This window comes from Macadamia integrifolia, chromosome 6 (genome assembly GCF_013358625.1).
Source record: "Macadamia integrifolia cultivar HAES 741 chromosome 6, SCU_Mint_v3, whole genome shotgun sequence".
In the NCBI taxonomy this organism is placed as follows: Eukaryota; Viridiplantae; Streptophyta; class Magnoliopsida; order Proteales; family Proteaceae; genus Macadamia; species Macadamia integrifolia.
In genome coordinates this window covers 9,989,232-10,061,320 of record NC_056562.1, presented here as the reverse complement: position 1 = coordinate 10,061,320, position 72,089 = coordinate 9,989,232, and the positions used below count along the sequence as shown (strand labels likewise).

Genomic DNA, 72,089 nt, shown 5'->3' with positions numbered 1-72,089 from the left:
ATATTTGTTCGAAAGCATTCATTCGCCGGCGGTCAGTAGTCTCCTTCATCGGTGGGAGAGTAGTGAACCAAAAAATATCGCGACTGAATACCTTTGTCTGAACGTGTTCCCGACTTCTGTAATTATTTCTTCGATTATTCCTTTTATATTATGTTGTGAAAACATCTCTCAAATCTGAGTTTTGGTGTTAAGGTAAACTCAGATACGATGACGTACTTTGTAATATGGAGATTCGTGGAAGCATGTGCTTCCGTTCTGAAAGTCATTCTAGTGGAACCAAACAACTTTAAAAAATAAGAATTGCAATTCTAAAATTGACTTTTAATAGATTTACCCAACCAAACACGCCCTAAGGGAATCACCACAGACTAATTGTACAGAGTTCGATGAAGGTAATGCATACCAGGCCACATAGGATTGTTGTAATAAAGCAGGTCGGCAGTCCCATCTGCAATGATAATAGATGGCAAAAGGAAGAAAATGTTAGGAACAACACCTATATAGACAAAACAAGGTGCAATAAGAAGGTACTAAGAACTAAACAAGAAACATCAAGGTGCAATAAGAAGGTACTAAGAACTAAACAAGAAACATCATTGATCATGACCAGAACAAGATCGAGGTTCTGAGAACCACCCGGAAACAACTGTGGAGTGGCATTTTGCTTCAAGTTTGGTTGCCGAAGACCTTGCTTTAGTGCAACAGGAAGGGATATTCCTCCATAGACCATTTTCTTCAGTCGCCTTCCCATCCATAACCATCTGGCATACCAAATCTTTTCCGGGGTCTCCCTCCATAGATAATTCTTTTCTTCAGCGTCTCCAGTGTCTAAACACCAAAAATTAAGAAAAAGAGAAGAAAAAATGAATTTATAAAGGAAAAAAGAAAGACAATTATCTGTCAACATTCTTCCTCCAATAGAAAATATAAATCAAGACAGAGTACACACTTCTTTATGTCTCAAAAAGAAAATAGATGAAAACCTGGATTGAAGCTAATTTACTCCAGCCTCTTTCTTCTTTTAAGCTCTTAAATCCTAGCATTACTAAGTACAAGAATTCCTACCCAATTAAACGAAAATAAAGAATAAGAGATTACACAAAATTGTAAGGAACCCACTTTCCAAATTAGCTAAATCCTCCACGTCCAATTAAGTCCAAACGAATACCCACAATATCCAAAGTTCTCATTAATCAAATGGAAAAAAAAAAAAAGCAAAAAAGGAGATTAGCAATACGAAACCTCAGCAAAGCATTCAGAATGTCGATAAACACTTCTCTAATCACAGTTCCTCCATAAGATAAAATAGCACCAAAAGAAACGCCCCTGTGAGACCTCTAAACTATGATTTTATAGTGATCAGAGGAAAACAACTTAACAGCCTTAACAACTCCATCGATCTTCAGCTTACAAGGAAGAGAATCAAAGAAAGAGAGGACGCATTTCATATTTAGTTCGATAGTTACAAAGCAACCTAGGGTTCAAGGACCCAAGTTGAAAACTTGGAGAATTCTTCTTCAAGTGAATGCATTTCGCTTGGCAAGTGAATAGAGAGGGATATGAAGAGAAGAAAGAGAACCTTGCTTCTGTTACCTGATTTTAATGGAGGTGATTGTTTTCTTCCGAATGTTTGAGACAACCAGTAAGCAAATGCCGCCAAGCCTCTTTTATGTGAGAGCGCCTTTCTTTCTCTCCTTCAACCTCTGTTTCCCGTTCAGGCGGAAATGCTGAGGCGGGTGATGGCTATTTACAGTGTCATAATTCATAGTTTCATACATATTCTTCTTCAGCGAAATGACTAATATGTCCCCTAATAACTTTTTTTTTTTTTTCCTCCACTAAATTGGGATTAGCCTAAATTCAAGACAAGCTCCAAGAATGTCGCTTGAGATAGTATGAACATGTTCAAAGGAGGCCTTGGGAGGCTCCTAGAGAGCAAAAATCCATATTACTAATTGCATTTAAGTGGAATGACTCGCAGGTGTTGCATTGTCTTGTTTCTTTTCTTTATCTTTTTCACATTTTTTTCTCTTTATTCTTTTATCTTTTTATTTGACGGATCCATGAAGCCGACCCCTTCCAATTGGGAGAAGCTTGAGTTGATGTTTTCTCTTTTAAAAACCATTGGGCAAGAGATCCTTGCAAATCTAGCGTTCTCACGCCCAGATACAGTTGAGTGTGAAAATACCCAATGCACTGGGCATCTAAGTCTTTTCACACCTAATTATGTCTAGGCATAGGAAACATCAGACTGGTAGGGTTTTTTCTCCATAACCATATTTTATAATTAAATGTATCAATTGGGATTGATTTTGAACTTAATTTTGGTTTCAATTTTTTGTTTGATTTTGGTTAGTAAAAATTTTGGAGACCCAATTACAATTAGGTTACATAAAAAATGTTTCACCTATGACATAGCCATCAACAAAGAATAAGACTAATCAAGATAGCTGGAGAAAACCATCTTCAACGTTGCCATCAGCAGAAACCTCCAGCCTCAAAAGAAGCTAAAATTCGTGCCCATACCTATAACCATCCCATATTATTTTCTTAGTTAACAAAAGATGACTTCTTGTCCAACTAAAAATTCAAGCATAAATCCACACTTCCCTTGGCTAATAAATCAGCCACCATACTCATCTCTATGAAGAAATGAGAAATATACCAAGAAATAGATTCGAGATAACTTTTATGATGAGCCCATAATGGTTGAAATTTTTAAGGAATTGATTGATGATGCATCATAGAAAGTATTCGTCGCCCAAGAGTTGCTTTCTATCCATAAATTACTAATATTGTTATTGGGAGAGGGATAGGTATACCGCCGATATCAAGTATGCTAGTGGATAGCACCAATAGGAACACATGATGGAGTATCATTCATGAAGGATATGAGGATCATTTCAAAAAAAGGGAAAAGAGAGATAGACACAATAAATGCTAATATACTTGATATCGACGGCATACCCAACATTTTCCCCTTGTTATTTTTAGCAAACTCAATGTTAATAAGAAACGTAGAGAATTTATTCACAAAATTTATTTGGAACCCACATAGTTTAAGAAACTTCCAAGAGGAACACCATAACAATCTCTGAAAATTCCGCTAACATTAGCATGATTAAGATTTACTAAGTTATTTATTTATTTATTTATTTGGGTTAACGAGGGTATCCAAACCTCCAGCTTGACTATTCCCTTGACTATTCCTTGGAGGTGATTTGCGTCAGCCCCACAACCACTGGACCGGTTATTCAAAGATTTAATTAAAATCCATTAAATCCAAGATGAGTGAGACCATTGGTTGAAGCTCTTGTAGCTCCTATTCTTTTCCTATTACTCTTGAAGCTCTTTAATTGAAGGAAACTTTCATAGCTTAAATATCATTTATTTTAGTCCAAATATTTTATGGGTACTTTGGGAAACCTCTAGAGTTTTATTTAATAAGAAAAACAAAATATTAAAAAAATAAAAAAGGGACATAACTCGCTTTATCCCATATCATGATATACAAATCACTCTATCTATCATAAAATCCAAATAAAAGACAACTAAAAGAGAAAAAATTAGATTCTAAAAATTGATAATCCCACTTTAACCTCATGAACGATGTGACTAGCTGATATCTCGAGGTGAATGAGATTGCCACCACATCCTTAGAATGTCCTTCTTCTATAAGATTTTGTCTTTGATATAACATCCCTCCGCACCCTCTAAAATCAAAGCAAACTTAGAGAGGAACATTGGATTAATCATAGATGAAGTGATGCCTTAACTACCACATAGACTAATGTGGTAATCGGGGCCATGGATTTAAGCATCAGTATTCCTTCGTCGATACTTATCAGTATCAAGGGTGATTGACATTGATATTGCATTGATACTTATCGATTGATACGGTTAGAAAGTCTTTTTTGTTTTTGTTTTTGTTTTTTTTGTTTTTTTTCCTGTTGTTTTGTTTTATTTTTTTAATTGAAATAATGATAACAGATACTGGCGTCGATACTGTGAAAAATGATCATGTTTGATCTAGGATCAGATCGATACAGATCACTTCAATCGATATATTCGGGTCAATAGGGTGCAAGTTTGGCCTTACCGGCCCAAGCCTACCTTGGCCGACCTTGAGCCTAAACAAGGCCTGGTCTAAGATTTCTGGCCCTGGGGTGGATTATGGCTAAAAATCTTTGTCTTGAGTCAGGGTTGGGCTAGGTCAGGGTTGAGGTCTCAGAATGACCGATTCTTTTCTTTTTGAAGTGGGAAGCGGGATGCTTTAAAATGGATTAAACCCAAGATTAGGACTAGGGATCTAGAGTCTAAGGTGAGGTGCGCACAAAAGAATGTAATGGCATGAGAGGCGTTCATCTTGTTGATATCAAGAATGGCCTTTGTTGTCCGCCTTGGCTTTCATCTTTGATAAGGGGGCTTATTTGCTTTAGATGTCCAGGCCAATATGGAGAATGAACCGAGGTAACATTCAGATAGAATCAATGTTTCTATTGGATTATCTACCCGATTCATTTGATCATCAATTACCCAAGTTTCAATTGAACCTAATTTTATATAATAATCAGTAGAAACCTTCTGTACTCAGTTGGACTCTCCTCTATTCTCTCCCAATCTCACACTTATACCATTTATTTCTTAGTACTTTTTTTCGCCCTTTTAGAATTTATTACTCAGTAGTTACATACTTCATTGACCAATCACATGTTAGATCTTTTATCACACCCACTCCATTTCAATGCTAATAAATTTTCAATAGATACTGTAGGTCCAATCAGGAACAGCCCAGAATTAGGGCTGGGTTAGGCCTGGGCCTAGCTAAGGCAACTAAGGTTAGATTGGGATTTTCAAAAGCCTAACACTATTACAGCCATAAATATTAATATCGGAAGTGACTGATACAATATCAATACTATATTTTATTACCTCATATCCAATAGCATTTCCTTCAACATCTTTGATACTCCACACCCACTCCCCTTTCTTATTGTTTTGGCTTTTTTTCATGTACCTAATTATCTGGTAAGCTGCGTTAACAGCATTATCTCGAGGGATTATTTTTTTTTATTATTTTTTTTTTAATTTGACCCAAACCTTAGTCTCGAAAGCCTTATCAATAACATGTAAGATAATATTGTATTCTATTCTTTCCTTATAAATACTTTGTATCCAAAGCTCGTCTTGCTCCTGCATTTTATCTAAATGAAATTTTTATTACCCCAAAGAAAAAGGCCAAAATCAAGTTTCACTTTTTCTGACTTTTGGTTTTTGGGCAGCAAAACTTTTCCTTATGCACTGAACTCAACTGTCTACTTTCTGATCCACCAGCACAGTGATGACAAATGTCACAACTTCCCTCAATTCCGTAGAGATATCAAAAACACGGTTCAAGTAAACTGAATTGATAGTAAAAACGATATCTATCAATTTTGATTTGATAGATGAAAATTTTCACATCCTGAATAAATCCGAGAATAAGATTGGATGGGTTGCCATGAAATTAGACAAGGCCAAAGTCTATGATTGGGTGGAGTGAGATTTATTTGGAATATTTTTTATTATCTCAGGTTTGGAAATAGATGGGGTGATCTTATTAGTTACATCATTAGTATCCCAACCATTTCCATTAAGCTTGGTGGCTCCGCATTGTTGTAGTTTGAACCCTCTAAGGGTCTTCGACAGGGTTGTTCGTTCAATCCTTTTTTATTTATTTTGGTGATGGAAGGTCTATCTAGACTCTTATTTTGCTATTGTGATGCTAATTTGTTTAGGGGAATTAAGGTTTCTAAGAATGCCCCTGAAGTCTCACATCTCTTTTTTATTGATGATACTTTAATTTTTTACCATGCTACATTGGAAGACTTATCTAACATTAAGGATGTTAAAAGAGGATGTCTCCATAACATGATAAGCAAGGTGAAAAACAAGTTGACTCAGTGGAAGGCAAATCAACTTACCTTTGCAAGAAGATCGGTCTTGATTCATTCCACTCTCGCCTCTACCCCTTCTTATCTTATGTCCTCTTTCCTTCTCCCCAAAAAAACTTGGACCGAGTTGGATTCTATTTATTCCAAATTTTGGAATGGTGACATAGCAGGCAAGAAGAAGACCCATCTAATTGGGGTGGAAGAGAATGTGTAAACCAAGAGTGTGGGGGGATTGGGATTTAAATCCTCAGAAACTCAAAACAAAGCCTTAATATGCAAACTGGGATGGAGACTAATGACTGAACCTGATTCCCTTTGGGCTCGTATCTTAAAATGTAGATACTTCCCAAACATAAGCTTATTCCATCCTTCTACCTTGAAAAAGAAAGGGTCTTGGCCGTGGAATAGTATTACCTTTGTTCTCCTATCCTATCCCGATGGCGTACACACATCATTGGCAATGGCAGGAACACATACTTGACTTGGGACACATGGATACCAGCTCTCACCAAACTCCAGTCCACGAGATCTCTAGGCTCCGCGGATATTTCTATTCCTAATTCTTTGTAGGATAAGAAGATAAGTGATTGCATGATAAATGATCGTTGGGATGTCAATCTTCTTAGCACTTACCTACCTATTCACTATGGCTCCTCCATCTTCTCAATTCAAACTAATCATATACAGGACCAATGGAGGTGTCTTAAATAAAAAAACAGGAGTCCTTTATGCCAAAATGGCTGCTAAGTTTTTAGTAACGAATCACTTAATAATTTTATTGGATTATCTAATAGGTGTTCATGCTCTTCTCTATGTTCACATTGGTGGCGTTTTTTCTAGAAGACAAATATCCATCCAAAATTTAAGACTTTATTCTAGAGAGCTACCATCGGTGGACTTCCAACAAGGGATAAGCTAGGAAAATGGATACTTGTGGACAATCATTGTGTCCTGTGTAATTCAAATCAGGAAACCATGTGGCATTTATTCTTATCATGCGAATTTTCTAAATGCATCTGGGCAACATGCCCATTAAGACTAAATACCACGGTTTTCCAAGCTTCAACTTTTCAAGATATTATCATGTATTTCTATAAGTTTGACAACTGGACCAGACAGGACCGGGAATACTTCTTTCAGAACTTTATTATAGTTTTCTATTTTATTTGGAACCATAGGAACAATATAATATTTAAGAAGGTTAAACCTAACCCCCCATGATATTATGAATCCAGCTCTTAATTGGATTCATAACTTGAGCCGTGTATTCTGTGCAACCGATTCTGACTCCAAAAACTGTACCACTCCCAACATTCAAAATCTAGCCTCTAATCATCCTAACCATATTCTAATTTGGTGGTTATACATAAACCAAAACATGGGTTCGTAGGATGGGCTGTGGGGTTACTAAATGGTGATGATAAAGAGTTACTATTTGCAGATTATTTAATGATAGGAAACCTTACTGAAGGATGCACCGGTGCCCTTTTGTTTAGAGCAGAATATGCCATAGGTCGAGGAGCAAATCTCATAGAAATATGGACTAACTCTGAAACACTTCAACAGCTCACTTTTGATCTAGGAAATTTTCTGTGGCCTTTAAGTGTGGTTCCCACTTTTTTGAAAATTATAAAGTCGTAACTGATGTACAGTGTAAGCTAGTTCCCACTTCTGAACATGTTTCCTTCTTCGCTTCTATAGCAGAAGCAACATTGGCAAACGGTAGTAGAACCACTGCCCATTCCAACATGAGGAATGTGGCAAATGGTAATTTGATCGCTGCCTCCGCCCCCTTTTGTTTATAACATCCAAAAAAAAATTTGATTTGGATTCAACTGGAATTAGTCGGAATCAATCAAAATCAACCTGAACCCTAAAAATCATGCAGGAATAGACCCAGACCATAATTGAAATCGACTGATCCAAATTTGATTCGACCAGAATCGACAACCCGATTTCAATTCCTCAAAACATAATACACGTAGTTGATACTCACATATGATATCTAATCTCATTGTGATTAGGGGAAAATGCATCTGCACCTTAGCTATCAGGAGGTCTTGGGTTGAAGTTTTTTAGTTTGTACCCTAAATTGGTATGGACATGAATCAGGATCATGGTTTTAGGTATTGAATATATTGGATAGGATATGAATCAATCACATAAGATAGTTTTGTCCTCAAAGATACCAATATCTTATGTGTCATATCTAAATGTATTTTGCCAACTATATCTTTTGTTTGTACCAAATTTTGTGCTATTTATTAATTCTGTATTGGATAGATATCGTTATCGCTGGTTGATACTGATAGGGATCCATTGAGACCTAAAATCATGATGAAGATTTACTAATTACCACTTGATGGATTGAAAGAGAGGATCTCGCCTTGGAGTTTTTTAGCCATAGTAGAGATCTCTTCTATCCATGGAAGGTGGCCGCATGTAATCGGGCTTACCTTTGTACTTGAACCGTAAAACTAGATAGGTTCAAGAGGTTTACCTTGACTAACAAAGAAAGAAAAAACCTACCCATGAAAAAAAAACAACTACCCGAAAAGGCGATTTTTCTTTTGAGAGAGCTAACAACATGTGTTCAATCGTGCGTCGTTGACCTTGTGCACTTACCATCTTCTACCTTAGACTTGGACTCAGATCAATCTTCTACCCTAGAATTGGTCAGACATCATACTCAGATTTTATAAATACATCTACTACTTAATGAGTGTGATTATTCTACTCCAAAAAAAATAAATAAGTTACATCAAATTTCTCAAAAAACTAGGATTTGCCCAATAATGAAAAATGCAATCATCGAGGGAAAATTCTAGTGAAAATTCATATGAAAAAAGATCATCTTCAATACCAACGACCTCTCCAACACGCATATTTAAATACTTGTTAACTCTTGGGGATGTGTGTTCAACTCTTCCCATCTACTCTCCTCCCAACCATTAGATGAATGACTAGAGGGGACACCCCAGTACGAGGAGAAGAGCCTGGAAACATTGGATTCCCACTTTGCATTTCTACCAAAAAAAAAAAAGATTCATAATTTGCATCTATTAAATGGTTAAATATCCTCTCCAGCTCGTTTCTATTAAATGGTTAAATATCCTCTCCAACTCAAACGTCCAACTACCCATCCAACCTCCCAGAGGCTTACACACCTGGGGGATATATGTACCCATGTCTGGTTTGATGCTGGTTGGAGGATTTGGATTCTAAATTAAATTCACTAGTTGTTACAACTTACAACCCTATTCTCTCTCTCTCTCTCTCTCTCTCTCCTTCCTTCCCTGGTTTCTCTTCCTATCTCTCTCAACCCAACCCCAACCCTTCCCTATCCCCTTTCTAGGCACAGCACACATAACCTCTCCACCCCATCATGTTGCGTCTCACTCACCCACCCCTCCCCTGTAGTCATAAGCAAGTGTGGAATCTGAGTGTGAAGCTTTTTTTTAACCTTGAGAATGTGAGGGGAGCCATCTATGGGCAAGACAAGAATGGAGACACCACAATCAAGCTCTAACCACAGCAAAAAATAAAAGACCAGAAGAGATGCATAACCCAAACCCATGTTGGCCAGTCCGGGAGGGGAAGGGAAATCAAAAAACAAAAGAAGAGAAGATCTTTGTTTCATGCATAAGATCAAAGTTTTAGAATCCCCGGAGTAACCACTGCAGAGAGAGATGGGGAGGGAGATGAGCGGGTGACCAGCAGCAGAGATCTTTGTTTCATGCCATAGTGTTTTTCAACCAATGCGGATATGCAAAATCTTATAGCATATGGGTTCATACTGACCCCACAACTACATGGATCGGGTTATACTATGGTTGAATGAGAACCATTCTACATATTACATTAGTTGGAAAAACTCTATAACAAATACCCGATTTTTGTGACAAGCTCGATTGCAATTCTTCATGGCATTTTCGGTGTAAAAAACCTTCCTTTGATGCGAAAAACATACAAATTTAGCAGCCATTTGTAATTCTGATTATCTCAAATAACATATAAACTAAACAACTAAGAAAAAAGAAATAGAAAGCATACAAGGCAGACAGACAAAGTCAGCAGCCGTCAAGGAAAAAATTTTGACACCAAAAAAAAGGCAGAAATGCTGCTAATTTTTTCTGTGTATGTCTTATACTTTCTCTCCTCTTTCTTCCTAATTGTTTAGCTTCTACAGTATTTGATCTCTTCCTTGTTTTCTTCTAAATCTTAGAGGTTTAAATAATAAATAAGAGTAGAAATGGTTTAAATGTAAAGGAAGACACTTCACAAGAAATGAGTGAAGTAGTACTTTCATTACATGAGAAAAGTTTTGTGAATCACAACAAATTATAAGTATTATAAGGGCTTTAATTGCAAAAAAAAATCTCATGGTGCTATGGTCTACCCTTGCATTGGTATTGAAAGATATATAACTTATGGCTAAAATATGTGTTGTCAAGAGCAAGGTTTCAAAAAATGGGATTAGGAATCAAATTGGTCAATGTTGATTTCAATCTGAATCTGTAAAAATCGATTGATCCATCGATCTGATTCATGATTCTTAAAATTGTGGTTATGAGTGCCAGACAAGCCTAGACATGGGAAATCTCCTTGACTCGCAATGTATAAGCTTGGGGCCTTTTTTGGGGAATACTTATCAGACTTCTCTTTAGGTTTCTACATACAGCACTTGAGGATGTGAATTTGAAACCAAAACGTTCACCGAAATGGAATATTATCAAACTAGATCCCAACAATTCTACATCAAAATAAAGGAGATGGATCCCAATTCCAAGTTTTTAAACCTTGCTTGTAGGAGTGTCAAAACCTAGTTTGAACTGATAAAACCGACCGAAACCAACCAATAAAATCCGAACCAAACCAAACTGATCCTTAGTGGATTGGTTTTGGACTGAGTTATGTTGGGCCGGTTTTCAACCGGTCCAAACCGAACCGATCAATAACCTAACCAAATGAAACCAATAAAAAAATAAATGATTATGGGATTATAAATTGGTGAATTGACTATCCATTTTTTATAATATTAGTGATAATTTTTTTTTGGTGAGATGAATTGTTACAAATCATTGAATATTAGATTATAAATAGAGAATTTGATTTGTAAATTGTAATAATGCTTCCATTGATTTCCTTGTTCACTATACAAAACTAGTTGGATAATTAAATGAATGATTGGATAATATGGTTCATTTTGTGATTTCAATATTAATTATCTTCTTAGTAATTTGTTCTCCATTGGTTTCAATATTAGTTATCTTTTCCATTGATATACAATTATTTAATCATAGATTTAAAGTTTTTTTTTTTAATCAAATCTTGTCATTATAAGTTATAAATGTAACATTTCATTATGGTTCAAGTCCAATAATAAATCGAAATTAAAAAAAAAAAATAAATCGAAACTAATTAGACAAAAATCGAAATTGACCAAAAACCGAAGTTCTTTAATGGATTGATTTTGATCTCCCTCATTCCTAGACCAAAACCAATTCAACTCAATAAAAACCAAATCAAGCCAATCAATTGACCTACCTGCTCCTACTAGGTGGACGGTGGGCCATACTTTGGATTTGCCCATGCAAGTATAAGTCTACAAAGGATTTCTCCTCTACAACGAAAGGATCCAAACGATTGGAATGATTAAACTAAATCAAAGTGCTGATCACTTTATTTATCATATACTGTAATTTTTCTTCATTTTAATGGAATATTGTCAAACTAGGGTTTAACAACCCTGAATCAGGGTCGGAAGCGGTCCCAGACTCCCAACCAATTCCTACCAAGATCAAAAGATCGATGAGGTATCGGTTAGAGTAGGGCCAAAGTTGCCCTAACCTTACATTTTGGAGTGGGATCGGCCTTGATCGATTCCAATCCAAATCGGCCGGGTTAGCCTATCTGATCCCAAATTTTTAAACTCAAATTCTTACTTAATTTTTCAAGGGCAAAAGATTGGCACATTGTTTGTGTGCGGATTCATTTATCATAAAAAATGAGGATCTCATATATGTATTTTAAAAGAAAAAAAAAATATATATATATATATATATGGGAGAGGGATAGGTATGCCACCGATATCAAGTATGCTAACGGATAGCACCAATAGGAACACATGATGGAGTATCATTCAGGAAGGATATGAGGGTCATTTCAAAAAAAGGGAAGAGAGAGATAGACACAATAGGTGCTAGCATACTTGATATCGGCGGCATACCCAACCTTTTCCCTATATATATATATATATATTCTAGAGTAAAAGAATGCTACATAATAATTCCATCATAATTCCACTTCCCTATGTACGGGTGTCAATTGATCCAGAACCAGGTATTCGGTCCAGTTCTAGTTTCGGTTCCAAGAAATGTTAGTGTGATCTAGAACTGGATCAGGTCCCATCTCGATTCTAAAAATTGGTACTCTTACCAAACCTGTCTGGTTTTGGTACGGTTTCGGTTCCTATTTGGGTTTTGTATTCAATTCTTATTTGATTTCAATATCCAGTTTTTAATTCGGTTCTATCATGCAAAAGACAAAATACAAATGCTCAATTCACTAGGTTGTTGGTCTTCCCCCCAACAAAAGAGGATTTTAAACTTAGATTATAACTATAACTCTATAAGACAATTTAAGTGATTAATTACGTTAGGTTTCTATTTAAGTATGTCAAGTGTTTAGTTTTTAAAAAGAGGAAAAAATTACATCAAGTTATTTGATTCAGTTTTGGTTAGAACCGTCGGTTCTTGACATAGATTCAGATTCGAATCGAACCGAATTATAAACATTAATTTCAGATCCAGGATGTAACCATATTATAATCTGTTTGGTTTGGTTCCGGGCATTCGGTCCGAAATTGGATTTGGTTTTTGGATTCGGTTTCGATTTAACACCCTTACCTATGTGTCTAGGCAAACGCAACACCGTCGAGTAGTGTTTTTTTTCCCTTTCTTTATTTTCATATATATATATATATATTTTTTTTTTGGGGGTATGGAAGAGAAAGAGCGCTATCCACATGCATTCACACCCAAGTTTTTCTGTTCTGGGCATGGAGAACACTGATAGGTAGCATTCTTTCACTATCTTCTTCCTGTGTTTTTTGGATGATATTTTTATAGAATAAAATGGTGTAGCGGGCAGATTCCTTCCCACGCTGCTTGTCTTTCTCCCTTTGTTTAAACTAAATTGTTGACGTGGCTGTGAACCGCACGTAATTTGCAGCCTTGCACCGCACGTAATTTTCGTCAAAGGATCTAAAAGTAGACACCCATAGCACGTTAGCATTTACCATCACAGTCTACGCTAGCCAACTTCCAGGCTCCAACGTTTCCCACTCGCCTAGGGGTGTCAATGGTCCGGGTTGGTGCGGTTTCAGTCCGGTTCCACCGATTTCGGTGTGAGTTTGGAAGTGATCGAAATCGACCCATTAAGGATTTATCGGTTTCGGTCCGGTGTCGGCTTCGGTGCGGTTTGGGTTCGGGTTGGTACCGGTTTGGATTTATTAGGTTCATTTCGGTTTGGATCGGTTTTTTAAACCGGTATGGAGCCATTAGGAAACAACCAAATGATGAATTGCTGAACTTCGGTTTCTTAAATCGATTTGTAACCGGGTTGGTTTTGGTTTTTGGTCTAGTTTGGATTCGACTTTCCATACAAATGTATACAAAACTATGCAAATTTTGATTTTTTTAATGAATTTTGGAGTGTTTCGGTTTCTTACCGGTTTGGTTTCGGTTTCGGTCCGGGTTTTGAGCCGGTTTCGGTTTGGTTTCGGGTTCATCCGGTTTTCGGTGCGGTTCGGTTTGGTTTTGGGGTTGCAATACTCGAAACCGAACCGAACCAATAAGGCTTTGGTTCGGTTCGGTCTGGGTTGTTATCGGTTCGGTCCGGCCGGTTTTACCGGTTCGGTTTAGGAATTGACACCCCTAGCTAAGACCCCCTTCAGCTTTAGGGCCACAAACTTTGGACCAACTCATTGGATAGAGGAATCTAGTGGAATATGTGCCTTTCCAAAGGAAAGAATAGAGGAGGGAGTCAATGGCTTTAGAGAAGGAAGCAGGAAGAATGAAGATGCTAGACCAGTAAAGATAGAGGGATTAGAGGACCGATTGAATGAGGACCACGCGACCAGCATAGTAGAGGAGCTTACCTTTCTAAAGCTGGAGCCTTTTCCTAATGGAATCAATGATGGGGGACCAATGATGGGAGGAGAGCCTGGAGGATATGAGAGGTAGGCCCAGATATCTAACAAGGAGGGGTTCGAGGGAGAATCCAAAAATTGAGAGATGGGTTTGGCAGACATCAGAGATTCCTGAGAGGAAGAGGTTGGATTTAAGGAGATTAATTAACAAGCTAGAGAGGGACTCAAAGCGATGGAGGGAGGCCATGATATTGGAGATGAAAGTAGGGTCGACTTTGGAGAAGATCATGGGGCCGTCAGTGACGAGCACATTTATGAGTGAAATCTAGGGTATAAAAGCATGCATTTTACATTTTTAGAATGGAACTACCTTGGGTTTTACTTTCTTTTTGCAGGTTTTATATTTTTAAGGCCTTAAGGACTATCGGGCGCCATATCTCCAATTTTACACGTAAAGAGGTCCAGTTTCTTTTCATGGCTGCGAAGATGATGAAATTCTGAGCAAGATGGATGTGTTGCATTAAAAGTACGCATTCGTTTTGGCACCCGCACATGCAATTATTCTTTTCGAACCAGAAAAAGAATAATAGACCAAAACTGAACCGAGATGTAGGCCAGCCCTTCTGCAGTTGTCCCAGAGGTACAAAAGAATATTTCAAATACCAACAATGATTGATGGACCCCCCTTGAGTAATTAAAGATTCTTTTTTTGGTAACTACTTAGCATAGTTGGTGAGCTGTGGTGTGCAAAAATCCTATGTTAACCAGAAGGTCTCAAGTTCGAACCTCTTGGCTTTTTTTTTTGCTCTCCTATTTTCTAACCAATTAAAGGCCCAGGGCATGGAGGAGATTTCCCATTAAATCAGAAGATTGGTCAAAGCAAAGCAAGAGAAATTCGGCTAAGGGGGGTTTCTTGCGCAAGAAGAGAGAAAAAGGAAAGAAAAAAAGAGAGAAATAAATCTCAATCTCAAAAAAATAAATAAATAAAAAATCCTACCTTTTAGAAACCCAATTCGTTGGACTTTTTCTCCCCTTCCCTATAAATAAGAATTATGTTAGAAAGGGAGGCACCTCTCTTCTTAGGTTTTTTTTTTATTTGCTCTCTCTCTCCCTTTAGTTCTAGTTTTAGTTTTTGCTATTAAACACTTCTGTAATCCTCTTTTATTTAATGAATGCAAGCACTCTTGTTTTTGATTTAATATTTTAGTTTTATGTTTTATGCAATTGAAGTTGTAATTTTCAAGTTCTAGTTCTAGGTTTAGTTCTAGGTGTCAAGAACAAGTTGTGGAGAATCTCCTTTCAAGTTCAAGTTTCTCTTTCAGATTTGTTTTCTCTAATACTAGCAATTTCAGATTTGGTTTTTAATACTGGTAGTATTTCAAATCTCAATCAAGTTTTTAAGTTCAAGTATTAAAGTTCAAGTAAGTAGGCTTCTACAGTAGTCTTCTCACCCCCCCTCTCATTCCCTCTTCTTACTACCCATCATTCTTAAAGGTTTTAAATTTTCAGTTTTACATTATTGCTTTTCCTTTCCCCCAAGGTCCTTGGCTAGATGCATGTGTTGACTTTGCCCCTCTCTAGCCATAGAACCATCCTTTTATTTTAGTTATCTATATTGCATCCCTTCCCTTAAAGCCAAGTAGAAAAGCCCTTGTAAGAGTACTCTCTAGTCAAGTAGGGAAGCTCGTATTATTTATGGTGCATCCCTCGGGCTAAGTAGAGATGCCTACTTATGTGTCTCTCTCTAGCTTTTTTCCCCTTTTTATTTTATTTATTTACTTTTCAGCACATTTACTTTCAGTTATTTGCTTTTTAATTGCGCGGTTTGAGTATTTAAATTCCTAGATGTGAATGGTTAGGTCGTTCAATTTTTATTGCAATTTCAATTCAAATTTCCCGAAATGTGTTGGTTACGACGCTTTTAGATACATTTGTTAGAAATAGATCACCATAATTAATCTGTGTACATTCGCATTACTAGAAGAAGCTTAAAATAAAGTGACTGCTCCCCTTATGTTGAACCCGTTAGCTACACTGATCCATACGCTTGCGGTTACTTTTAAAATTCAAACAAGTTTTTTGTGCCGTTGCCGGGGAGACAGTTCCATGTTATTTTTTGCTTTCTTTCGGTAAATTGGAGTGCTTTATTTTTCTTTTTTCTTTTATCATTTATTGAATTCCTAAGGAGAACAACTTGCAACAATAGTTGTATCGATGTCGCCAAGCCTCACAGTATGATAAAGATAGGTTTCGCCCTGTAGCAGTACGTCAGGAATTGAGCAACCCCGAATTCCTACCAGTAAGCTCCCAAAAAGCCAAAAAAAAAAAAAAATTCATTCTTTTGTGTTTGTCTTATTCTAGTTGGGGATAGTGTTCTGTTGCATGAGTGCTGGGTGGGTACGTAATAGTGCGAATAGGTTAGAAAGATGAAATCCAACAAGTAGTGACCCTATACATTTGCTCTCTTTAAAACCTTTCAATATGGGAGACCAACAGCAAAACCCTCCACCAAAATCTCTGAAAGATAGGTTCGACCCTGCTAGAATAGCCCAACCTTCCTGCATAGTTCTACCACAAGCCCAGGGCAATAATTTTGAGCTTAAATCTCAATACATCACTATGTTGCTCCATTTCCATGGGCTGACCTCTGAGGATGCATACCTATTCCTCAGGGAATTTGAAGAGGTATGTGTTCTAATTAAAATCGAACAGCTTTCTAATGATGCTGTTAAGCTTAGGTTCATCACCTTTGCATTGAAAGACCAAGCTAAGAAGTGGTTGTATGGGTTACCTAATGTAGGGATAGATTTGGACAACCAAACCAGACCCAAGACTGCAGGAACTTTTAAACCAAAGAACAACGATAATAACCAAGGTAGAACAACAATACCACAGATCAGAATAAAAAGAGAAAAAAAAAAAAAAAAAAAAAGATCTGTAACTCAGAGTTTCGAATCCAGAAACTGGAATTTATGAGATCAGAATATAACCCCGATTAAAGGACTAAATCAGATATAGGAATAGGGTCACAACAGATCATCAATTGTGAAACATCCACAAAATTCAGGAACAGTCAGATGTATCTATCGATCTCAGAAACAGAACCGATTAGGTCAAAATATCCAATAATACTTAGAACAGATCAGCAGTGACCAAATAGGAATAAATCAGCAGTAGTATTAGGATGATAACAGACCCAAATCAATATTAGACATAACAGAAAACAGAATAAGACTATCCAACAATCGAACCAGATTCTGTCCTAGTAAAATCACTACAGGACAAAAATAAGGTGATTTTTGATAACTTGCAATTGACAGCTCAGATCTAGCCCAGGTTTGGATCAAGTTTCACACTAATGGGAAGGAAGACTCGATCAAAGTTTCAGCCCAATCTGAAGGCTGCAGGTAGTACAGAGATCAAGTAACCAACTAAGACTTTTAGAAGGATTTCTAGGCAGAAATTGAAAGGTAAATACCTGATCTGTGTATCAGTAGTATAGCCTTTAAATCACCTTGAATACTTTAGAGAAATTGAGGAAGATTGATAGAATAGTTGAAGAGACCTCTTGGACTTCACGCCGCAAAGAGTCGTTGGATCAAACACCAACCCATCACTGTGATCAAACACACAGAAGTTCTCTTGCAGAGAGTAGCAGTAGCAGCCATGTGTTTTGACAAAATCGTGACTCATTAAAAGAGCCATCATCTTTATTTATAACAGTGATAGGGGTTACATAAAATAGAAACTAACTTTAGTTTCCAAAAACTGAAATAGGAAACTAAAAATTAGAAACTCAACTAGTTACTAAAACTGAAAATAGAAACTTACAAAATAGAAAGTCCTTTAGTTGCTAAACTGGAAATAGAAACTAATTTATGACTGAAAATTAGAAACTAATTTAGGTACTGAAATTAGAAACTAAATAACCCCATCTAAAAAGGAAACTAAAGAAAAATGAAACAAATCACTGAATCCCGTATGCAACCTTAGAACCCCTAGTTAGACCCATAAAAGTAGCCCAATATACTCCAAACCATATGGACTGAAGGCCCAACACGTATACAACCCAACCCTAAGCTTATTCCTAATAAAACAAGCCTAGTTTGGTGAAGAATCTGCATCATTACCCACAAATTCCATAACCACATGGGAATAGTTCATAGTTGCCTTCCTCAAAAAGTTTTTTCCAACTCACAAGACCAATAAGCTTAGAAGTGATATCCTTCAATTAGGCAAAAACCTAGAGAGTCCTTTTCTAAACTTATAGAGAAATTTAAGGACTACTCCAAGAATGCCCCCACCAAGGCCTAGACTTATGGCATTTACGTTAAATAATTTATGAGGGTAATGATTACCCAACTAAACAAATGATAGAGTCTATGTGCCCTAGGGGATTCACAGCCATTATAAATGAAGGAAAGGTATAAGAATTCTTACTTGACTCGGCTGACAAAACCCGTGAGTGGGAATCAACCCAAGAGAGTGAAAGAACCATAGGAGGAAAAAGATATTTTGTAGATGGGATAGTAGCCAAGGAAGCCCACTTGGATAGCCTAATCAAAAGGATTGAGGCTATTGTTCCTAGAGAGTCACAATCAGTTAATATGGTTAAGATGTGCAATTGGTGCCAGTCCCCTGGACATGTCATAGAAGAATGCCCCAACACCTCTGGGGGCACTTCCAATGAAAGTGTGAATGTCTTATATCAGAATAATCCATATAATAACACTTACAATCCAGGATGGAGAAATCACCTAAATTTCTCCTGGAACCAACGCAACCAAGCAGGGCCTTCAATTTTCATAATTAAAGTCAACCTAGACCCCAAAGGCCTCCCTTTGCACAACAACCTTTTGCCCCAAATACTTTTCCTAGGCCAAATGTAGGTCCTCATGCTAGTTTTCCTAGGCCCCCTCTCCTATCATCTTATTAGCAACCCCCTGGGTTTACCAACACTAGAGAGGCAAGTAGAGTAAGTGATTTGGAAAAGAATATGGCCCTTCTCATGACAAGCCATCAAAATCTTATGAGAGAACTCTCCCAAGTTGTCTCAATTTTGCATGAGAGGGAGAAAGGAACATTGCCTAGTCAACCAAAGCCTAACCCTAGGCATTAGACTTTTAGTTCACAAGCACCACCTAATGCATCATTGAATGTAGTACAAGGTCAGACCCAACAAGGGCCCTCCAACCAATGTCATACTGTTTATGCCCTTAGGAGTGGTAGAAAGTACCAACAGAATGTTCCTAAATCTTCCCCATCTATTACTCATGTTAACTCTCCTTCTGTTGAGGACACAAGTGTGCCTCCTATTCTACGTTCGTCTGATGAACCTAAAGCAACTAAAGATGATTTGGTTGAGGAAACCAAACATGATTCTTTTGAAAAAAGGAAAATCCATAATAGTCCTTATATTCCTCCAGTCCTCTTTCCTAATCGCATAGTAAACAAAAAGAAGACTGCTTCCATAGACAAGATTTTAGAAGTCTTCAAGAAGGTAAAAGTGAACATCCCTCTTTTGGATGCTATATCCCAGATCCCCTCCTATCCTGAAAGATTTATGTACTCACAAACGTATCACTAGTGTGCCCAAAAAGGCGTTCTTGGCAGGTAACATTAGTTCCATAATTACTCAGCCTATAGCCACCAAGTATAAGGATCCAGGGAGCCCTACCATAGCTTATGTCATTGGTAACACCTACATTAAGCATACCTTACTTGACCTTGGCGCAAGTGTGAATCTTTTGCCTTACCTTGTGTATAAACAACTAGGATTTGAAGAATTGAAAGCCACTGGAACTACTCTTCAGTTGGCAGATAGGTCTGTTAAGATTCCTCAAGGGATGGTTGAGGATGTCTTACTGAAGGTGGGAGAATTTATTTTCCCTGTTGATTTCATTGTGTTAGATACCAAGCCCTTCTCAACAAAGGATGAGATCCCTATAGTTCTAGGAAGACCATTCCTGGCTACCAGTAATGCATTAATCCATTGTCGGAACGGTTTCCTAAGGTTATCTTTTGGCAACCAAACTGTTGGGTTTAACATGTTTAGGATAGGCAAGCAACAACATACAGAAGAAGAGATCAATATGCTTGAGGATTTTTTGGATTTTTCTGGTGATTTAATTACCAACTTTGATATTGATTTTGATTCAGAATTCCAAGAGTGTATGGATGAGTTGGATGATGATAGTGAAAATTTATTTTATAAAGTCTAGAGTCTTCACACACCTGTGGAGCCCTTAGGACCCCTTTCCAATTCCCTTCCCAAACCTTTCAAGTTGAGCCTCCTAAGCTAGATCTTAAGGAGTTACCATCTATTTGAGGTATGCTTTCCTAGGGCCTAACCAGACTCTTTCAGTAATAATTTCATCAGATTTGACTTTAAGCCAGGAAGAGAAATTACTCAAAGTGTTAAAAGACAATAAGGAAGCCTTAGGTTGGACTATGGTTGATATCAAGGGTATAAGCTCTTCTATTGTGCAACATCATATACATCTTATGGAGGATTCCAAACCATCCACGGAACCCCAAAGAAGAGCTTACCCAGTGATGATGGAAGTCATTAAGAAAGAGATCCTAAAGTGCTTGGATCATAGAATAATTTATCCTATTTTTGATAGCTAATGGGTAAGCCCAGTTCATGTAGTGCCCAAGAAGTCTGGTGTTTCTGTAGTTCCTAATACCAATAACGAACTGATTCCAACCCATGTCCAATCAGGGTGGAGAGTGTGCATAGACTACAGGAAACTTAATACGGCAACTTGGAAGGACCACATCCTATTGCCATTAATTAACCCGATGTTAGAGAGGTTAGCTGGACATGAATACTATTGTTTTCTTGATGGATATTCCAGCTATAACTAGATCCCAATTGCTTTAAAGGACCAACATAAGACCACTTTTACATGCCCATATGGAACATTTGCTTACAAGCGTATGCCCTTTAGGCTTTGCAATGCCCCTGCTAAATTCCAATGATGCATAATGAGCATCTTTTCTGATATGGTTGAAAAAATCTTAGAAGTATTTATGGATGACTTTTCAATTCATGGGAATTCTTATTCTAAGTGTCTTTGCCAGGTTTCCCTAGTTTTGAAAAGGTGCTTATCTAAGAATTTGGTTTTGAATTGGGAGAAATGCCATTTTATGGTTAAATCTGGTATTGTTTTAGGCCATATAATATCCAAGGAGGGAATTAAGGTAGATAGAGCTAAAGTGGATTTAATTGATAATTTACCACCTCTTCTATCTGTTAAGGACGTCCGATCTTTTCTACTACATGTTGGCTTCTACAGAAGGTTATTAAGAACTTTAGTAAGTTAGCCCGACCTCTCACTTCACTATTTGCCAAAGATCAAACTTTTAAGCTTTCTAAAGAGTGCCTAGAATCCTTCAAGCAAGTTAAGGAGTTGACAAATGCACCCATTGTTCAACCACCTGTTTGGACTGAACCTTTTGAACTGATGTGTGATGCTTCAAATTTTTCTATGAGAGCGATTTTGGGTCAAAGGATTAATAAGTTGCCCATTGTCATTTACTATACTAGTAAGACACTAAATGATACACAACTCAACTATACAACCACTGAAAAAGAATTTTTAGCTGTTGTGTTTACACTAGAAAAGTTCCAGTCTTACTTAGTTGGGTCACATGTGGTGGTGTACACTGATCATTCCACTCTTAGATACCTAGTTCAGAAGGATGCCAAAGCCTGTCTCATTAGGTGGGTTTTACTTTGCAAGAGTTTGATTTGGAAATTAGGGATAAAAAAGGTATTGAAAACCTAGTTACAGACCATTTATCCCGGCTTCCCAATTCCTTAACTGTCGATTCTCCGGTCAACGAGAACTTGCCAAATAAATAGTTACTTACACTGTCCAGTGAACCATGGTTTGCTGACATTGTCAATTTCTTAGTTTCAGGTTTGACTCCGGATCACTAATCCACCCAAGATAGGTGTCGATTCCTTTCCCAAGTTAAGCATTTCTTTTGGGACGACCCTTATCTTTTTAAAGTTTGTCCTGACCAAATTATCAGACGTTGTATGCCTGATCATGAGCAGCACTCAATTTTATCCTTTTACCATGATCATGCATGTGGTGGATACTTTGGACCTAAGAAGACTGCCACAACCCTATTTTGGTAGTTGAGATCTTTAATGTGTGGAGCATCAATTTCATGGGGCCATTCCTTAATTCCTTTGGGAATTTGTACATGCTTTTGGCCGTTGATTATATTTCTAAATAGATAGAGGCTATACCTTGTAAATCTAATGACCATAAAATGGTGGTCCAGTTTCTCAAAGAGAACATTTTTTCCCGCTTTGATACACCACGTGCTATAATTAGTGATAGGGGTACTCATTTTTGTAATCGGCCTTTTGAGTCCTTAATGAAAAAGTACGAGATCACCCACAAGTTATCTACCCCTTATCACCCCCAAACTAGTGGCCAAGTAGAGGTGTCTAATAGGAAGATCAAACAAATCCTAGAGAAAACTGTTAATCCCAACCATAAGGATTGGTCCCTTAGGCTCATTGATGCCTTGTGGGCCCATCGGACTGCATTCAAAACCGACCTTGGTCAGTCTCCCTATTGTCTAGTGTATGGGAAAGTATGTCACTTACCAGTTGAGTTGGAGCATAAGACCTTTTGGGCCATCAAGAAGCTCAACTTTGATTTGTCTGATATGGGTATTTATCGAAGGCTCCAACTATCTGAGTTAGAGGAACTTAGGAATGATGCCTATGAAAGTTCAAGGATTTACAAGGAAAATATCAAAGTTTTCCATGATAAGCACATTCTGAGCAAATCTTTTGCAATTGGTGATAAGGTCTTATTGTACAACTCTCGATTGCATCTTTTCCCAAGTAAGCTTAGATCCCAATGGGATGGCCCGTATATTGTCCATAATATATATCCCCATAAGGCTATGGAGATTCTGAATCTAGGAACAGGGGTAATTTCGAAGGTTAATGGTCAATGTTTAAAACCGTTCCTCGCGTTTCCTACTGCTACTAGTGAAGAGGTCATGGATCTCCATGAACCTCTTTACACTGATGACTAAGTTTTAACTAGGTATAACCCCCTTGCATTGTCTTTGCTTTTAATTCTTTCCATGCATTGAGGACATTGCATAACTTAAGTGTGGGGGAGGGAAATCAGTTTCTTTTTGTTTTTTGTTTTTTGTTTTTGTTTTGTATTTCCTTTATTTGTTTTTCTTTTGTTTTTGAGCTTACTAAGGATGAAATCGTACTTTGGCTTTTGGTTAATGATCATACCATTCGGTTGCTTGATGTATGAATGTAAGAATTTTTTATTAAGGTACCCATCTTGAACACATAAAAACCCTATTGAGAAAAAAGAAAACAAGCCTGTGTCTTGAGATGGGACTCTCTTTTGAAAAATAAGAAACCCTTGTTTTATGGTGTTGGACCATATGTAAGTCTGTGGGTTCCTTGTACTCTTAATTTGGAGTTAAGACTTTCTTTTTAGATTGGCATGAGTTGATAAATACACAATTTTAAATTAAGTGTGGAAAGTGATATAGATGAAAAGTAAGAGTTGATTTCCTTAGAACTAGTCAGGGCAATGCGCCTCAGGAAGCATAGTGTCTTGATTGAAATTCTTAGGGAAGAAATTTCTGATAGAACTCTGGCATCACTGTCTATGCGGCCATATGCAAAAAGCAAAGCTACATAGTAACTTGGGTGTCTGGTGTTTACTCCACCATATCATTCAGGCCAACAGTAGTGGAGTAGGATAGAGTTTATTATAAAAAAAACAATGAGAAAGAAAACCACACAGCAGGAAAGTATATGTAAATGTCATCAATGTCTTGGTAATATGTTTGGTCAAAAACACTCCAACGCCTTAGTCCTTGGTTCCCTATTACTTCACAAGTGGTTTTGCCTTAAGATAAGGATGTTTTGGAAGAGACAATGTGAGTTCCAAATTAAAGAAATATGCTTATGCCTGAAATCGATATGGGGTAATAAAAATTCAAGTGTGGGGGTCCCTAGATCAAGTGTAAGAGAAATTATCTTTGCTCCGGATCAATATGGCCCTTACCTTTAGCCAAGGTTAGGATTTGTTTTTCTGAATTTTGGGTGTATATTCACTGCAAACACCCATGAGACACAACTCGTCCTCTAGGGGTGACCTAATGGTTTAAAGGCTTGTTGCACATGCTAAGTGCAATCGTGATTCCTACGAAAGTGAGTTAGGTTTTTTGTTTTTATTCTTTTTCTTTTTGTTTTGCTCGAGGACTAGCAAAGTCTAAGTGTGGGGGAATTCTGATGAGCACATTTATTTGTGAAATCTAGGCTATAAAAACAAGCATTTTACATATTTAGAATGGAGTTACCTTGGGTTTTACTCTCTTTTGCAGGTTTTGTATTTTAAAGGCCTTAAGGATTATCGTGCACCATATCTCCAATTTTACTCGTAAAGAGGTCCAATTTCTTTCCATGGCTGCGAAGAGGACAAAATTCTGAGCAAGATGGATGTGTTGCATTAAAAGTACGCATTGGTTTTGGCACCCGTACATGCAATTATTCTTTTCAAGCAAGAAAAAAAAAATAGACCAAAACTGAACCGAGATGTAGGCCAACCCTTCTATAGTTGTCCCAGGGGTACAAAAGAATATTCCAAATGCCAACAATGATTGATGGACCCCCCCTAAAGTAATTGAAGATTACTAGGAGGTCTCAAGTTCAAACCTCTTGGCTGTTTTTTTTTTTTGCTCTCCTATTTTCCAACCACTTAAAAACCAGGGCATGGAGGAGATTTCCCATTAAATTAGAAGATTGGTCAAAGAAAAGCAAGAGAAATTCGGCCAAGGGGGGTTTTCATACGCAAGAAGAGAGAAAAAGGAAAGAAAAAAAAGAAATAAATCTTGTCCAAATTGTGTCTCTCCTCCACATCATCAACAAAGATGTCCAAATCTTCAAGCAAGCAGAGGAAATCGTCCAAGGGTTGTGCGCAAGTTTGAAGGAGAGGAAAAATAGGAAATAAGAGAGAAAATCGTTGGGTCTCCCATCTTGCACGATTTTCCTCTTCTCTCCCCTCCACATCAGCACATCAATCTTGAAAAAAAAAAAATCCTACCTTTTAGAAACCCAATTCGTTGGACTTTTTCTCCCCTCCTCATAAATAAGAATCATGTAAGAACGGGAGGCACTTCTCTTCTTAGGGTTTTTTTTTTTAGTAGCTCTCTCTCTCTCTCTCCCATTAGTTCTAGTTTTAGTTTTTGCTATTAAACACTTTTGTAATCCTCTTTTATTTAATGAATGCAAGCACTTTTGTCTTTGATTTAGTCTTTTAATTTTACGTTTTATGCAATTGAAGTTGTAATTTTCAAGTTCTAGTTCTAAGTTTAGTTCTAGGTGACAAGAACAAGTTGTGGAGCATCTCCTTTCAAGTTCAAGTTTCTCTTTCAGATTTGTTTTCTCTAGTACTAGCAATTTCAGATTTGGTTTACTCCAAATCTGGTTAATAGTACTGATAGTATTTCAAATCTCAATCAAGTTTTCAAGTTCAAGTAAGTAGGCTTCTACAGTAGTCTTGTCACCCCCTCTCATTCCCTCTTCTTACTACCATCATTCTTAAATTAAGTTTTAAATTTTCAGTTTTACATTATTGCTTTCCCTTTCCCCCAAGGTCCTTGGCTAGATGCATGTGCTGGCTTCGCCTCTCTCTAGCCATGGAACCATCCTTTTATTTTAGTTATCTATATTGTATCCCTTCCCCTAAAGCCAAGTAGAAAAGCCCTTGTAAGAGTACTCTCTGGTCAAGTAGGGAAGCTCGTATTATTTATGGTGCATCCCTCGGGCTAAGTAGAGATGCCTACTTGTGTGCCACTCTCTAGCTTTTTTCCCTTTTTATTTTATTTATTTACTTTTCAGCACTTTTACTTTCAGTTATTTGCTTTTTAATTACGTGGTTTTAGTATTTAAATTCCTAGATGTGAATGGTTAGGTTGTTCAATTTTTATTGCAATTTCAATTCCAATTTCCCTAGATGTGTTGGTTAGAACGCTTTTAGATGCATTTGTTAGAAATAGATCATCATAATTAATCTGTGCACTTTCGCATTACTAGAAGAAGCTTAAAATAAAGTGGCTGCTCCCCTTGTGTTTGACCCGTTTGTTACACTGATCCGTACACTTGCGGTTACTTTTAATATTCAAACAGTCAACAAATGCAAGATGGTTAACATGAGATATTTGCATATGGGGATGGAAGAGATCAGGTGTTGGTCAGTGGAGGATTGGATAGAGCGGAGAGAACCTCAAGGGCTAGACAGAAGAGAAAGGGGGAGAGGGAACATCCCTGTCTAATACCAACAGAAGAGAAGTAGCCACAACGCTACCGTTGATATGGACAGCGAAGTTGGGGTGGAAATGCAGGAGAGGATCCAGTGGACAAAGGAGGGGGGAAAGACATCTGAAGTAAGACTTTGGAGATGAAGTCCTAACGAATGGAATCAAAAGCCTTATGGATGTCAATTTTAAGAAGAGCAGGGGAGGAATGGGACTTATGGTTAAACCCTCTGACAATCTCGTGACAAAGAAGGATCTTGTCAAATATGCTTCTGTCACCAATGAAGGCAGATTGGTTTGGGCTGACAAGGGAGTCAATGACCTTCTAGGATCCTGTTAGCAAGGATTTTGGCAATAAATTTGTAAAGGAGGTTGCAAAGGGAGATAGCCTTGAAGTCAGTCATGGATTGAGTGCCATCTTTCTTGAGGATGAGGCAAAGGAAGGTATGGTTGATGCCATTGATCTTAGAAGGGTTAAGGAAGAAGCTATGGATAGCAAAGATGAGGTCATTACAGATGATGTTCTAGCAAGAAGAGAAGGAACCCATGTTGAACCCTTCAGGACCAGGAGCTTTATTGGATTTATGGGATTTTATAGCGGCCACATTCTCATCATCAGAGAGGATGGCCTAGAGAGAAGGTAGGAGGTGATTGGGAATGAATTTATTAAGGAGGTTGGGCGCAGGGAAGTGGGAGGGAGGAGGGAGGAGGGAGGAGGGAGGAGGGAGGGTGGAAGAGACCTTCTAAGTAAGAGACGGCCTCAGCTTTGATATCCTTAGGGGAGAGGAGCTCGGAGCTGATGATGACATAGGTCCGACCGTCTGGATGATATGCTGGCACACTTTTGGGCTATGGTGCAGCTCTTGAATATCAGACCAGACTCCATAGTGCTACATAGTAACAAGTTAGGCCTAGAGCTTACTTCATGCAAGGGAAATTCAGTTATCAACAATCCCACATTGTTTTTAATTCATTTGGATTTTTTTTCTTGTGACATGTGCAAGGAGATGTTCAGGATGCAGTAACATTGGATTGGCTGGATATATATGGTAGGGTTTGGAAGCCAAAGCCCAAGCATTCCAGTACTCCAGTTTCCCTTCCCATCAACCAAGTCCAAGAAACCTCAATGCTAATTCAAAAAGTATATTTAAAGTTGGGGGTGTTTCTCATAGTTCTTTATTTCTTTGGGGGTATTTATGCAATTTATTTTTATTTATGTTAATAGTTAGTTGTCTTTAAGTTGTGGGGTCCAGTTTTGGTCACAGGTTCAGATTAGGAAGCTATTCTATTTTAAAAATTAGGGTAAATGACACCTAGAGTACCCAACGTTTGATAAATTACGATTGAGGTGCCAATTTTTTAAATTCCAATTATACCCCAATCACAATTTTATGAAGTACTCATACATACCCATCACCACTACCACCCCTCTGCTGCCTGCACCACCTCCACCATCCCTCCCTCTCCCTTCCCCTGCAACCCCACCCCACCCTGTCCATCTGCAAACCCCATCCCACACATTCACCTGCCACGCCGCCAGTATTGCAATCCCAGCACTATCATGTTTGGTTTCTGTATCTCCAGGGAGTTGCAGGAATGAAGCTTTGCAGCCGATGTTCTTAGTGTGGGGCTGGGTATGATTGTGTTCAACCCCTTTCCCCAACATCCTTATCCCTGGACCCCTTCTGCACTCTCTTCCCTCTTTGTATCGCCAACCCTGCCCCTTCCTCCACTCCCCCCACCCGTTCTCTCTCCCTTGCTGTGCCGCTAACACCACCCACCATTCTTCTCTTTCCCTTTTTTCTTTATTCAATCCTCTCTTCTTCGTTTTTAATTCAATCTTCAACTCTTTCTTCTTTGAATGTATTCTGCAGAATTCTATTGGCGGAATGTGATGGAGGTGCCCAGGGGGTGGTGTGAGTTGGGCTAGGTTCTATTATTATACAGGGACGCAAGCCTGTGGAGTTCTGCATCAGCAAGTAGCCGTGCTCCTCGCCCTTGTTCTCCTTTCTTAGCAACCTCATCACCACAACTCCGACCACACTCTCGCATCACACCCCGATCCACCACCCTGCAAACACACCTTTTCTGCCCCCTTGCGTTGCCTGTACGGCTGCACCCCATCATCCTCCAGTCCTCAGCTCTTGCATAGGCAGCAACTCCATCCCCCTCCATCGCAGATCCTATTCTCCCTGTACTACCAAGCCAAACAGCCTCTGACCTAGCTTAAACCAGCCCCCGCTTCCTCCAACCCACCCTCCTCTGCAAACCCCATCCCCTCTGCCTCACCTCATACGTGGAGCTCCCTTCTACAAAAAAGAAGAAGTCGCAAAAGAAGGTGAGTGGAAGGGAAAATAAACGGGCGGGTCCCATTTGTTGTCATTACCTAATGTTGTAACAACTTTTTTTTTTTTCCTTTTTGCTTTCATTTCACATTATTTAGGGAAGAAAAAGGAGAAATGAGAACGCGGTGGTGGGGTGGTGGGGCGGTGGGTGGGGGCAGGGGAGGTAAGGAAGCAGAGATGGGGTGGGGCTGGCCCGCCCCCACCTGGGTTGTAACACCCTAATCTGATATTTATACCCCTACTTGTGGACAGGCAAGAAGAAAGAGCAGAGGAAGCCAATGCTGGCATGGTTGGCAGTTGTGGAGTGCCAAGAAAGCAAAAGTGACCCCACCTGCTCCTGTTCAGCTTGCCAATATCATTGGGGAACTCATAAGGAGGGGTGGACAAAGAGGTAAGTTTAAGTACAAGACTAAGAATAGTAGGAAAAAAAAAACAAAGAAAAAAAAATGCGACATGAGGACTTCCCAGGGGGTCACCCATCCTAATACTACTCTCACCCAAGCACGCTTAACTACGGAGTTATACGGGATTTGGTGCATTAGTGCTGGTATGATCGCACCCATATTGGTAGGTCCAAAATTGGCTGGCCAATTTTGCCAAGCAGAATGTAATTTTTGGGTTTTTACACTATGGAGCCCACCTCTGTTGAGCAAAATTCCCATTATATACCTGTAGGAAGAGACTTAAATGAGGCATGAAATGCATACTTAAGAGGAAATGAATTTATAGACTACTAGGTATTATATATATATATATATATATAATATGTATGTAAATTATATGGAAATAAAAGAGGGTAGCCAACTTAAGAAGGCAGCCAAACAAGCCTTAGTTATAAGGATTTAAGAGGGCAACCAAACAGACCTTCGCAATACTTGAAGAGGGCCAGCCAAACAGACCCTTGGGGCTGCCTTATATATAAGGGACAATGGGCTGAGATTGCATCAAACGTGACTGATGTAACAGTAAGGAGAAAAAGAAAGAAAGGAGAAGAAGAAGGAAAGAGAAGGAAGAAGAGGAAGAAAGAGAAGTAAGGAGGGAACTCACTCACCTCAGGCTGCTCTTAGATCAACTCTGCACCCAGGTAAGTGAACTTACTACCGCAGTAAGGTTAATTTGGTAATTTCATGTAGATTAGGCAGCTAGGGTTAGGGTTTTACCCAATTGTTAACTGTCAGGGAATCCCTGTAAGTAGAATAGCTGCCCAGTAAAGAAAGTCCTAATTTCCATGGGCTAGTAGGGATCCAACTAGTAAAAAAAAACCCTATCCCTGCTAAACCCTAGAACATAGGACTACTTCTTTTTCACTAGGGATTATGCAAAATAAGGGCTGGAATAGGGTTGATTTAGTGGAAATTCTGCCAAAACCCTAGGAACATAATTTTATTCAAGCTGAAATTATGCAATAGGGGCTGAATTAATTAGGTTAGGTTAGTACTTATAAATGTTCATCTCAAATTGATGGCCAAGGCATGAGAAATACTCTAATTCTGCAGTTCTCTTTAAATTCCTACACTATGACTGCAGAATTAGACTATATTAGTTGTGGGTGTAATAAATTGAAACCCAAAATTGGGTCAACTTGGCATTTAACCTTTTTCCTTACTGACCTAATATAAGTATTGGAAATTCAAAATGAAAAATGGATGCAATTCAGGCACTACAGCAAACATGGTACCGGTTTTGACCCAGGTAACCCACTGATTTGGGTTCCTGAAGCCAGATGGGCTGTGTAACAGGTTACTAAACCTTTGGACATAAGTTTGAATTTGTTTATATAAGAATTAATGAGAAACATAACCCATGACTGTGGGTCCAATGTTTGGAATTTTATATGACCTGGAGGACTGTAAGTATGGATGAAACCCCTTCATCCAATGAGGATCTATTAGTGATTCTCTATATCTAATTCTACTATAGAAATGGTGTAAGAAATCAAGGAATCAATATGTATATAGGAAGGAACAGGCAAAGACCTCTATAGGTTGAGTATGGGAATGCTATACTTAAAGCAAGTGGATAAAATGTAGGAATTTGTGATGTACCTAATGATTTAAATATCTGTTGAATAGGGAACATAAGTGACAGTGTGGCAATTTTCTTGAATCCAAGAAGTGAACTTGCCAAAATTGAATACCAAGGTGAGTGGGTGCCCTTCTCAATCCCCCATTCTTTTGGTGTGTTTGTTTAATCCTGTTTATGCATTAAATTGCTTGTGTATGTGCATTTACATTTACCTGCATTTATTCTTTGATGGTACTATTGTGATGGAATGGGACGGAATGGAAATGAGAAAGGTAAGGCAGGTGAGATGGGTCACATGCAGGTGCCCATGTTTGTATGTGTGATTGAAATGATTGGTTGTGCATCATTTAGAATGCTGGGTTAGGTATCACAACCCCATGTGCTACACCCCTTGTCCGTAGGGGGTTAGGTACGGACTAATCCCTAATTATGTGGCTGCCTGATCAGCAGTGCACTTGTGATGAGTTGTGGGGTATCTGTTAAGGATGTGAGACAGGATACGACATACTGTATGCCTGTGAATATATTTATGATACAGGGTTACCTTTTATGGGTTAGCCGGTGTGGCCTGGGACCCGTACCGACACTGGCTGGCTCCTGCATGCGACGTAGCTTGTATACTTGAGGCCCAACATACAGGGTAGGGTATGCCACCTACGTTGGTAGCACTTATACCCATAGGTGATGAGACCTAGTAATGGATTATGAATTTTGTATAGTTAATTAAATGGACTCATGAGTGTCATTCTCTATGTGTGGAGCATGCATGAGCATCATTCTCTATGTGTGGAGCATGATTGCATATGGATGTGTGTGCTTGTTCTCCCCCACCCCTCACTGAGCATTACCAGTGCTCACCCCTTTCCTTTGATCCTATAGATGACGAAGGTGNGAGTGGAGCATGTATGAGTATCATTCTCTATGTGTGGAGCATGCATTGCACATGGATGTGTGTGCTTGTTCTCCCCCACCCCTCACTGAGCATTACCAGTGCTCACCCCCTTTCCTTTAATCCTATAGATGATGAAGGTGGTATTCTGCTGACTCCCAGTATTGTTTATGAGACACTGTCCATGGATCACATGGCCTATATTCCAGAAGATGAACTCGATCACGGACCCGCTTGTGAATGTGACGACTGCACCTATGGAGGCCAATACTTCTGAGGAGTAGGATGGACTATTTCTATATTTTTTGTGTATATATTCTTGTTCTGATGTATATAGTCTACTACTGAGATACTGTAAACTGTGAATATTCTCTTTTTGTAAGGTGTGTAACTCTCATCTGCATAATTGTAAATAAATCTTATCACTTAGTTGGCACTGGAGCTTAGGTAAGATATTTTGTTTGCTGGACTGTGCATATGCAAAAAAAAAAAAAAAAAAAAAAAAAAAAAAACTCTGATCTTCCGTAGTGTAGTGGTGGTGTTATGATCTGCCCTAATCTAGATCTTGGAGAAACAGGTTGACTGGATACGGTGACATGACCAGTGCCGCATGCCTTAGCCTATTGGAGGTTGGGTGTGATACAATGCTTGTGTTTTAATCCTTGACCAGTGCCCTTAGACTGATGAAGAAAAGAATCAAATGTTCAAAGTACTCTATGTAGTAGTGATGGGCAATCTGATGTACGCGATGATGTGCACGTGTCCAGATATATGTTTCGTAGTTGGCATGGTTAGTGGTTACCAGAGTAATCCAGGATCACGCTATTGGTAGGCAGTGAAAAAAATCTTTTGATACCTTTGTGGGACCACCTTCACCTATAGTGGTTCAGATTTGAGATTGAGAGACTACAGTGAAGCCAACTGGGCTAGTGATAGAGATGAGCGTAAATCTACTTCGAGATATGCATTTGTCTTTGGAGCTGGGGCTATATCTTGGAGTAGTAAGAAGCAGACATGCATTGCCTTATCCATGATGGAGTCTGAGTATATCGCATGCTCGACCGCCATTCAGGAGGTTGTTTGGTTGAGGAGGTTCTTACAGTGCCTTGGCATTATCGTTCATTCAGGAGATGTGGTGCTTGTACACTATGATAGTACGATAGCTTTGGTATTCGCTGAGGACCCCAAGTTCCATGGAAAAGCCAAACACATAGATATCAGATATCACTATATTCGAGAAATGGTTGCGTAAGGGGAAGTTGTCTTAAAGCATATCTCTACGAATAGCATGGTGGCTGATCCATTGACTAAGCCTATTGCTCGGGACATTTTCCTTACTCATGTTAGGAATCTGGGACTTAACATGGATGATTTCTATTTTGAGCTTTGACATTTTCTTTAAACATTATTGTTATAACTATTTGATTTATATATGAGACATAATTATTTATAATGATTTATGTGAGTACACATTTTGTTTTGTAAATATGTCGCCAGGCTTGAATCGACCCAATCATACAGATTATTCACCTTGGCGCTTAGAAACAGTGAGCAAGATGAGCCAAATTCACCTTAGCACTTGAACATAGCGAGCTAGATGAACAGACAGTTTTTTAGCTGAGTGGCGCCTTAGTTAGAGCTAAGATGAGACCTTTCTATGGTCGAGCACAAAGATCCCACATCTCAATGTAGCCTACTTATAGCTGAGTGTGAGAACTCAGGCAAACGCTATGGGGACGATTGGGCTGATTTACTCAGGTTAGGCGCTTGAAAGTGCAACTGAACCCAGACTAATATGGTGTTCTTTTTATTTTATGAGTGACACCCACCTTAGTGGGAGTTGCACCATAGCATACATTTCATACTGTATGTGTTTTATTACGACCATTTGTGAGAGTGACTGAATGGATCCCTTCTTCGTCACTGTATGAGCCACTTAGACCAAAACTGAGTTGATCCTATGGATACCCTCTACTTGAGACCATGTTATGAAGAGAATGCCCAATGACTTTACTTTGACATGCTCCTTAGGATCATGGATGATGCGGTCCAGGGGGACACAATTGGAAAAGCAGTTGAAAATAGTCAGATTGACATGTGGGCTTAAAGGAAAACTATTGGAAATTACACCCATGTTTTGTGGCTTATTGCCCGAGCGGCTTGTCGTATTTATGTTTTAACATAGTCATAAGCACATTGCATGTTTTTTAAGGTCAGCACTGCTCATCATGAGGGATCGAGATTGCTAGACATAGTGTAATTGAATTGTTTAGGGTATCCCAGATTATTTGTTAGTGATGTGCTATGTTGGTTAGATGGAAGTTTGATATAGCACTCCTACATTCATATTATCTCGTTAGGTCACACGCTCCATTTTTTGTATGATGAGACACCTATGGTAGAGAGACTTCTAAAATGGACAATTGAGTATGTTCTCCCTGTGTGGGCGAGTGGGAAATGTTAATAAATATGGGTCGGACTGGGTAATGACCCAGTTCCTTCATGGGTCGCCCACTTGGGATAATCATAGACCCACTAGGATTGGGAATCCTAGCTAGCCAATTCTCTATGAATAAGAGGGTTTTGGCCACAAAGCTAATAAGGGTTTTGACCTAATCTCTTTCTTCCTATTGTCTTCTGTCTCTCCCAATTGAGAGTGTGTGTCTCTAAGGATCTTTATTACAATCCTTGGATTTGGAGGGTGGAATATTGCTTAGTGAGATCACCGCAACCTTTCGTTCGTCGTTGTTTGTGCTGATCGACGCGTGGAGCAACCCGATCCATTCCATTGCGAGAAAAGCTATATTGAGGTATTCCCTGATACTCTTTTACTTTCCATTTAACATAATCAAATAAGACGAAGTATCAAGAGAAAAAATCACGCAAATCAAACCTTAATGAAAGCGAATCAAATCAAGTTTAATATCAAACTAGATGAGGAAATCAAGCCCAAAAACCGAACCCTAAGCAACTAGAACAAATAAATAAATAAACTGTAACATTTTCTCATATGTGAGCTAGCATTCAGTCATTGTATGGGTATGGACTAGATGGATGCATGTTGGCATGGTTGGATGGAGCCCTATGTGGGAGGTGGTCTCCTTTGCGGGTAGCGGGTTCAGTATGCATATTCTATATTGTGTAAAGTCTTTATTATTATGTGTGAACCCATTAACAACTAATCTCATTATGGGAGAGGCAGCAGTTTTCTCTATTTCAGAGTTGGTCCCTATTCCCAGTCTATATAATGGTTTCAATGCCCATTAATTGAAATCCTATCAATTGTATAGATTGGAAAGTGACAAGATCGATAAGAGGGGAAAGACAACGGTTGTGGAGAATACATCGTCAATCGATATGGATCCGGGCATGTGAGATTAATTGAATTTTTTTTTTCCAATGATTCAACATGTGATCACATATTTAGTTCTAACATAAAAAAAAAAAAAAAAAAAAAAAAAAACATATTTAGGAAGGATCAGATAAACCAATCCTTAATAGAAGCTAAGGACCAACTCAATGCTAAAATCAAACAAGAAATACAGATAGCAAACCCTAAATCTAGCACAGAAGTAAAGACAAATACAAAAAACATGTAAACATGAAACAAAGAAAAGTATAAGAATGATTTAAGAGTAAAGAAGATCGAAGCTTGAATCGAGCCAAGGTCTTGCATGAACAAAAGCAAACCCTGAGTTAATGTCGAGAGCCAAAGTTGCGACCATCGTCTCAAGAGAAATCACCACTTGGAAACAAAAATATCCCAACCATACCAACGAGACCCATCTTCCATTCATAGTGTAAGAGCAACTCTCAGGAAGAAGATCCCCAAATGCAAGGAGATGAAAAACCATATGGAGGGAGGACCGTAAGAGAAAGAAAAAGTAAACCCTTAGAGCGTAAGGCTCGAGGGAAAAAGATTACTCTCAATTGGATTGTTATTTCAAATTTGGAATGCCATAGCTCTTTGACCCACACAAATTCTAGGTTGTATTATTGCGTGATTCATAATTTAAGAATCAACAGCTAAGGGCTAGTACTTATCCCCCCCAAAAAAAATAGTTGAGGTGGCTGAGATAAGTTCATCATCCAATTTTAGCTCGAGTTCTCTCCAACATTTCTCAAAGAGAAATGAAATTTTTGTAATCACAATTATGTAACCAATTTAAGTTTTTTTTTCATATTTGATAATTATAGTTTTAAGATGTAACCTTTATTTTCCTTTCGCGTTTCAAAATATCTTTTTTTTTTCTTTCAAATCCAAGAGATTTTGATTGTAAAGTATAATTAAATAATCACATTTAGAATGTTCTGGAGTACATTACACTCCACAGCAACATTAACTATCTAGTAAGTTTGTCCTAATCCATATTTGAAACTGGCAGTGTCACTACTCACTTCTTCTTTTTTGGTAGGAGATGTTTCACTAGTTGAGTCGATAATAGTTTTTACAACCTACCTCCACAAGCTCAAAAAGGGGTGTTAAATTCAATCAAGTGAAACCAAAAATCACATGAAAACCTTCTCTAAACTTGCTTGTTTTAGCAGGCTCCTTTCCCCGTGGAATGTCAACAACATTGATTCGATTTTAACTAGGGAGGGTGAGATTATTTCTGAACCTGGTGCCTTTGCCTCCCATCTCTCATCCATTTTTACCAACTCTAATCCCCTTGACCCGTCCCCCTCGGCCCCCCCCCCCCTTTTAGATAGTTCTGAACTTCCCTTACTTTATGGCATACCCTCTCTCGATGAAATTAAGAACTCTGTGTTCTCCATTGGACTTATAAGTCATCTAGTCCAGATGGTTTTCAAGCTATCTTTTTCCCTCGATTCTAGGATTTGGTCAAATGGGATATTTGTAACCTAGTTACCTCCTTCTTCAGAGACATTTCTCTCCCTCTGGGTATTAACCATACCCTTATTTGCCTTATCCCGAAAAGAGATAATTCTGCATTTGTGGAGGACTTCATACCCATTGTCATCTCCCTCTTCCAATCCTCTTTTGTGCTTGGAAGATAAATTTTTACAACATTATCTTCCACCATTTCAACACTATCTTCTTAGAAATCTAATTTACTTTCCTTTGCAGGGAGAAGGGTGCTTTTACAATCTTCCCTATCTTCATCCCTTCATATCTTATGTCATGTTTTTTTTTCTTTAAAAGTACTTGCAATAAATTGGATTTTATCTACTTGAGATTCTGGAATGGAGATAGTCAAAATAAGAAAAAATTGCATTTAATTGGATGGCAAAAAATCTAATCCTAAATCGATTGGGGGACTGGGCATTAGGAATTCAGAAACCCAAAATCGTGCCTTCTCTTGAAACTTGGATGAAGAATTTTAGCTGAAACTGATTCTTTGTGGGTAATGGTGCTCTCTTCTAAGTATTTTCCCAATTGATTCATCTTTCACCCTTCCACTTTCAATAAAAAATGATCAACTTCATGGAGCAGCATTTTATTTATTCTCCCTACCCTCTTTAAGATGTTTGACATGCAAAATAAGTAATGGACGCATCACTGACTTATCGTATGATCCCTGGATCCCAATAATTTGATACACCTTGCTAATTCTCAAATCCATACCCCCTCCCCCCTCGCCGGTGGTAAGGTTAATGATTTTCTTATTGGAAATTCATGGAATACCAGTCTCCTACTATCTTTTCTCCCTCTAGATCTGGTAAATACTATTTTGAAAATCCTAGTAAGCTCTTAGTCAGATAACTGGTGGTGCCTTTCAAAATCTGGAGTCCAGACCACTAAACTGGCTGCTAATTTTTTGAATACTACCATAACTACTAACTGGATTAGATCCTCCCTCAGGTGTACATGCTTATCTCTTTACTCACACAGGTGGCGCTACTTATGAAAAGTCCACAACCATCCAAAATTTATGATTTTCTTTTGGAGACTCTCCCACGGAGGTTCCTAATGCGTATTGTAGTTGTCTTAATTGAATTATGTGTGTTCTAGTATTAAATTTTGAGTGTGCTGGGGAAATTGATGCATGTTGACCCCACCTGTTATTTCTGTAACAACCAGCATGAGACTTTGTGGCACACCCTTCTCTCTTGCGAATTCACCAAGCAAATCTGGGCAGCCAGCCCACTAGGTTTATATACTACTTCTCTCTCAGCTCCCTCTTTTCAAAATTTAACCATGATTTTTTTTTAATTCCAACTCTATCCTTGAGAATGATAGGAGTTTTTTCTTCTCTACTTTCATTATTTTTGTTATTTTACATGGTCTCATAGAAATAACATAATTTTCGCAAAACAAAAATCAAATCCTTTTAAAATTCTCTCCCCTGCATTGTTGTGGATTAACACTATCCAACCTACTAAGCAGAAGTAGCCCACACAACAGGTAACCCCTTCCCCAATTGATTTCTTGACTATAAACATTCAAGTCTTAACTACATCGTCATGATCTGTACAGTAGTCTCTAACCCTACCCGCCATATGACTAGCTGGGAGTATGTTTTCTTCTTGAGGGGAAGTGTCCATTACTAATGACTAACTACTTGATGATAGGAAATACTCTCGAGGCAGGCTCAAGGGGGCCCCTTCTTGGGACACATCAGGCAAAGAAAGCGGAAAGGATGGGACGTGAAGTAGGTTTGGAGAAATTCGGAAGACCTATGACACTTAACTTTTACCTAACTACCTCATAGCCTTTGAACATAGTTCCTTCATTTCTGAATGTGTATAACTCTATACAACACTTGGTTTTTCTGTCTCAAGCCTATTAATGAGGTAGTTTTTTTTTTTTTTTTTTTTTTTTTTGCCAAATTATCATACAAAACCATGATAAACAGATCCCAGCTGTATGTATCTAACTCTGAACATTGTAATCTCTCCCTTTTACTTTAATGCATTTTTTTTTTCTTTTTGAATAAAAATAAATAAACAACCAAAAACCAAAAATCCGGCATGGTGTTTAGGCCACTTATTCTATGCTTCAATCGCTGCGTGAGTCTTTAAGCCTTTGAGTGTGAAAGGTGTGGGCCGCACAAGACTCCTAAATACTAAGGGGGAGCGGATCATCATCAACTTAGCTATAGGTCGTGAGAACGGATCAATTGAACTCTTAAACATGATAGTGGATATTGCCAGTAGTACTAGTTTAGGTAGAAGATCTGGACGTATCCACCCGAATGCTGATGCAAATTCTTCAAATCTTATTCTGATTGAATTCTCTTTCCTCATCAGATAAAAAAAAAAATAATAATAATAATAATAATAATAAAAGGATAATGGATCCACAAATGAACTTCACGTGAAAGAAACGTGAAAAAAAAATAGGTAATATAACGGCATTAGACTTGGGCAAAGCATATACTCCCAAAAAAAAAAAAAAAAATGTGAAATGTCTTCTTTCCGTGAACGTCGGCTCTGCCAGCACTCCCATTTCTCTCTCTCTCTCTCTCTCTGCGCTACCGTACACTATGCAAGTAAAAAAGAAAGAAGGGACCACAGTTTATGAATCACAGATAATAGCCTGTCCTAATAATGCCCCTATCTGATTACTAAATATTTTCTAGGATTTAGCAAAAAATTAAATTGAGCCATAGCTGAAGTACTGAAAAATATAACAGTGAAATGTCTACCATGGGAAGTAATATCACAATAGATCTACAGGAAATTAAAAAATGGAAAAAAAGAGATCCACGGGAAAATAACCATAAAACTGGGTGCATGTGACTTGACATTTGCCACTAAACAGACCAAAAGAACAGCCAAAATCAAGACATTGCAGACCTAAACATCTCGGAGCACGGATTCTCTGCCTAGCTGCACCATGTGCAGTGAGCATCCAATTGCTGGGAGCACCCTTTTTTACGATATCTTCTCCCAATATAGTAGGTGGATAGTTGGCAGTTCCTGGGAGAGTGAAATTTCAAAATCTCTTTAGAAAGCAAAAGATCGCAGAGTACATTGGAACAGGGGGTATTACCAAGTACATATTTACAATGTCCATATCCCTTGCACAATCACGGTATCCATTTGTGAAGGCATTACTATGCCCAAACAATTACCCTGCATAAGTGAGAACTGACAAAAACCAAATAACTTAAAAGAGAAAGTACATATTTACAATGTCCATATCCCTTGCACAATCACGGTATCCATTTGTGAAGGCATTACTATGCCAAAACAATTACGCTGCATAAACGAGAACTGACAAAAACGAAATAACTTAAAAGAGAGTGCATTAAATTAGAATGGATAAACAAGTCATCGTTGCATGAAAATTTCAATGCACATACAACTGCAATACAATAAACATTTAGCAACAAAAAATTACACGTCGCAGAAGTGTTATATTGTCAGAATATTGTCCCAACAGAGCACAAGTTTTCGTCTTTCCACTAAACCTGATTAGAAAGCAAGGCCAAAGCAAAGACAACATTTTACATCATCCAGTACATATTCCAGCATCCACATGCCTAATAGAAGAGTAACCTTCTTCTACTTCCAAGTAGAACCACCAAGTCTAATCACCTCCTCAGTGCTGCTGTCTTTGGGACCCCTATCTGGGCCGCTATACCCTTTTTGATCGCCTGTATCCCCATATAGATCCCTCAACTTGGCCAGATTGCTAGATGCAAGTGTAGGTGTCTTCTCCTTGTTTCCATCTCTAGGTGGACTCGGATGATGATTGTGGACTTGTAAGCTCCGGCTCCGGCTCCGGCTCCGGCTTCGGCTTCGGCTTTGGCTTTGGCTTCTACTCCTACTCCGGCGAGAGGTAGATTCTCTATGCCTGCTACCATCACGACGAGTACTCTCATGGTCCCGTCTGCTACTTTCCCTATCTCCATCGGCATACTTGGACCTGTGATAGTCTCTTCTCTCATGAACCCCATGTCGATCATACTCATGTTTCCTATCTCTGTTTTTGTCTCTGTCCCTGTCCCACTCCCTCTCACTGTCTCTGTCCCATTCCTTATCTTTTTCCCTATCCCTTTCTCTCTCTCTATTTCTGTCCCTTTCTCTAGTCCTGTCCCTTTCCCTTTCCCTCTCCCGGTCCCGGTCCCTATCCCTGTCTGAATGGTCACGATCAGAAAATTCACGGCTCCGGCTGCGATGGCTGCTGGGAGATCTTCGAGCATCATCCCCATTGTTTCTGTCATGAGGAGGCAGTGTACGCCTAACTGGTGATGAATCCCTCGTGGAAGCACGATGGGGCGCACGCTGACCGAAGGAGACTGAAAGAGCAGCTTTCACAGAAGGTGGTCGACGAGCAGTATCATCAGATCCATGTCGGCTAGATTCCCCCGTGACACCAGAGTGTTTGGAAGGGAGCTTCATCTTCTCAAGGTTTGCAACAATCTGTCGCATGATAGGAACGGGTGTCCGAGGGAAAAGGGTATCGAAGTAATACTGTTGTCAAAAAACTAATGAGTACTTTGCCTCTTTTGAGGTACAAAAAGAGCTATAAAGTATACTATCAGCGACAAACGGTCACAACAAAATTAAAGTCTTTGGGGAAGCATGTAAAGTTCTTCCCTTCTTTTTAGGATGTATATACAGCTACGGAAACTACAAGAAGCATCCACAATATTCATTGGCAATCCAAATGTGGAAAATGCAAATATAATTAATATTCCTTGGCAATCCAAATATGGAAAATGCAAATATAATTCTATGATAACTAATCCCATTCAGTATACAATATACAACATCCAAACCATGCTGCTCAAAGCCACCATACAGATAAACTAAATCAATTATCGCATCAGAAAGGACTTAATTGAGTGAAAGGAAATCAAAATACACTCAATTCTGAGGAAAAAAGGAAATTAGAAAGGGAGACAGCACGACTCTAATTTTCATACAGAGAAACAAGATTCATAACACAAATAGGTGATGAAACAAAATTTTCTTAAATCCTTACCATCCATTACTAACTCTCAACTCAACCACCCAACTAAATTGGGTGGGATACATATTGTTTTGTCAGTCAACTCTATTTAAAGCCATGATTTTTGTCAACCCACAGCCATTCATATCTTTTCTTGCAAATTCTTACCACCAGCAACTTTCCATGCAATAAAAATCTTTATTACAATTTTTAACTGCCAGTAAGACTAAACTGCATTTTATGTCCAATAAGGGAGAGAATAAATCTGTTGAAAGATCTAATTAGCTTGTGAAAGATTGTAAGACCAGTAACTACTAAAAATATCAGCAATTAAAAGCTACTAGCATAACAAAAGGGAAATTTCACACAAGCATCATGAATAGCAGATGTGAATCAAGCACAGTTGTTATAGCGCCAAGCAGTGCCACAGCAGTGGCAAGTGGCCTTGATGCCTAGGCGATGCCTTAGAGAGGGCAAGGCACCCAGGGAAAATGCCATACATCCCAGGCCATATTTAATGTACATTTAGGGTTATAAAGGTCAAATTTAGAAGGTGAGTAAAAGTGAGATTATAGAAACATTAAGGCTAGAAATGAAAAATGACCAAAATTTAGAACATGTGGACAGAACAGTCTTCTAGTTTTTTGTCTTGAGTAGCACTCAGCTCCAGCCAATTTCCATTTGTCATACCATATGTTAATCAGAATCTAGTATAATGCAGGTACTATTCAAGGGAACATACATATCTTTCCCAGGTAAGGGTGGGTGTTAAAACTTAAAAAGGGGAAAAAGGAAACTGAAACAATGGTAAATTGCCATTTAAACCCTGTCAGGCTTCAGCTCTCTCCTTCAGGATTAATGTCAAACACAAAATAAGAAGCTTCATTTCCAATAGTACTTACAAAACCACAATTGACTTTCATCTCCACTTATCACCACCTAGATAAGTTCAGTTCCCCGGAAAAAGTATGTCAGCCTTCTTAGAAATTTTGAGTACCCATATTTTCTCAAAGGATTCACTAAAAAGTGAAAAATAAAAGACAGTATATCCACAGGCATCATCCAGGATGACAAAATGTCATTCCATCTTCTGGATTGGCCACAAACCATGAATCGTTGCAGACAATTCTAACAAACAATCTTAACCAATCAGTTGAGTATAAAATACACCAATAACAACAACTAAAACCCTTGCAGTGCCAGTTTATGGCCACTGAAGGGCTGAACCATGCTTCAGGTTGTCCGGATTGGTGATCACCACCCGGCATGCCGGGAAATCTTGGTATTATTTTTCCCTTCAACATTAATTGTAAAAGCCCGTAAGGAAAATTTTTGAAGGCACAATGGGGTAGGATAAACCTTAGGTTCAGAATACACACCCCTTTTAACAAGATCCCAAGTAACCGTAAAACAGAAATAGGTCAACACTAAAGTCAAAAGACAACCTTATCAGATAGGGTTCAAATTCTAGTCAAATGTAGGATGATGTTAGATTAACAAAACCTCAAAAGACTGATGATTCAACAGCCAGATTTAACACAATAGACAAAATAGTGAAATCAGGAAATTTAATCAGAATTTATGAGAACTCTAATTACAGATTCCAAAAATATATTGATGATCAGTCAGTCAGTTTAAGGGCAATTAAAAAAAGAACAAATCTGGAAAATAAGCAGGTTTGGGATAATTTAAATTACACCAGATCAGGTCAAGTCCTGGTCAAAGGCCTCTTTCAATGGGCTCTTGAATATTCCAAAACCTTGCTGCTAACCAATGGTTAGATTTAACTTTAATTACATATCTCAGTTTACAGATAATTGACCAGAAACAGAGCATCCGCCAGTAATCGACTCAGCAATACAGTAGCCTTTAAGCTCAGACTGTTAGATCTTCTTTACCAGCAGTAAATCCTCTTCTCAGTCACAGTTTAAAAACCAGAATACGAGTGATTTGATCTTACCAGCTCAGCAACTATGGAGGAAATAGAAAGATGGAAGATAGAAGAATACCCTGATCTTCTCACTCGAAACAACTAAACCAGAATCCCACTGATCTTTGGACCTCTCAATCTTTACTGAATCCCACAGCACAGCTCCATCGAAGAAAACAATAACTTCTGCATTCATAAAATCACGAATACAGAAGTAGGAAACTTAATTGGCCAAGGAATTAGTCTTTAAAAAAATAAAGTCTTAATATAGCCAATGATTTGAGCAACCAAGCAGACCACAATTGGCTTTAAAGGCCCATGTCGGGAGGGAAAATTAAGGCCCACATCCCTATAAGCTGCTTATAACTCAAGTCTGTTTGGTTTCTTCTTCTTCCGGAGTAAGCTAAAAACTACCCTAGATCAACTCTCCCCGGCCTCAAAACATTCGGCTCAGACGAATGTAAAAGTCACACAAGTAATGCTCATAAAGGTCCAGGTTGAGTCGCTTCAAATTGGCCTCATGGATCCAAGTGCAAATCAGCCATCGGCCATCCCTTCCATTTAACAAGAAAAGTATGATAGCCACTGCCATTTTGTACCATAGTGTGTCGGTCATCAATGACATCTTCAATCTCATCCTTCAATGGTGTAATGAATTGGGATTAACCAAAGAGAATGCTTGGTGTCACCCTCATCTGAATGGTGACCCACATAAAGAGTCAAATCTACCACATTGAAGACGTTGTGATGGTCATATCTGGTAGCAGTTTGAGAACATACACATTAGGGGCAACCAATCACCTTCAGAACTTTGTACGGACCCACCACCTACGGATGCAACTTCTTATTGGTGCCCGGTGCAAACCTTTCCAGAGTGATTCATGATTTGTACCATCACCATACCTCCTGGTTTGGACTTGACATAACGACGATGACGGTCATCCGTACCCTTACATATCATTATTGAGAGTAGTAAAGATTTGAGAACCAGAATCAAAAAGAAGAAAGAAGAGAGACACAGAGATTGGTACAACTTGGGAGTCACAACCGTGTGATTGGGACTGCCTCCTTTCATTCAATATATAGACTATCTATCATAAAGTCATAACACAAATAGGAAAACTAGAAAGCATAACCAAAAAGGAAACTAACTCTAACTTAGCTAACAACTACCCTAAACTCAATAGGAAACTAACAAAGATATGCCTGTATCAAATATAGTCCCACGGTATAAAGGTCTATGGTCACCCATAGCCCTTCAACCAACGCATGCTCTCATATACTCTAACACTCCCCCTCAAGCTGGAGTATATATATATATATAGCAAAAGAAAGCTCGAGTTTGGACCAACAAGAACTTCAACGAGCACAGGGATAACTCCAATCAACCATCATAAAGCCATCAGCAACACCAAAAGCGACCGAAGTCCTTCCAAAAGAGGCACTCCAATACCACCGAAAGCTCTTCCCAAAGAAGGCATTCCAACAGTAACAAAATTCCTTCCCAAAGAAGGCACTCCCACATAATCTCAAAAAATGTGTAGCATCCAACATCTACATCACATGAACTTCCCAAAGAAGGCACTGCAATAAAACTGTAGCTTCCAATTGCTACAACAAAAGAACTCACAAGCCTCAAACAGAGATCTCCCCAAACAAACGTCGCACAGAAAATTCCACAGATAAATAGGTAGCATCAGGTCGTTGGGGACCAAACAACATTCAGGTTGTTCAATATATCAACTTCAAAAGATAAATAGTTGTTGAGGACAAACAAGATCAGATACGACTTCAAACGAAATAACCATTGAGTAGACAATAAATCAAATCAAACCAATAATAATTTGAATCCCCCCTCACATGTAGCAGTACACAAGGATAAATAATTTCCAACAACCACCATCATAAAGAATCCCATACCAAGAGCACCACAAGAAAAAAAAATCCCAATCTCCCCCTGACGGTAGAAAAAATCTGAACAAATAACTCCAATTACCACGCATACAGGTACCAATTTTCCTAAAAAGTACAAATTCCAAATTGAGGTGGCACATATATAGCCCACCAAAGCAATAAGTTGGCACATATATATGCCCAATGGAAATTTTGTAATTACTTCATATAGTTCCCAATTGATGTGAACCCCAGGTCAAAATACTCAATCGGGTTCGGTATGGACCCACTTCAAAGTTGATGGCAATTTTGTAATTAATCAGTCAATCCTGGGTTTAAAACCCATCACTAACCATTATTGGCCCAATAAATTGAAATTGCAAAAGGGAATGACACTCTTGTAATTAATCACAAGTTCCAAAGTGGGATGGAAATTTAGTAATAAAAGAGAACTTCAATTAAAATCACAATCCAAGGCCAAAGGGTAAACTAGGAAGTGACCAAAATATAATGCTAACTAGTAAAGGAGGGCCAATAATATGGAAACTTCAATTTAAGAGAAAGCAGCAAAGGAATGTGGTGTATGTGTGTCGTGCAAAGAATAATCCAGGAATGAATGGCAGGGTGTAAATATGAGGGTAAAGGAGGGGTGATAAAAGAAAGGATAAAATTGGAAATCAACCCACTTTAAATCACATAACCAGAAGCAAGAATAAGACAAGAGAAAAGACAAGAGTGAGGGGCAAAGCTGGAAACTCATAATAATACATTAATTCTTAAAAAAAAAAAAAAAAAAAAAAAAAGTAAATGTGAGAAGATGAGATATCTCACGCAAGATCTGTAACTATATTCAACCTAGTGCCAAGGAACCCGAAACTAGCAACCAAGCGAGAAAAGGAAGAAGCATCCTTGAGACGTAATCAAGTTGCAAACAGGGCAGTCCAGAATTTGTCGAGGTGGAAAGCAGGGAAAACACTCCTTGACAACCAGTGACTCGATCACCCCATTAATTCATCAGCAGCAAATTCAGGCACCAACAACTTCGAAGTAGCAGGAAGTAACCTCACAAAACCCAGCATCAATTGATACAAAGTTAGTAGAAATCGATACCTAAGCAAAACCATCATTCTCAAGATTACAGGAATAAACAGCAGCAATCCAGTGTACATCGACTGCAGAACCTCGAGGGGGAAATCCAGCAACTTCTTTTTTTTTTCCGACTAATCAATGCATCAATCAACGGGGTATTTCATAATCAGTAATACCAGTGCTGCAAGTTGTAAAACATCTTCAAATACTCCATAAGCAAACAATGACATCAACGAAACAAACTTCAGCAAACGACAAACAGGCGTAAGCAAACAATAATCAGATTTTTTTATTTTTAGATTTTTACCAACAGTAGGCAAACGCAGAACACTTCTTCATGGCTCTGATACCATGTAAAGATTTGAGAACGAGAATCAAAGAAGAAGAAAGAAGAGAGAGACAAAGAGATTGGTGTCACTTGGGAGTCACAACCGTATGGTTGGGACTGCCCCTTTCAATCAATACATAGACTATCTATTACATAGTCATAACACAAATAGGAAAACTAGAAGGCATAACAAAAAGGAAACTAACTCCAACTTAGCTAACAACTACCCAAAACTCAATAGGAAACAAATAAATATATGCTTGAATTCAACTGACACATGCTCTCATATAATCTAACAAGAGCAATGCGGCAGCGTACGTCAATGTCTACCTCAGTGATATGCCATATAAAGTCGTCCACCTTAATAGTAACATATGCATGAGAAGGGAGGGGAACTAAGTCAATTGGCCCCTTAGGTTGAACTCCGAGTATAATCTCGAATGGAATACGACCTATAGTGCCGTTAACTGAGTTGTTATAAGCGAACTCGGAAATGATGAGCATGAACGGCCTGGTCTTCTCATAATCCCCAAACTTCGATTGATGACCTCTGTCTGCCCATCAGTCTATGAATGGAAGGTTATAGAGAGTTGTAACTTTGTGTTTGTCTTCATCCACAATGTTTTCCAAAAATAACTCATGAATTTAACATCTCTATCCAAAACAATTGAATCTAACAACCTGTGTATACGCACAACCTCTTTGAAAAAGAGGGCTACAATATGACAAGCTTAGTTGTCAAGGCGTCTAGGTGCCTTGGATGCCTTGTTCACCTTGTTGGTTTCACCTTGGGTCTAGGCCCCCCGCCAATGCCTTGGGTCGCCTATACGTTGTTACAACTATGATGACTGGTGTCAAAGGTTTTCCGACATGGAATGAAATGTTCCCCTGATACCAGATTAATGGGGAGTAGGTAGGTTGAACAGAATACACACCCCTTTTAACAAGATCCCAATTAAACCCTAAAGAAGAAATAGGTCAACAGTAAGGTCAAAAGTAAACCTTATCGGATGGGGTCCAATTTCTGGTCAAAGGTAGAATGATGTTAGATTACAGAACCTCGAAAGACTGCGATGATCGACATCCAGATTTAAACCAACTGAGAAAATAGTGAAATCAGGAAATTTAATCAGAATATTAGAACTCTAATTATAGGCAATCAGAAACTCAGCTGAACACTACTCTGGTGGATTGTAACAGCCCAATAGTGAAACAGATTCCCAAACGATATTGATGATCAAATGGTCAAATAAAGAAAAATTAACAAAAGAATAAATCTGGGAAAAGAAAAGGACAGGTTTAAGAAAATTTAATTACTCCAGATCAATAGACCTGATCTGGGTCAAGTCCTGGTCGAAGGCCACTTTCAAGGGGCTCAACTCTCAAGAATATTCCAAAACCTTGCTGCTAACCAATGGTCAGATTAACTTCAATTTCAAATCTCATGTTGCAGAAAATCAACCAGAAACAGAGCATCCGCCAGGAATGGAATTCAGCAATACAGTAGTCTTTACTCTCAAACTGTAAGGTCATCTTAACCAGCAGAAAATCCTCTTCTCACGCACAGTTTAACAGAAGAAATTAATTCCAGAATGGGGTGATTTGATCTTACTAGCACAGCGACTATGGAGGAAATAGAGAGATGGAAGATAGAAGAACACCTAATCTTCGCACTTAAAACAACCAAACCAGAATCCCACTAATCTTTGGACCACTTGCCCGTTACTGAATCCCGCAGCACAGCTCCATTGAAGAAGAAATTAACTTTTGTATTCATAAAATCATGAATGGCAATAGCCTACAAACTAGATCTAAAAAGAGAGAATTTCTAGCCAAATTAAAACCAAGAAAACAATACAAGTAGAAAACTTAATTGGCTAAGGAACAAACATTTATATTAAACAAAGCAGTAAAAAAAAAAAGTCTAAATATAGCCCCCATGATTTGGGCAACCAAGCAGACCACTAATGGGCTTTAAAGGCCCATGCTGGGATGGACTTAAAGGTCCATATCCCAATAAGCTGCTTATAACTTAGACCTGTGTGGTTTCTTTTTTCTTGGGGACTAGGTTAAAAACACCCCTGCATCACACAGCCATGCAAGTAAACTTGCCCTAGAGGTCCCAACCAATTCATGATGCCACTAATAATGAAATACAGTTGAAAAAGTCAGAAAGATTTAGAATAAGAAGAATTACAGAGGATACTGATGTCATAGCCTCATAGCCCAGTAATCCTAACACCGGATACGAAAGTAGTTCTGTAACAAATCTCTCACATTAACAATCACTGAACCCGGACAACAACCAACCCCAAGGGGGTAGCAGAGTTGGCAAGGGACCTTCGCCTTAAGAAGCGTGTGGTTCTGAGTTCCTCCTCTTATTTACATGGGGGTGTTTAGTGCTCTCCACTGCTTTCAATGAAAGTTGAATGGTTCTCATTCAACCCCAATATGACCCGGTCCATGCTATAAGAGGTCAGTATGGGCCTGTGGGACTAGTCAGGCTGAAGGCCAGGATACTCGTCGTCGGCATAAAAAAAAACCAGGACAATAGCCAGAGTTGACATGGAAGTACAATAACTTACCATAGGAGTGCATGTAAGTAACTTACTATGAGACAAACCATGTTACCCAGATCAATCAGTACAAGAATCATATCATGTCAGACACTTCTATTTAGATATAAATTTTGAATTGGATGCTTCAAACCCCCCCGCCCCCGCCCCCGCCCCCGCCATATCTGCTAATATAGTTGACATTCTCCAGAAGAGAGGTTGCCTTCTTTTTAAGGGACACAGGATTATGATCTAAATCTTCTCTTTAAAACATTAGATGAAAATGATACAATACAAAATTAGTGATCGTGGTGTCACCAGTGAACGCCATAGATCGTGTTCATCCATAATCTCCCTCATGATACGTGTGCCTTAAATTATCACCTCAACAGCAGAGGCCAAGCAGTTGATCACCTTTCTCTCTTCTTAAGCTTTTACAAAATAACATGAGAATACACCTGATATAATAGCCAAATATCTTTGTAATACATGGCAATCTACAGTGGTCCATATAACTAAATAAGGTACTTACACGTTATATTACACTTGACGCCGAAAAAGAAAGGTGGGTGTGTGTTTTTTTTTTTTTGGGGGGGGGGGGGGACTTTGGTGTACTGAAGCACCATTCAATCGAAGAGCAGCACCTATTTGCAGAAACAAACATATCGACCCTGTTCCCCTTGTAGCAACAGCTAGTATGCAAAAAATAAAGTGAGACAAGAGACTCTTGTTGCACATTGTCTCGCACCAAATTAAAAATTTCATTACTGCAATATAGTGAACCGTAACAAAATTTTACTGAACCTAATCCAGCTGCAGCAAAAGTTGAGAATAACATCATAATGGCAGCAAATTACTATGAGAAGCAAAAGGACTCACTTTCACAATTGCCTTCCTTTTATGTAGCAGAGTTTGTACCAAGCTCAGAGAAATCAGTCAAACGCTTGAATCTATGGTTTTTTTTTTTTTTTTTTTTGGGTTATAATATCAATAAACTTCCCTTGGACATCAAAGCCCATTTTCATACTACTAGGTCTGCCAGACTGCTACTATAGTTTATCCCCTTTGTTCAACTAACAGAGTTACTCATGCTAGCTTTGAATGCATTTTCAAATTCCATTGAGGAACTTTCAGATTTAATTGCCTTGAATGGTTACATGATGAACTAAATAAAGATTTGAATATTTGATTGACACTCTGAATATCAAGCATGGCATCACTTTCATCACCCTTTTTTTCACAAAGAACCACATTAATTAATAAAATCTATCCTGGATAATGACACAGTTGTTTTATGTTCTCTCTCAGAAACCACCATAAGACTGCAAGCTCAGACTCACAGATGCATCGGCGACCTAAAGCTATTAGTCATTAGCCTTACCTAATGGAGATAAGTCATCTGTAAACATACATACGGGATGCAAACAGTTCCAAAGTTTATCATGTTTGAATTTATAACCTAGCACAGGAATTTTTTGTGTAAAGAAAATGGAAGCCAAGCAAGCAGTTGATATTTTACAATACAAAGAACGATGGAAGTTGATGGCAGCTCACCTGTCCAAGAAGCAAATCACGCACATATACACCCATTGTTGTCATGCGACCATTTGATCCTGGTGCAAATTCCTGAAAACAAAATCATGATTGTAAGAACCTTGACAAGTTTTCACTCAAATAAGTATTTAATGGTGCATCTAATTTTTTTGTTATGCAAATGTCATCTGCAACCAAGCCAATTCCCAAAAGACATGCAGCCAACATTAACTACCACTGGTGTCCGTGGTGAAAAGCATAGGTGAGCCTGGTTGACCACATCAGCAACCAGGAAGCTTCGATGTATAGATTTCCAGTTGCAATAGGTGAGGCTGGAATAGGCCCACCTAGCAACCACGAACAAGCCAAGGTGTGATACTCAAACAAGCCCGTACAGGGAGGTAAGGTGTTTCAAAGGTCCTAAACATAAGGAATCCTGACCACAGCAAGCACATACGAGTTAGTGCCTTTGTTTCCTTCTCAGACACCAAGAGGCCACCACTATCATCATAAAGTGCCTAGGCTAGCAGATTTGTTGACAATGGCAGGAAACTTCAAGGAGGGTAAAAGAAAGTTTAAAGAGGGGGAGGAGATGTATAATGAGAAATCCCACAGGTTAACCTTGAAATTAAGGACCAAGGCTTGAGTAAAGAACAAACAATGGAGAAAACAAAGAATGTAAAGAAACATTAAGATAGGTTCAATAGAAAACAAAATTGCATACGTAAGATCAGTGGTGATCCACCAAATCCATAGTCTCCTCTTTTAAATATGGTTAACCATATCCCTACACAACAACAACTCAACTCAGCCTTATACCAACTAAATGGGGTCAGCTACATGGATCCTTGCCCTCCAATCAGCTCTATTCAACATCATACTTGATACAAGACCTAAGGTATGCAAGTCTTTCCTCACCACTTCTCCTAAGGTCATTTTAGGTCTTTCCTCTAACCATAACCCTACATAGACTTCAGAAAAAGATGTCAAACAATCCATATCCATAAAAACGGATGTGAAAGCTAAGTAAAACAAATATAAATTAGTATATTCATTTTTTTACTTTAAAAAATGCATTCAAAGATTAATCAGTCACGAAACTACAGAAATGTTCACCAACTTTAATAGGACAATGCAAAAATTTCCAAGGTTTATCCTAAACACTGGTATGAGTCTTGTAAGCAGAACCATCTAGAAGAGGAACACTCCCTCCCAAAACCTAGGTCATAAAAACAAATCTTCCTCAAATTATGCTTTCATAAACCACGGAGTGGTTAAGATTACTGTTTCATGGTCTAAGCATTAAACAGGTAAACTGGTTCCAAAGTTTTCAACTTTTTAAGAAAATGAAGTTACCGAAGTTTTACTAGCAATAGGCAATGTCAACAAAACATTACATAGAAAATTCTGAAGCAACAAGAAAATTGTGATTCACGATTCTCTTTTGTAGAAGATGAAGCTCAATCATCACACAGTTGATGTTATCCATCCATTGACATAACAATTTTGACGCAGTATGCAAGATGCCCTAAATTTGTACAGGTTTTCCGATTCTGCACTCCAGCGGTTACAATCTAGTCATATTCATATTCCCAATCCACCCCACATATATTGGTCACTTAGTCAGGTATGTCTACCTAGAAGGAAGAGAAAAGGTCGCATTTGGAATACTAAGACCATATTTGTCAAAACGTCTAGGCAACACAAGGCACTGGAGGAGCCTGGATGCCAAGGTGTCGCCTAGGCTATGTGATGTAGATAGACATGTTGGTCTATACTTCAGAAGAAGGAAGAAGGAAGAAGGCCCATTGGAACTAGCCTACCAGCAACAGCAACCTAGATCAGGTCTGATCGAACCAGCCTACAGACAGACTTGGTTCTCTCCTGTGATTCCCAGTTAGAAGTTGTTTTACTGCTTTAGTTGAGTCCTACTCCATGTTGGAGTCTAAGGTTTATTTTTAGGAAGTCTTATTTGGAGTAAAACAATGTTTTTAAGTTGTTTTTTATGGACAATCATGCGTGCTCAGCAGGGCTACCAGGGCTTTCTTCTACCAAAACCTTATTACACCGTAGAAGGTCTGGTGGTGAATTGTCTTGGTGGTGGACGTAATGCACGTGAGTTGCAATTGGTTTGCATGTGGTGGTGGGGCTTTATGCTGGTGCATTGAACCGCGATCCACAAATACCTCTGACTCGAGTTGTGGGTTGCATTTTTAGTTTTTAATACAGAGTTGTGTGTTACGTATCTAGTTTTTAATGCGGAGATGTGTGACTACATAGTCTTCAATGCGAAGTTGTGTGTTCGAGTGGTTACTTTCATGCTTACAGGGCTATCAAGAATTCGTTATCTCATTCCTCCTTTCATGGAAGTAGGTTGGGTGATGGATTATCTTGATGGTGAACATAATGCATGTAGGACGCTTAGGCTTGACCAATCTATATGGTACGTCAGGTAGACAGCCGATACCTTATTATAGTCTGTCGTTATAAGCATGCAGCTGATTTATAGTGGTGCATCAAGTTGACAGCCGACACTTATTATAATTAGTCATAACCCTTCAATCTTTTTGCATGGATCCTTGCGCTCGTCCTTGCTTGGAATCCCCATGTAACCAACCCCATTAAAATTGTTGTAACTTTGCGACACAACTTTATGAATAAAATTTGCAGCTTTATGCTTCCAAAATTCTGAGAGAATTCATCAACAGCTGAGATAGTTGTGGGTGAAAGGCCTAGGCTGAAATAGTCATCCCACCCACATCTATCCCATCTCATTCTCTTCTTCTCTATTATGAATTTCTGATTTGTGAAAAAGTGATCTGAGAGTGTTCTAATACTTGTTTGAAGACCAGCAACCAATTCTAATTGAAGAAAGAGCGAGAAACAGACCAAGACAGAATCGATTTCAGCAAGCATGAAGTTAGTGTTGGTGTATGATGTCTTGTATTCCGTCACAGTTTAATCCAAGGAGTACTGGTGCAAACGCCTCGACAAGCAGGACGGTTGTAACCCTATTCTCCATTGATAGTGAAGCACGATCTCATCTCACCGAGGATGTAGGCAATCTTGCCGAACCTCATAAACCTGTGTGCAATGTTTGTTCTTATTTTTCCATTATCTTCTGCATCGTTTTATGATTGCGTTCCTACAGCTAAGGTTTTGAAGTCCAATCAAGTGGCCATATCTCCCAAGTCCGAAGCCTGCTAAGCAAGACCTTTCGAGGTTTTGTTTATTACCCCATGAGAGAAATTGTAACACCCTAATCTGATATTTACACCCCTACTTGTGGATAAGCAAGAAGAAAGAGTAGAAGAAGCCAATGCTGGCATTGTTGGCAGCTGTGGAGTGCCAAGAAGGCAGAAGTGACCCCACTTGCTCCTGTTCAACCTGCCAATATCACTAGGGAACTCATCAGAAGGTGTGGATAAAGAGGTAAATTTAATTATGAGACTAAGTATAGAAGAATAGAGAAAAGGGGTGCAACACGAGGACTTCCCAAAGGGTCACCCATCCTAGTACCACTCTAGCCCAAGCACGCTTAACTGCAAAGTTTTATGGGATTCGGTGCATTAGTGTTGGTATGATCACACTAAACCGGTCCAACCGCCTGGGACTGGCAAAATGCAATTATCTGGGTTTTTGCATTATGGGGCCCACACCTTTGTTGTGCAATTCCCCATTATACCCCTATAGAAAGAGACCTAATTGAGGTATAAAATAAATATTTTATGCCAATAAAATAAAAAAGGGAAATTAAATTTACAAATTTAATTACATATTAGTTTATTAATGTATTATATGCAATTTTTTTGGTTTTTGTGTTGTGGGGCCCACACCTCTGCTGTGTAAATCCCCATTCTACCCTAAGTAAAGAACCCTAAATGAGGTATGAAATGCACGTTTAAATGGCAGTAAATAAATGGGAAAAATAATTTATGAATTTAATTACATATTAGTTAATTAGGTAACATATATATATATATATGTATAGAGAATTGGACTAAGGCCAGCCGAAGGTCTGTTTGGGATGCCTTATATAAAGGGAAATAAGGGCAGTAACCAAGGTTTAAAGTATCGGTCCATATCATACCATATCGGTCCTTACCAATACGATACATGAAATTTTGAAAACCCTTTCGTATCGATATGTATCTAATGATATATACCGATAGGCACCAATACACCACCGATACAATACGATACGTACCGATACTCTATGGAAAATTCAAAATTGAAGCGAAATGTATGTTTCGGTATGTATCTATACGTTTCGGTATATATCGACCGATACACACCGATACGTACCAATACGGTCATAAAATGGCCAAGATGGATAATTTTTCAGAAAAACACAATTTTTTGAGGTGTTTTTGTTCCAAAGTTGCTGTCAACCATTTTTCTCTCCAGCTAAAGTGGAAATCGAGGTTGGGAATAAGGATTTTACATTTATGGGACAACTACAAACCTTGAATTTTTAGTGCAATACTCTTAATTTACTATTTATGCATAATACATGTTATATATAGCTTTTTTAACTATTTTTTTATGCAAAAGTATATAAAAAAGTGTTTCCTATCCATTTATGTGTATCTTTAACGTATCTTAGCGTATCTTCGATATGATACGATACCCTCCAATACGTATCTTAATTTTGGCCGACCGATACCGATACTTTAATCCTCGGCAATAACTAACCCTAATCGTGAGCTATTGTAACAGTAAGCAGAAAAAGAAAGAAATGAGAAGAGGAAGAAAGAGAAGTGGAAAAGGAGCTTCTTCACCTAAAGTTATTGTTGGACCAGAATTGCATATAAGTAAGCGCTACTGTTCATTTCAGTAGAGAAATTGTTGGTAGTTTCATCAATTAGGTAGGTAGACCTAGGGTTTGGTTCAATTGGAGGTTGCTGGAGAATCCCTGTGAATTGGACTACTACCCAGTAGAGGAAGCCCCAATTTTGGAGGGGGTTTCTGAGGTCCAATTTATAGGAATTTCATCCATGAAAACCTTGCAACCTAGGGTGTTCACCATACCAATGAAATACTGTGAAATGGGAGTTAGGGTAGGACTAATGGATTAAGAAATTTTCTGCACAAGTATAGAACAGAATTTTATAAATTTTCAGACTGAAGAATTTGGGAATATTGAGCTGAATCCTTCCATGAAACCCACTGGCAAGCCTAATTAAGGTTTTAATTTATTCCTATTACTGTATTCCTGTTAAATTTACCCCAATTGAATGGTTAATTTGAAGTAGAAACGAAATAGTCTTCCATTTGATCAGTTACCATTATGATTTCAAGAAATGGGGTAAATTGAATTGGAATTCAATCAATTGAGCTCATAAGTGGGGTGATAACAGCTCCTAGGAATGAGAAAAATCTTGTATAATAATTGTATCACGTTAGCCTACAGTATAGGAAGGAATTCAAGCTGGAAAAATTCAGTAATGGCCCTCGGCAGAATCGAATTCTGCAGACTAAAGGGAAACCTGCAGGTCATGACCGGCCAGCCAGTTGCTACCTAGGCAACCTGCCAATTTTAGTTCTAGTGGCCAATTTTGCTGTGTAACAGGTCAGCATGCCTTGAACCCTGTGTGGGAACTGTGTACTAAAGAATTTCCAATGAAATGGAACTCATGGGAGTGGGGTACAGTGCTTGAAATTCTAAAATCCTAAGTGGACTGTATATGTGATTCCAGGACATCCTACCTAAGTGTGGGACCCACTAGTGGCTTTCCTTTATATGTCCCCCAGTAATGAAGGAAATTGGAAACCTAAACTATACATTGAAGAACAGTCATATGCCCAAGTAAAAATTTAGGAATTTGGGAAAATGTACTTAGGCAGAATTGGGGAACTAAAGGATTTTATTATGAAAATAATGATTTAAAAATTTTGTGAAATAGGACATATAAGTTGCAGTGAGGGAATATTTGAATCAAGAATCCGAATTTCAGGGATTTGGACACCAAGGTGAGTGGGTGCTCTGACTTATTTTATGGAGTGTTTGTTATCTTTATTTTGTGTTTGTATCTCCTCTTGTACCTCATGCATGTTGTTGTATGCATCATAGTTGTCAAGGCGTCGCCTTGGCGTCCAGGCCTTTTTTTAGGGACAGGGCGAGGGACGCCATTGTTTATGTATAAAAGGCGGTCGCCTTTGGTATCAAGGCGTCCAAAAGGCGTCGCCTTTGGCACCTTGGACAACTTGGTAGGCAAGGCGGCCGCCTTGTGTGTGTGTGTTTTTTTTTTATTTTCACTTAATTATTTGTTTTTTATATTCTAATTGTAAACTTTTCATTTGATGAAGTACAGGTTTTTAAATGATGTGAGATGCATGGAATCATTTTACTCCTCAAGTGAACAAAAAAAAAAAGGTTTGGTGGTGGGGGGAAATATAACATGAAAGGTTTATAATTTAAAACCCTTTCATGTTTCTCTCTACCGGTGAAGTCTCTCTGCCATTACAATCGTAGAACTTTGGATTCATTGATTCAACCGACCGATTGGCTGAAATCGATCGTTCCTTCCTCTGTTTCGACTTCAGGTATGTTTGTAATTTTTTTTCCCTCCCTGCTACTTCGTCTTCGAGCTATGACTCTTTTTTTTTTCTTCTTCCTCTGCTTCTTCTCCTTCGTCTACGACTCTTTTTTTTTTTTTTCCTCTGCTTCTTCTTCGTCTATCTATCTCTTTTTTTTTTTTCCTTCTTCTTCATCTACGATTCTTTTTTTTCTTTTTTCCCTCTTCTTCCTCTGCTTCTTCTGTCTACAACTTTTTTTTTTCTTCTTCTTCCTCTGCTTCTCGTCTACGACTCTTTTTTTTTTTTTTTTTTTTTTCCTCTCTTCTTCCTCTGCTTCTTCTTTGTCTGCAGCTGAGTTTTTTTTTTTCCTCTTCTTCCTTTGCTTCTTCTTCGTCTATGGCTGGATTTTTTTTATTTTTCCTCTCTTCTTCCTCTGCTTCTTCTTCGTCTGCATCTGGTTTTTTTTTCTTTTTCCCCTCTGATGTTCTCGAATGCTTCTTATGGAGGCTGCCGATTCTTTCTATGCTTCTTCTTCTTCTCTGCTTCTCTGCTTCTCTGCTAGTGCTTCCTTTTTTTTTCCCCTGCAAGTAGACTTAGACTGTAATCTGTAATTCTGTATTATGAATTTATGATTGCATGACTATTACTGTTGTGCATTATTGTTGTGCATTAGTGTATTAGTGTTGTGCATTAGTGCATTACTGCTATCCTTTTTCTCTTATGAATTTTTTTTACTACTGCATGATTCCTTCTTCTCCTGCTAGCGCATTTCCCTGCTACTGTAGGTAGGTTGTAGTGCATTAGTTATTATTTTTTAGATTGTAAAGTGCATTGTAGAGTGCTATGTTTTTTCTTATTTTTTGTTACTTAGTTTCTCTTGTTGTTGTTCCTTATGTTTGTGTAGTGCTGTAGTTTATTTAAATAGATATGGCTACTAGTGGTAGTGGCGGGCCATCTGCTAGCACTGGCGCATCAACATATGATCCAAGCAAAGATCCAACTAGGAAGGCCAAATCAAAAGACCCCGGGTGGAAGTATGGATATTGGCCAGATCTTAATGATAAGAACTTAGTGCGATGTACACTTTGTGGAAAAGATGCCAAAGGAGGAATCAAAATGCTTAAGCAACATTTAATTGGTGGGTATGGAGATATATCAAAGTGCCCAAAAACAACTGCAGCAATCGCTAGAGAGATGCATGAAGCTATCATGCGAAATCAGAAGAGGAAGCCTGATGTATTTGATGAGGATTATTCTGTTGGTCATCAAGAGGGAGAGGATATGCCTGAAGAAATAGAAAGTGGAGGGCAACTCCAGTCTAGTGTACCAAGGGCCCCAACTATAGACTCCTCAATAAAGAACCTTGTACCAAGCTCTGGGACATCTTCCAAAAGGAATAAAGCTAATGTTATTACACAAGTGGCAGTAAAGGGTCCGATAGATTCTTATCTTCGACGGACTCCTGAAGAAATAGTTGGTGAGAGGAGGTCTAAAGGTTCTACCCAGACAACAATACAAAGCAGCTTAAGATCAAATGCAGACAGAAAGAAAACTAATGCATATGTTGCAAAAATGGTTTTATGAAGCTGGCATCCCATTCAATACTGTCAATGAGCTTTGAGGAGATGGTTGAAGCCATTGCACAATTTGGGTCAGGATATAAGCCCCCTTCTTACCATGAGTTGAGAGTGCCCTTGCTACAGGATGAAAAAGCTCAGATTGACTGTATCAAGAAGAAATATGAAGATTATTGGAAAAGGCACGGGTGCACTCTTATGTCTGATGGGTGGACTGACAAGAGAGGTAGACACTTGATTAATCTTCTTGTCAATTGTCCATTGGGGACTTATTTTCTGGGCTCTGTAAATGTATCTAGTGAGTCTCAATATGCAGACATGTTATTTCAGCTGCTTGATAGTAAAATTGAAGAAATTGGGTAGGATAATGTGGTACAAGTAGTTACAGACAATGCAGCTAATTATGTTGCAGCTAGTAGAATGTTGATGGAAAAATGGAGTAAGCTTCATTGGACTCCTTGTGCAGCTCATTGTTTGGACCTCATGTTAGAGGACACTGGCAAGTTGAAAGCTTATAAAACAATAGAGAGGGCAAAAACAATGACAAGTTTTATCTACAGACATTACAAACTTGTTGATGCTTTGAGGAAAAAGACAAATGGAATAGATCTGGTGAGGTCTGGAGTTACAAGATTTGCTACCTCATTCTTGACACTACAAAGTTTGTACAAGAACAAGGATTCCTTGAAGCAATTATTTGTATCTGATGATTGGAATAGTTCTAAGTTGTCCAAGGCAGAGGCAGGTAAGAAAGTATTTGAGACAATACTTGCACAAACATTCTGGAACATTGTACTAGATTGCTTAAGAGCATCCCAACCAATTTTAGTTGTCCTGAGGTTAGTAGATGGTGATGAGAGGCCTGCATTGCCTGAAGGTTATTTGGCAATGGAAATAGCAAAAAAAAAGATAAAAGTAAATTTTGCCAACAAAGAACGGTCATGGAAGAAGGTGTTAGCAATTATTGATGATCGTTGGGAGGTCCAAATGGATCGACCTTTATATGCTGCTGGCCTTAACCTAAATGCTAACAAATATTTTGACTACATCAACGATGAGAGACTCCCTTTTGAAGAATCATGTAAAATACAAGATGCATTCATGTCAGTTATTGAAAGAATAGTGCATGACTTAGCTGTGCAAGACAAGATCATACGTGAGTCTCAAATGTACAGAAAATGTGAAGGTAGCTTTGCAAGGAGTTTGGCTATTAAACAACGGAAAGCCGGTGAAGGAGCATTGGATCCTAGTAAATACTAAGTATTTTTTTTTTTTATTTTAATAAGTATTTAACAATGTGTATCTAATTTTTTCCTTATATATAGTCTCTTGGTGGCAAACACATGGATCTTCGGCCCCTACGCTTCAACATTATGCAATACGCATATTAGGCCTTTGTTGCTCCGCTTCCGGTTGTGAGCGCAATTGGAACACATTTGATTTTGTACGTATTTTTTAAATATTAGTTTGTAATTATACTTTTTACATCTATTTCTTGACTTAAATAAAGAGTATTTATGGATTCAAATTCACACCAAGAAGAGGAATAGACTAGAACATCAGCGCTTGAATGATCTAGTCTATATCCAATATAATCGTCGGCTTCATTCAAGGTTCCAAGAAAGAAGGGAAAAGGGCAACAATTATGATCCATTAATTCTTGATGAAATGAATTGGAGTAGTGAATGGATAACAAGGGATCAAGAAGATGGAGATTTAGTCCATCCTGGAGACGACCTCACATGGGGAGATGTTGATAGAGCAGTTGGTGCATCTACATCGGTGGGGGGTCGTAATTTACCTAGGAGGGCTCAAGGATCAACAAGTGCAGCCAATATTTGCTACACACGTCGTGGTAGGGGAAGGGCCACTATTGAGGAATCATCAGATGATGAAGTTGAAGAAGAGGGGAAGGGCCACTATTGAGGAATCATCAGATGATGAAGTTGAAGAAGAGGTCCACGATGTGGTGCGTGATGATGAAGATATTGAAGAAGACTTTGGTGATGGGCCAACTGATTCTATGAGTCAACAACCGGAGGGAGAAGAAGTAGATGTTGATTTGTTAGCTTGATTATGGTTAAACAAGAACAAAGTTTAGCTTGATGGTTTATTTTGTTATTTTAAAATTTATACTTTAAAGCTTACTAAAGTTTAGCATTTTGGTTTATTTTTATGTTTCTCAATTTCCATTAGGTGTTTTTAATTCTCCCCAGGTAGGATTGGAACCTATAGCCTATCACCTATCATGAGTCATGAGTCATGATTCATATATTAAGGAACAAAGTTTCTCTTGTTGCTTAGTGTTTTAGTATCACTGACTTATATGTATTGATTGACAGGGGGTTAAACATTAAAATATCATGGTTTATGTAGTCATGGTCTATGATGGAATTTGTGGATCTCGTTTTGGGCATCATAGAGGTAAGTATATCTAACTACATACTTAAATAGTTAAATATTATATTATTTATAATATTTCATTAGGAATTATATGTTGTTATGCTTTTTGTTTTATTTATAACTTTTTTTTTATGAATAATTTTTTTATTTTTTGTTGTGTTTTCTCATGTTAGAAAATATATCACTTTGCAATTTGCATTGATATGAATTTCATGTTGAATGTTGTTTCTTGTCTCTTGATGTTGCTTAAAGTGTGTACTTTTTTCCCTTGATGTTGCTTAAAGTCGTGCTTCTTGTATTTTGATATAACTTAAAGGCTTGATTTTTTACAAGCAATTTAAAATTAAGTATATCATTGTTATACAGTTATACTAGATATTATAGATATATTAAAAAAATAGAAACGTCTTTTTTGGCGCCGTATTCGCCTTAAGGCGGTCGCCTTCTCGCCTAAGCGCTTAGACAACCCTCCAGTGCCTTGGTTCACCTTGGCGCCGTGACAACTATGGTATGCATTATTATTATTCTTGTGAATACTAACATGGTGGATTTGAAAATTGGAAGAAGGTAAGGCAGATAAGATGGGACACTGGCAGGTGCCCATAGATTGTTGTGAGCATGTGATGAATGGTTGATGGATGGTTATGCATCATGTAGAATTGTTGGGTTAGGTATCACTAGCTAAGCGCTACAACCCCTTGTCAGTAGGGGGATAGGTACTGACTAATCCCGACCCGTGGCTGCCTAATTAGCAGTACACTTCCATGGTACAACGTACTGTACCTAGAGACGGATAGCAGTAGGGTACAACATACTGTACACTTGACTTCCCGGGATTACTAACCTAGGGGTTAGTCGGGGGACCAAGGTTCTTTCTGGGACTGGCTGATTCCTGCCTGCAACTAGCTTGTATTACTGAGGCCCAACGTACAGGGTAGGGAATACCGCCTACGTTGCGTAGCACTATATTACTGATCTCAGACTTAGTAATGGATTAGGAAGTAATGTAATGCTAAATGAACCCATGTGCATCATATAAGGTGTGGAGCATACATTGCATCATTTGTATTGTGTTTACTTGCTTGCTTGCCCCCACCCCCTCACTGAGCATGACGTGTTCACCCATTTTTTTACTTTTCTAGATGACGAGACTAGTGTTTTGCCAACTGCCAGCCTTGATCATGAGACAATTGCCATGGATTACCTTGCCAATATTCCAGAGGATGAAACCGATCATGAACCCGACTGTGGATGTGACGACTATGCCAACAGAAGCCAATTCTTCTGAGAAATAGGATAGACTATTGCTGTCTTTTTATGTATATATTTCAACTGATGCATACCCTAATGTATATAGTCTACTACTGAGATACTGTAAACTGTGTACATATTCTCTTTTTGTAATGGTATGTAACTCTCACCTGGATAATTGTATAAAGATCTTATCACTTAGTTGGCACTAGAGCTTATGTAAAATATCTTATTGTTGGACTGTGCATGTATATATGAACTCTGATCTTCAGTAGTGTGATTGTGGTGTTATGATCTGCCCTAGTCTAGATCCTGGGGAAACAGGCTGACTGGATACAATGAGGTGTCCAATGCCACATGCCTTGGCCTACTAGAGGCAGGGTGTGACAGACTCGACTAGCATTGGGGCTCCATCTAAGGACCGAAACTTCCTCTATAGGTTTCTCTCCCAGTTTTCTTATTTAAAACCCTGAAAACAAGAACTTCTAGAACTCCCAAACCACCTAGTAGTTTCCCAAGATACTTTGGGGTTTTCATTAGCACCACAGGACCTCCACTTGATCCAGGTTAGACCCCCTTCTGAGCCCTCCATATCCCCTAGTTTCTGCCCTATTTTGGGCTTGATTCTAAATCTGGTTTTCAGATTTCCCTGTCTTTTGTGCTTGGCTTAATTGGAGCTTCGGGGAATATTATTAAGGGTTATTGATCTCTCACTACCCTTACATTACTACACCTTGACGACTATGACAAAGGCACTCGAAATTAATCATATCTTAAATAAAAAAATAAAAAAAAAAACTCCAAGTTATTCCTATTATGATCCTATGATCCAATCTGACCGCCCTTTTGTTGAAACAAAATTACACAAAAAATATGTCGCAAATATTTATCACATTTGACTACTCCATCCATAAAAATAACCCCACGTACAAAAACACACCAAAAACCGAACTTCTTGACAAACCAAAGGCGAAAATTCTTCTATAAACATAATCTAATGTCGCAAAGCATCCTATACCCATTCATAAGAAACATTAGGATGAATTCCTTTTTCCTCTACAACCCAACTAAATATGTTCTCACAATCAAACACAAAGATTGCTTCAAAGTCCTTAGAAAATCAAATGTGACATCAAATTCTAAAGTGATTCTCACAAAATAGAAACAAGGAAAAGTAGGCCCTGAAAATTTGAAGGAAAAGCATTGAGAGTGAGCAAGTTGATACCTAGTTAATAAATATAACTCAAAGTCCCTTTAACACTATTTATTAAAGCCAGAATACACAAAGGAAGGTCCTGGAAAAAGTGTGCTAATGAATGGTTGCAGGCTGCCAGCACCACCAATGGAAGTAGACCCGACAATACATTTAGAAATTGAAGTGGAAGTGTACACATTTGGAAACTTTTAGAATCTAACAGCCCTACGGAAAACAAGTAGCATGGCACCCCACGAAAATTTTAAGAGTAATCCCACAGGCAATGATGTCAATTAACATGGCTGAATACAATATGGATTTAGACAAGACTCAAACGTACCTCTTCATCTTTGAGATAAGGCTCAAACCAGGTCCACAAAGTTTTTGAGTCAGCTACATATCTTAAGTAGAGGAATCCAATCTGCATAGCAAAAACTAGCCTCAGTTTCTGCCCCATGAGACATACAAAGATCTAAGGAACCAAGTCAGCTTCCCAATCACAACTAATAAATGCATAACTAACATTACTATCTGAAACTAAAAAACCAAAATGAAGTATAATATTGGACATCTACGCCCTCACAATAGAATAGTATTGATCAATTTGGATGCGATGATTGACGGTGTAGTTGAATTGAACACCAGGAAATGGTAGTACCGACAAAGTTCAAACAGAGGAAATTATAATATGAACAGACAGCTTCCTTAACAATACAGCTATAAATTGAGATAATATATCCAATGTAGACTTGAAGAAAAACGAAAGCGGGTAAAATGATCCTAAAAAACAATTGGAGATTCCGTTTTGGCAGAAGCATATATTTCAATCAAAGCAACTATCTTAACCATACGAATTCTTGATAGAAAGACACTTACTGCTCTAATATAAGCAGAATCAGGATGTTTCAAGAGGCCATGCATTTGCTTGACCGTGAGCTTCATAGTAAAAAATTTGTACAGCAGACAAAATGCTGTCGAAGGGCCCCTACAGTTTCCAGTCATCCATGGCTCCACATGATCAACTTGATTATAAATCTCATCTATAACTTCATGGTAAGTCTTCAATCTGTAAAGCTCTTTAAAATAATCCGAAGAAAGGATGTTGACACACAAGACCTTCTCCAGCAAGGAATCAATTGGCTTCCCTGAAGTCTGTATCTCCATAACCTCACTGCAAGTTTAGCAACGTTCAGCTGTTCACAGAAACCCAATTCTAGACAAAGCTAACTCAGAGAAGAGGAAGACGACCCCCAACAACGCAACCAAATGTCATCTCCCAGTCATACAAAAAAGGACAATTCGATAAAAAAAAAAAAAATTAGAAGGAGTAGCTCAAAACCCTTCTTCAGAAGATATGAATTCGACACCACAGAAAGAATAGCACCATTGGAAAGCTTAAAAGAATCTGCAGACCAACACAGAAATGGAAATTTTCAGAACCTTTACAGTAATCTCATGCTATACGGAACCCTAAAACTAATGAGACGAAATGTTGCACATTGGATCATAAGGGTTCGGATTCAAAAGATACAATTTTCAATAGATAAAAGTTTCTTCTAACCTTTCAAATAGATAACCCGCTGTGAATCGAATTTCTGGTTTCGGAGATGAAGCAGAGAGGGGAGTAAAACGTTGAGGTGGGACTGGATTAAAGACGGATAAACCCTAGAGCGCCCAAGGTCTTTCTCTCCCCGCCCCACACCCCCCGTGTGTGAATATCGCTATTCGATTTCGATACGAAACAAAAAAGAGAGCTGTTTTTAATGGTGTTTTGACCTAAGTTATTCGATTTGACTGGTGATGAATGTGATAAGTTTTTTTTTTTTTTTTGGTTAAAGAAAGAAGCTAGTGACACACATGATCCAGCAAAACTACCACCCACCCAATCCATATTGATGCTCCCACTCTCATTGGCCTTGTACTACTTTACTACTATTTTCAAGAAGATGGGGTTTAGGAAGGACTGGCCATTGACCATTTTTGGAATTACACTAAAGCCTCAACCGCATACCGAAACTGCCAATGAGCTAAAAGTTCAACCCCATCATGGTTAAGAAATTAAGAACAAGGACTGTGTCATTCTTAATACATATAAGATTGAGTTACTATAAGTGCAAGGACTATGTTATTCCACTGTTATGACGTTGATTCATCAAATAGCAGGTGGAGGTGTTTTAGTCATTTCAATGGTGCTTTTGTCCCCATCCAAGGTCTTGTGCATGAATTGTGCACCATGCACGGTCATACATAAGACTCTTCACCTTATAATATTTCCGTTTAAGAGAAAATGGTTTTTTTTTTTGGTTGGGGGAGGTGAGTGTGGCCTCTACACCCAAACACATGGGGGAAGAATGACCGACCCACCCCCATGAAATGAAAAATGACAGCTTATTTGGTGATTCCTCGTGCTCTCATTAGCTCTTGCGCATGCGTAGGAACTGCACTGCCCCACAGGAAACACTTCCCTTAATTTGAATGATGATTAATGTCTTATGGTTATTCTTAGATTTCCACCAAAAACTGTACTTGACCACATGTAGAATTGGACATCTTATTCATATGGTCATCACAACATATGTTCTTCAGAACGATGATTCCAGAGTAAACACATGAATGCGTTACAATCTGTGCCAATTGATAGGAAATAAGATTCTAGCTTAAAGAATCTAATTGATCCATTGACTTGAGAGGTATGTTGTAAGATGTCCGGATAAGGTAAGATATCCAATGGAATCCTACCAATTCTCTTTCAAGCATACAAGGAAACTACTGGTGGTTACAAGGTTCTTGTCATTAGGGATTAATTCCCATTGGGATTTAGAATCCTTATTGCACTCCAACTATGTTGCATGGACAACCCACATTATAAAAAAAGAAGGAAAGGGAGAAGCAATCAACGAGTTTGACTGCTCTCTCTCTCTCTCTCTCTCTCTCTCTCTCTCTCTCTCTCTCTCTCTCTCTCTCTCTCTCTCTCTCTCTCTCGTGCGTGTGGTAAATATAAAGGTTTTTTGAAACCCTAATTGAGAGTGTTAGTATGCATTCCCAATAAATGCAATGGTTGTGTGAACATCTCTTTGTATTGCTCGAGTGTGGAAGAGCTACGATCGTGTAGAGGAACTACACTTGCAGCATAAAAAGGAAACATGTAGCATCACCATTAAACTTTATATGGTATGGTTCTATGGTTCGCATCTTTGGGTAAACCATATTTTGCTTGCTATGGTTCCCAATGAGGGGAAACTAGTCTCGGGCCTATAAGCATTTTGTATAGTGCTTTATATAATTGTCACTAAATTATTAGTAAATCATCTTTGTACTATTCTTTGTAGAATTATTTCCCCTAATCCAAGCTGCTTTCCTCATGGAAGGGAGATAATTGATAATATCATTCTGGCCTAAGAAAATTTTCATTTATTGAAACATCAAAAGGGGAAAAGTACATAGTTGATTGCCCAGGTAGTGCTTTTGACCTCATTGAGCCTTCAAGGGAGCTACGCCAAGGTTGCCTCTAAGTCCACATCTATTTCTCCTGGCCATGGAAGGTTTCACTCGCTTCCTAAATATTTACCATGTAATAATATGTTTAAGTAGGGGTGTCAATGGGCTGAGTTGGGCTATGTTTTTAAATTCCCAGCCCAACCCTAAGGTTTCTTAAAGCAACCCAAGCCCAGTCATGATGGCCTTGATTAGTTTGAACTGGGCTGGCTTTCTATCTGTATTTCTTTAGGCCAAGGTTGGCTTTTCTTCTTTCTTAAGAAAGTATGGAGAAAACTAAACAATAAGCTGAGGTAGGATCGGTGGTGTATAGGTGTTCATATTACTCGTCATGTATATAGTGGAAGATGAAGTGAAGTACCTCTTCTGTGCATCATATAAGTGACATATCACTTTTCTTGCTAGGGGTGCTATATCACATATATACAACTAAGCCAACTATATATATATATATATATAGATACTATCATACTACTATTAAAAAATACATACTCCCTGTCTTGGGTATACTTTTTCAAAAATACAAAAAACCATTGACATCTACCAAATTTTTTTTTCAAATGACGAAAAAATTCCAAATGACCAAAAAACCCCTCAAAATGGAAGAGAAAAAAATAATAATTATCTCTCTCTCTCTCTAAACGTGGAGGAGAAGGGGGAGTAATTCTTGCTATTACTCCTTAAATATCTCTCTCTTTCTCTCTCTCTGTCTCTTCATATTTAAATCTCTATAATTAAAAAAAATTTCAAATGACCAAAAAACCCCTCAAAATGGAAGATGAAAAAAATAATAATTATCTCTCTCTCTCTCTCTCTCTCTCTCTCTGTCTCTCTAAATGTCGAGGAAAAAAGGGGAAGTAACTCTTGTTATTACTCTTCCTTAAATCTCTCTCTCTCTCTCTCTCTCTCTCTCTCTCTCTCTCTCTCTCTCTCTCTCTCCATATTTAAATCTCTATAATTATTTTAAAAAAAATCTCACTCATCCTCTCACCCCTCAAATTGGAAGATGAAAAAAAAATTAATAATAAACTCTATAATTCTCTCACTCTCTAAATGTGGAGGAGAAAGGGGAGTAATCATTAATTATAATTATTAAGTATTAAAAAAGATAAAAAAAAAAAATGAGGAGATTTACAAAGACAAATATGAAGGGAGAGAGAGAGAGACTTATGGAGAGTGGGGAGGGAGTGAATAATTATGGAGAGATTTACTGCATAAAAACGGTTTCCCTCAATCCTCTTTCATTGATTTTAAAAGTTTTTACTACATAGAATCCTTTACTAATTAACACCATTACTTTTCTTAAATTATCTCTATAATACACTATCCTTCCTTATATATACCATAGAAAATACAAAAAAACAACTACAATATCCCAGAATTTCTCAATTTCAGATTTCTCTCCTACTACAATAGCTTAGTTTACTCCTTAAATCTCTCTCTCTCTCTCTCTCTCTCTCTCTCTCTCTCTCTCTCTCTCTCTATCTCTATATATATATATATATATATATATATTTAAATCTCTATAATTATTTTCAAAAAATCTCACTCATCCTCTCACCCCTCAAAATGGAAGATGAAAACAAAATAATAATAAACTCTCTATATTTCTCTCTCTCTCTCTCTCTAAACATGGAGAAGAAAGAGGGAGTAATCATTAATTATAAAAAATAGGGAGATTTACAAAGACAAAAATGAAGGGGGAGAGAGAGAGAGAGAGAGAGAGAGAGAATTATGGAGACTGGGGAGGGAGTGAATAATTAAGGAGAGATCAACTGTATAAAAACGGTTTCCCTCAATCCTCTTTCATTGATTTTAAAAGTTTTTACTGCATGGAATCCTTTACTAATAACACCATTACTTTCCTTAAATTATCTCTATAATACACTATCCTTCCTTATATATACCACAGAGAAAACAAAAAAGCAACTACAATATCCTAGAATTTCTCAATTTCAGATTTCTCTCCTACTACAAGCTTAGAATATCTCAATTTCAGATTTCTTTTCTACTACAATAGCACAACATTTCTCAACTTCAGCTTCCTTTGCTCTTGGATCACTGGCACTGCATTTCTTAATTTCAGATACTCCACATCCATAAGGTACGTTTGCCAAACTAAACTTTATTTTTGTTTAAGTGGATCATTGGTTGTTGAAAGTCCAATAGAATGGGTAGTGCATGTCATTTATTTTTGCTAAATATAAAAAATTAAATTTTGTGCTTATGCAAAATATGATCGTTCTTCAATCAGTCTTTGGTTTTGAGTTTTACGACATGCTAAACCTTGTTGCTGATTTTATAACTAATGTCTCGACCATGGTGATCTTGTTTCTAAATTTCACTGATTGAAGTATTATAAGTACCCTGTTGGTTAATAAAAGAAAGCATCTTGAAATGTGTGGATAAGAATGTGGTATTCTTACCCTTTTTTCCTGTGGACTTTTCTTCTTAGCAAGAATGTGGTGAGTGGATGCCCAATGCAGTCCCATTAACCCTAACCCTACTTATGATTTAGGCAATAGAAACCAGCTGTAATAGGCATTTTAGTGACTTAGGCTTCCAAATTCTATCAAACTTGTGGAGCCATTGAATGGCTGAACCAATGCCTAGGAAGTTGAAATTTCTATGTATGCGTATTGTTTTATTAGAAAGTAGGTTCTTATGTCATCTTATGAATTCATCTGTATTTGTTAGGTTACTTAGCTTGTTCTTTTGATTTGTACATTTAATGGTTTGGTTATCTTTTATCTGGATTTAGTTTGGATTTTTGTGGATAGAGAAAAAGAATCATTGTTTCCGGTCCAAGACTTGAGGTAATGAGTTTGTAATTAATTAGTTGATATTCTTAGGTTGGTTGAGAAATAGAATTTCTGTCAATACATTTCTGTGACATTTGTGTGTGTGTGTGTGTGCCTAGTTATCAATTTGGCCGAATAATTCGTGAATTATTTGGCCAAACCGAATTTTTTCGAATTAAATCAAAAATTCGGACCGAATCCGAATTAAATATAAAATTCGGTAAAAAATGTGCTTTTTACTAATTTGAATTTAAAACACGAATAATTCGGGCCGAACCGAATTAAACCGAATTATTCGGTACACTTAAACAGTATTTAAAAAAAAAAAAAAAAAAAAACGTCATATATGAAACCCAAGGTACCACCACCGAAATAGTTTTTTTTTTTTATCTTCTTCTCCCACAAATTTCCGCCTCCTTCTTCCCATCTTTTTCTCCACCTAATTCTTCTATAACAATCGTACGAATCTACTCTTTGTTTCATTTCTTCTCATAACTTCATCAGTTCATCCTAAGATAGGGGAGATATCAAGCCTTGATGGATAATTTGAGGTTCCAGGGGACCAGGACAGATTCATATCGCCGTATCAATCAACCTTCTTTTATATTCTTGCTTCAATTTTGAAAAATTAGTGCGTCTTAGTGCAATATGGGTCTTGTGAACCCAAGCAAAATGATAGTGAAAATTTTTTGTGGTCAATTTATTTATTTGTTTTATTGGAGTTGTAATCTTGCTTTCACTCTTTTGGGGCCTAATCTATTTCATGAGTAGAAATTAGATTACAATAACCATTGCTTCCATCGCTCAATGATAATTTTTTTATAGTTTTCTTACTTTATTGTATAAAGTAATTTGCTCTTTCTAAGTATACAAATCAAGTTAATAACTTGATAAATAAAAAATATACAATAAACTATAAAAATAATATCTAAATTTTTTGCCCGACTTTTATTTTTTTAATCGAATAATTCTCGAATTCGAATCCGACTCTGATTTTTATTTTGTCCGTTTTTTTGACCGAATCATTAAATTAATCAATCGAATTATTCCGAATAATTCTCCGCTTGAATAATTCCCGAATCTGAATTTGCTAACTATGTGTGTGTGTGTGTGTGTTTTTTTTTTTTTTCTCTTATAGAAGAAAGAAAGCATAATTTGTTTCCACTTCTCTCTTTTCATTTTTTTTTTAATGTTTTGTTCCTAGACTTGTGGGCCAAACATGCCAAAAGGAATACCACTTCGTTGGTAGCATTGCTAAATAAATGAGATTTTGTATTGATGTATTTTACCCCACGTGCATTTGCACGTGAGAGTTTACTATATATATTGTGGAAAATGAAGGACTTTTTAGAACTTTTTATGAACTCACTTGAGTAACCATTTGTAATTAATAACATATTTATATTATTACTAGTAAACTTGCACGTGCAAATGCACGTGTTGGCATTCAATAAGTGGCAGACAAAAAGTACTTTTAACCGACGAAGTTTTAATATTTATGCTTTTAGAAAGTACTTTAAGTTTTAATCCATAATTATTTTTTCCTAATTTACACACACATAATTATTACAAGGAGTAGATTGGCCTCAAATTTGCCATTTGCAAAAGTTTTATTGAGGAAATGGTTCTTAATTAGTTTTGATATCCAAGTAGAAACTCATACTATTCAAAGTGACTGTGTTACACTCGTGCCCTAACCCAGTCTAATTTGAACTGTTGTGGTAGGTCAAAGACCAGAGTTGGAAAGTACCACTAGATTTTGGCTCACGACTGCCCATTGCAAAAGGGGGAGAGATGACCCACTTGCTCGTGTATTGCTTGCCAATCCAACTGGAGGGGATTCAAGCCTTCCAATCACAGACGGTAAGTTACCCGACACCATACACTCGAATCCCGACATGCACCAAAATTGACGGAAGGCCATGTGCATAGCTTAGGGCAATTACCCATGCAAGACAAAACTTGTGGACAGCAAGCAGTCAAG

General features: G+C 38.1%; 2 protein-coding genes and 2 pseudogenes across 14 annotated transcripts in view; all 4 read right to left on the bottom strand.

Moving 5' to 3' along the window:
- The window catches only part of LOC122080744 (spermine synthase-like), a 12,946-nt gene extending 11,213 nt beyond the window's left edge, over positions 1-1,733 (bottom strand). For 8 of the 11 annotated variants that reach the window (XR_006140895.1, XR_006140896.1, XM_042647562.1 and 5 more), the window contains exons 1-3: positions 1,594-1,733; positions 608-828; positions 404-448 (exon numbers count right to left, since the gene is read on the bottom strand). Coding sequence is in view for 9 of the 11 variants with exons in the window: in XM_042647562.1 (XP_042503496.1) it covers positions 404-448; positions 608-797 (235 nt within the window). In the remaining 2 variants the exon portion in view is untranslated. The remainder of the gene's footprint in view (positions 1-403; positions 449-607; positions 829-1,593) is intronic. The other 3 variants (XM_042647566.1, XM_042647563.1, XM_042647567.1) reach the window with 3 other exon arrangements.
- A 27,467-nt stretch (positions 1,734-29,200) lies between these two features.
- On the bottom strand, positions 29,201-29,318 carry LOC122082999 (annotated as a pseudogene).
- Positions 29,319-39,246: 9,928 nt separating this feature from the next.
- LOC122082424 (pre-mRNA splicing factor SR-like 1) lies at positions 39,247-65,627 on the bottom strand. Of its 3 annotated transcripts, XM_042649977.1 has the most exons (6): positions 65,371-65,563; positions 65,149-65,214; positions 64,686-64,980; positions 64,150-64,230; positions 50,886-50,957; positions 39,868-41,055 (listed from the first exon to the last, which is right to left on the bottom strand). In XM_042649977.1, the coding sequence occupies exons 3-6, from the start codon at positions 64,971-64,973 to the stop codon at positions 40,144-40,146; spliced, it is 1,353 nt and encodes a 450-aa protein (XP_042505911.1). In that variant the 5' UTR covers positions 64,974-64,980; positions 65,149-65,214; positions 65,371-65,563; the 3' UTR covers positions 39,868-40,143. The 3 variants fall into 3 exon arrangements, with proteins under 3 accessions (XP_042505912.1, XP_042505911.1, XP_042505910.1); XM_042649978.1 differs by lacking the exon at positions 39,868-41,055 and adding an exon at positions 39,247-39,555 and having other exon boundaries at positions 64,686-65,214; positions 65,371-65,627; XM_042649976.1 differs by having other exon boundaries at positions 64,686-65,214.
- On the bottom strand, positions 54,339-54,456 carry LOC122082920 (annotated as a pseudogene).
- Positions 65,628-72,089: the final 6,462 nt, after the last annotated feature.

Coding starts and splice junctions, on each gene's coding strand:
- LOC122082424 (XM_042649976.1), bottom strand. CDS start 64,973: ATGGAGATACAGACTTCAGGGAAGCCAATTGATTCCTTGCTGGAGAAG. Junction 50,958..64,149: donor CTTATCTCAAAGATGAAGAG/GTACGTTTGAGT, acceptor TTTTGTTTTCAG/GAATTTGCACCAGGATCAAA. Junction 41,056..50,885: donor GTGATTTGCTTCTTGGACAG/GTGAGCTGCCAT, acceptor TTTTGACAACAG/TATTACTTCGATACCCTTTT.